The sequence below is a fragment of the Chelmon rostratus genome, chromosome 2, assembly GCF_017976325.1.
Source record: "Chelmon rostratus isolate fCheRos1 chromosome 2, fCheRos1.pri, whole genome shotgun sequence".
NCBI classification, from domain to species: Eukaryota; Metazoa; Chordata; class Actinopteri; order Chaetodontiformes; family Chaetodontidae; genus Chelmon; species Chelmon rostratus.
In genome coordinates, this window is record NC_055659.1 from 8,707,339 (window position 1) to 8,768,685 (window position 61,347).

General features: G+C 41.4%; 3 protein-coding genes across 7 annotated transcripts; all 3 read right to left on the reverse strand.

Annotated features, from left to right (window-relative positions):
• Positions 1-1,191: 1,191 nt before the first annotated feature.
• smpd2b (sphingomyelin phosphodiesterase 2b) lies at positions 1,192-9,053 on the reverse strand. Of its 2 annotated transcripts, none has more exons than XM_041956237.1 (11): positions 8,808-9,053; positions 7,189-7,308; positions 7,003-7,099; positions 6,718-6,794; positions 6,168-6,261; positions 5,638-5,727; positions 5,464-5,546; positions 5,205-5,337; positions 4,582-4,686; positions 4,285-4,462; positions 1,192-2,744 (listed from the first exon to the last, which is right to left on the reverse strand). In XM_041956237.1, exons 2-11 carry the CDS (start codon positions 7,236-7,238, stop codon positions 2,320-2,322), a joined length of 1,332 nt encoding a protein of 443 aa, XP_041812171.1. In that variant the 5' UTR covers positions 7,239-7,308; positions 8,808-9,053; the 3' UTR covers positions 1,192-2,319. The 2 variants fall into 2 exon arrangements, with proteins under 2 accessions (XP_041812171.1, XP_041812161.1); XM_041956227.1 differs by having other exon boundaries at positions 8,799-9,053.
• A 2,021-nt stretch (positions 9,054-11,074) lies between these two features.
• On the reverse strand, positions 11,075-42,549 carry tead3b (TEA domain family member 3 b). 3 transcript variants are annotated; one of them, XM_041948609.1, is made up of 15 exons: positions 42,383-42,548; positions 41,907-42,049; positions 28,231-28,485; positions 21,235-21,299; positions 20,336-20,398; positions 17,930-17,941; positions 16,814-16,939; positions 16,645-16,685; positions 16,419-16,475; positions 15,895-15,959; positions 15,671-15,807; positions 14,806-14,979; positions 14,120-14,263; positions 13,874-14,026; positions 11,075-13,329 (listed from the first exon to the last, which is right to left on the reverse strand). In XM_041948609.1, exons 3-15 carry the CDS (start codon positions 28,235-28,237, stop codon positions 13,216-13,218), a joined length of 1,158 nt encoding a protein of 385 aa, XP_041804543.1. In that variant the 5' UTR covers positions 28,238-28,485; positions 41,907-42,049; positions 42,383-42,548; the 3' UTR covers positions 11,075-13,215. The 3 variants fall into 3 exon arrangements, with proteins under 3 accessions (XP_041804543.1, XP_041804548.1, XP_041804555.1); XM_041948614.1 differs by lacking the exon at positions 17,930-17,941 and having other exon boundaries at positions 42,383-42,549; XM_041948621.1 differs by lacking the exon at positions 16,419-16,475.
• Positions 42,550-45,368: 2,819 nt separating this feature from the next.
• On the reverse strand, positions 45,369-53,359 carry LOC121624199 (tubby-related protein 1-like). Of its 2 annotated transcripts, none has more exons than XM_041961841.1 (11): positions 53,308-53,359; positions 53,104-53,229; positions 50,184-50,309; positions 49,903-50,037; positions 49,746-49,828; positions 49,451-49,615; positions 49,145-49,257; positions 48,944-49,052; positions 48,751-48,849; positions 47,877-48,048; positions 45,369-46,463 (listed from the first exon to the last, which is right to left on the reverse strand). In XM_041961841.1, exons 3-11 carry the CDS (start codon positions 50,227-50,229, stop codon positions 46,330-46,332), a joined length of 1,056 nt encoding a protein of 351 aa, XP_041817775.1. In that variant the 5' UTR covers positions 50,230-50,309; positions 53,104-53,229; positions 53,308-53,359; the 3' UTR covers positions 45,369-46,329. The 2 variants fall into 2 exon arrangements, with proteins under 2 accessions (XP_041817775.1, XP_041817783.1); XM_041961849.1 differs by having other exon boundaries at positions 53,296-53,316.
• Positions 53,360-61,347: the final 7,988 nt, after the last annotated feature.

Consider the following 61,347-nt stretch of genomic DNA (forward strand, 5'->3'; position numbering starts at 1 on the left):
ACTTAATTAAATCCATCTGAGGAGTTTAGAGGAGAAAATACTCTTAGATCACAAACCAAGAAGGTTTGGTAACTGATGCTATACTTTTTAACAATACAGAGCATTTTACACATTTATCATAAGTAAAATCTAAATCTGAAAAGTAACTAAAAATTATAGCTGTGAAATCAACATAGTGCAGTAAAAAGTACACATTTCAATTAACACATTTGCATAGCGAGTTATGCATAATGAGCAAGTTTATTTTGCTGATAATACTTTTATACTTTCACATTTACCAAAAAGCTGAATGCATGATTTTTACTTATATACAGCACCTGTTATTCCACCTTACCTCCAACTATAGTGCAAGAGCCAGGAAATAATGCCATCAGTGAAGAACACTGCAAGACAAAGACACATCGGGTAAATATTTTGGGTCATGACTCCTTTTCACAGATTGTAACTTGACTTAAATATCAAACATGTAAACTATATGACTTGTGTTGAAAAAGCACAGGTGAAAATCCAAAAGCGGCTTACTCAGCAGGAAAAAGCATTGAATATTTTAATGTTCAAGTATTTCATCTGGCCCTGCCACATAACAGCCATTTAGATCCTGTTCTGTTAAACTCCACTTCTTCATCATCCACACCCTTAGAGTAATAATACTTATCCAATCCTGTGTGAAAATTCAATCAATGATTTTGGTACAAACAACAGAGGAACTGCTTCAGACTTGGCTTCAAGCTAATTTGCAGTGGGTGGGGGCTAGACTAATATACATACAGAGCATGTATTTATTATATTTAGGGATTTAGGACTTATTAGTGTCTTACTTATAGGTGACAAAGACCCAACTTTGTTTTTGATGGGTAACTGAATGCGATGGTGTTGATTAAATGTGTTCATGATCTCCACTGGGAAATTAAGTATAAAAATTTAAAATGTACCACACCCATGGGTGCGCTTGCCCTGAGGGCATATGTGCCAGCTAGCATGTGGGATCTGGCAAATCTGGCTGTTTCCTTCATGTCACCTTCGCCTCACTGCTCCAGAGCCAGATTGGTGTTTCATTTGAAAGTTCACCCGTCTCGTGTACTTCTATCGCCCTCTAGTGGTGAATGTATAGCTCTGTCAGTGAGTATCATCTGCAGCTGAACTCGGCAATGACTTGTCACCTTCATCTAGAGCCACAACAGTCAAGAAGCGTGAGAATAAAGTCTTTATTATTGCTTATTCATGCCCATCACAACTTTCAGCTGGAATGAACATCAGGTATTATCTGAAGAACGAGCAAGTGCTTTTCCAACATCTAGGTGAAACTTAAGAATAAATACTAAAAGGGGTCGGCCATTGTTAGGCTCTTGCTGATTCATACGCTGTTTTACAGAGATGTGGAACATTAAGTTATTTCCTAGCATACGTAAAAGGAAGTGGTTTATCTGGTTAGTCGACTAAGTGCACTGCACACTAAAGACACGATAAGCATTTGTAATTTTCTACAGTACATGATGTTTTGAAAAACATGTCCAAAAATTAGGTCAAAGTTGAGAGTATGTAAGACACAAAATCTTCAGCGCATTCCCACTGCTATGCTTTGGGGAAAAGGAGTGTAGATTATCTCTTATATAAAGATACTTTCAAGAAGTGCAAGACAGTGAACATAACTGAGACATGCAGATAGAGCTTGTCCCTTTTCCTACAGTAGTACACTGAAATGTCTGAACTGGTGCGTGACGATCTTTAAATGCTTGTGGAAGCTCTCAGCAATCTGTCCCGCAGACAAAAAATTATTACTGACCAAAATGTAAACCTACAACCGGAGTGTCTGTGTCCTGCCTGCAGCCGAGACCACAGGGCTACTTTCTGTACATACATCAGCAAACAGTCTGGACTTTGTAGCAGACTTTCCAAATCACAAAAGGGAAGCGTGGAAATAAAAATAGAGGCAACTGGTCCCACTGAAACTACTGGTGGAAGGAATGCAGGTCGGACCTGAGGCTTAAAGAACGAAAATGGTCACGTTTCTGACCTTTAAGAACAGCAGTAGCACAGAAGTATCATACTAGGTAATAAGAAGCATGTTTGCTGAGGTGCATAGAGGGAAATCTAGGGGTAAGACTAAGACGATTACATAATAAGTATAAAAATGTCAAAGCATGTGTCCTGCACTACTTTCAGAAACGTCCTTCAAAAGCTCCTTCATTGTGCAGTACAAATCTAAATCTCAAAAGCATAAAACACATTCAGAGAATAAGTGGCTCCTTCAAACATCCATCTTAAAGCTGACTTCAAAGGCTTCAAAGTGATCCCACTTTGGCCCAGTTGGCTCCTGCATTATTCTTCTGGGTCAAAAGCACTTGGCTCAAGACCCTCTGGGGGCCTCCGCTGGGTGCTGTGCGGCTGAGCCAAAGGAAAGCCCCTGAGCTTCTCTTGCAGACTACCCACAGTCAGCCTCATCTGGTCTTCAGCCCCCTGAAGAGATTTCAGCTCCATGGTATAGAAGATGTACAGCAGAGAGGTTGTCAGCAGGATGGCGAAGCACAACGCAGCCAGCATGTAGAAGGAGGTACGGGGGAAGGGCTGTTCTGCTCCCAGGGCCAACCAGGGCACAGCGGCGATGGCCAGCTCCAGGATAAGCAGAGCCAGCCCCATCACTCCGGTGCGCGTCGCTGTGTAGCGCATCCTCTCGGCACAGTGCAAACCCACTTTGACTTCAGTGCGAGCCTCCGTCACAATGTCGACCAACTCGGCCACCTTCCCTGAAGACGTGAAGGAGAGTGGAGACAAAGAGAATTCAAAAATCTTGCAAGAGTTGATGGTTGATTACACAAGCAGCATGGGTGTGTTTAATACCATTCCTGGAAAATTAACCCAAAACGCCTAAAGTAAATTGAAAGCAGCTCTTGAACCATTTGGAGTACATGCATGGTTTTAGTAATAGAAGGCCGAACACACTGAAGTAGAACGCTTTTATTTCCAACTGGATATTTCTTTGGAAACAGATGCCTGTAGATGACTATATTCTGGCTTTTTTAGCTAGAAAATACAATGGGACACCAGCATGAAGCCTTACCCTAGTCCAAGTTCAATAAAAAAATGACAACAATAAATAAGAATATATAATAAGAAAATAACTTTTTACATGTTTTTCTAACAGTATGACTTTCTAGACATTTATATAGATAAAAATCTATATTTATATTCAGGCGGTCTATCTATCTATCTATCTATAGACAAGATATTATATATATACATATATACATACACACATCCATATATATTTAGGCTATGTATCTTTATATTAAAGCCAGTTACTAGATTTATCATTTCAAACCTTATGTACTATTTCCATTTCATGTTTGAATCCTAATTGGTCACGTGTATCAATTGAAAGGGCAGACTGCAGCCATTTTCACGATGCATGCATGGTAGCAGGAGTTACAACAGTGAAAACATGGAAGATTAGCAGCTACTTTGAAATTATCCAACAGCTTTCCGTGGATTATTTTAGTGCTGTGGACTAAATATTTTACTCAGTTGGATCACCTGGACCTTTGCCAATGTAATCAGACCCTTTTTTGTCAGAGTGTTATCAATTGGTGGATTACCACGAGACCTCATCAGTGAGTTGCCTCAATTTTATAACTGTTTGTTTGTTGTTGACATTGATTGTACCCACTGTTGTGACTGTATCTTGAAATGGTTTGCATCAATCGAATCACAAAAATCTTAGCTTTCCAACAACGTATGGCATGAGCCCAAACTTAAACGAAGCAGTTGTGTGCATTGACAGGCGGAGTACCAAACACTCTGATGGCCTGAAGATGGGTCGAGGGAGTGTTAAGAGGTTTAATATATGTCAGTTAAGAGTCTACAGCCATACTAGTGGCTCTGTGAGGCCCCATTCAGATTGGATTACCATGATAAAATTACACAAAGTATAAATAATATTCATACTTGTAGCTGTCATTACAGCAGCCCATTTTCATTTTCAAATAGGCCTATATGTTGTTGTAAATGTTTCAGTGTTTATCAGATTAGTAAAAACCTTTTTCGACTTTCCTACATTTCACATTGAGGTGATGAAAAAATGTAGAAGAATCCACTTCACAATACAAGGACCTCATTCTGGATGTGATTCAAATTACAGGAGGACCAGCATACACAGGATTGTTTTGGGGCTAAATGCTAACATCAGCATGCTAACATGCTCACAGTGACAATGCTAACATACTGATGTTCAGCTGGTGTAATGTTTACCATGTTCACCATCGTAGGTGTGTTGGCTAGCTAAAATACCTGCAGCAGAGTCCTGATTCTTTGAGGTCCCGTCACTTTCGGTCTCAGCTGGACTGTGTGTCTCCAGCCTCAGTTCAGCCGTCAGAGCTTCATGGTCGGAGTATGGGAATGGATGGTCGGGGACGGAGCCTTTAGTGGTGGACATGAAATCACAGTAAATGTCCGCTTTGGAAGAACCCTGGAAATTAAAAAAGGAAAATGCGCTTCAGAAGTCAAAACAGATAACAAATTCCCTCTTGCTGTGAACATGAAGGGATAAAACTTCAGTAGGTGGGATGACAAAAAGCTTTCAACCACCTTGAACAGGATGTAGTCAATTCGAATTCCCTTCTCAAAGGGAATGAGCGTCTTTTTACTGACAAAAGGGTTGTCAGCAATTAGAGATATACCATCTTCACATCCCTGCAACAGAAAAACAAACACTTATTATTTTTTTTAATAAAGAAGCCCAAAACAAGTTACACAATGTTATGATGTTGCAACGTATCTCAAGAATGTCTATCTTAATTCTTGAGATATGGAGCCACAATGACACTGCTGGATAGCTTTACGTTTATGCAGAACTGCCTCCTAACCAAGTGTGTTCACTGCAGTTGTGTGTGCAGAAAGTTTTCAAGTGCCATGGGTGATAGTACCACACTTCTAAGGAATGGTTATCCTGGTTTTCTATACACATAAATGAAAATGAACATGATTAAGTTGGCGACTTGTGTTAAATCTGTCTGACTGCTAGCCATCTCTGTTGTTGCAGAGCTATCTACCACTGTTACGGTGCACCATACCATATCATACCAACAATAAAAAGTAAAATGTTATAGCAAATGCAAATTAAATCTAAAACTGCAAAAATAAGCCCAAGGTCAAAAACTGAATTTTCCTTTGATTTCTGCATCGTGTGACGCATTCTTGTCACTACCTACATCAAATTTCCGAGTCTCTGAATAAGAATCTCTGAGTCCAGTGGAAGCCTTCAGTAGTCTGTTGCCAAGGTCCTGAGGGTGCATGTTCAGGTCACCACCTAAAATCACCACATCTGCTCCAGCAGAGGTGTGGCTAATAGGCATAGAAAAGCACATTATTACCACAGACGCAACTTAACATCAAGATGAAACTTTACTGTGTTTAAAAAGCATTTAATAGTTACTACATGTGCAGATTAAACAAGCAAAGACACAGTACCGAATGAACTGCTGCAGCTCCCACGCCTGAACCACTCTGTGAGGTAGGTAAGAATCCTTGTCTCTGCAGTACTCTGCATGCAGCTAAAATTAATAAACAGGGATGAAAGCACGTTGATCAATAACTGTAAATAATGTAAGGATAAAGCTGAGAGCTGCTGGTAGCAAACCTTACATGAGTAACATAGACGTTGGCAGTCAGGCTGCCAATGCTTAAGATGGCCATCCCGACAGCTTTACCTCCAAACCAGTCTCCATGGTGAGCCTACATGTTAGGAAAAATACAAAAAGTTAAGAGAGCGCAGGAGGCATGCTGTTCTGCAGAGAAAGGTTATTACTTTTAAGTGTCATATATTCACTCTGACAGCGAGGCGTGCATGGGACTGGCTCTTGATTATATTCCTGACTTGCTAACTTTGTAAGAGCCAAAGTGCAGCCTGAGACCTGCTGATAGGTCTCTATTTATAATTCCCAGGTCAAGAATAAAAACCAGAGGAGATCTGGCTTTTGCAGTCAGTGCCTCTCGACTGTGGAACGACCTGCTTGAAGAAACTGGGCTGGCTTTTTATCTTTGTTAAAAGCTCTATTGAAAACAGACTATTTTAGAACTGCACTTTCTTAAATTCATCTGTTAAATTGCTCATTTTTCATATCTGTTTAGAGTACAAAACACTACTGTTTGAGTCTCAGGCTCTCCCGACTTACCATGTATGGATAACCATTCAGTGAGTATCGGTAAAGAAATGTATCATGGATTCTGTATTTGGAGAAAATGGCCAGTCCACTGCCTATGACTCCACTGCAGAACGAGAAGAAAAGTAAGACATGAATAGAAATTGTATGCTACAAACTAAACAGCCGTGTCAGCATTACGTGATCATCGTTTAATGAAAGAACTCACATCCCTGGCTATGTGTTATCTATCGTAGATGTGAGAACTGATCTACTAAAGCTGACATTTTTGCGAGCAGCAAAGGGGATTAGAGAAGTAAAACCTTTAATTAATCTCAGTCTTATGCTTTGGTATGGAGGTCAAGAAAGTATTAAGCTGCAGAAGTTAATCCTTGTAGGTAAGGCCCAAGCTTCGGTTCAATTTTGCAGGTGGATCAATGCCATGAAAGCACATTTTTCTGACACTAGGGCACTTCGGGAGCCGTTTGAAGACAATTTACTCATAAATTTTAATCGTAGATTGGGTAGGTAACAGGTTCAGAAACGATTGCACAGCACCTTGTGATGAGAGTAGAAGCATTACCTTTTGAAGTAATGAGAGTGAGGATGGCAACAGGCAAGTTTCTGTTTCAAGGAGAGATAGTCTTTCTCACTCCAAACCTGAAAACAAAAAACTAAATGTCACTTGAAAAGTAGAACACCAGGCATCTTTGCAAAATAATTCTGTTCACTTAAGCTCACACATTTATGACTTAAGGTTGGTCTTCACTGCAGAATACATCCAAATTATCTAAATGCATGAGCTGAAAAAGTCAATAACATGAGTGATTTCGCAACTTCATAACATTGTAAAATGGCTTCGACCAACCTCTTGCAATAAGACAATGTCATGTTCTCCGTTGGACAACATTTCTCCAATCATGGCATAGCGCTGCAGACAGTGTTTGCTAAGGTAGCGGATCCCCCTGAAAAAACAAACGGACAATGTGTGTTTGCATATGTTTTCAAACATGTATCAAGACATAAAAAGTGCTTTAAGAAACAGTGCACTGACCAGCAGTTCAGAGAGAAGACCCGGACACTCAAAGACTCTGAGTTAGCCATCCTGGCAGATCAGTGGATCAGTAGACGCGATGATGGAGTGTCAGATCAGGTGAGATGTCTGGGATGGCTCCTGATGTGACACATGAAAGTGATTGTTTTTGATATCTAATCCCAAACAGACACGTTCAGTGGAATGTCTGCACAAATCCTTCCAGCATATTCTCATAAACAATGTCATAAAATGGGAGTAATTCAGCGAGGAAAAGCAATTTGAGAGTTGGACAACTGGAACTTATAGATGGCCAATGCACACATGTATTCAATTCATAAAATACAAACTTTAGAAACTGAAAAGGCGCACAATCACGAGTCTCAGAGAGAAGACCAAGTGGGAAAAGAATAAACAAAAAAAAACTGCACAGTAAGCGCCAAAAGTGCAAGCCAAGCAGCTTGCATCCTGACTATATTTCAAGTTGTGGGCTTTAAATTCTCTTAAGGGTTCAGCATATTTTCATCATTTGTAACTGAGAAACCAAAAACAGAGTTAATTGTTCCTGTGGAATACCCTATTAGATATTAATAGATTGTGAAAATACAATTCTGAATACTTAAATGATGAACTGCCATCTGTAAGGGTATACTCATGTCTGAAAATAAGAAACTATGATGGAGGAGCAACTTTTAATAATGTGTTACAGCTGAGCCGATCCTGGCAGGCCTCACTATGTCAGCAGTGGAGAAAATGTAATTGATTTTTTAAAATTAGGGACAAAATAAAGAGGTGATTGCATTCAGCCCTTTCTCCTGGGAGTGAAACAATACACCAGCCTCAAACAGAGTGCTGACATGGCTTTGCTCTGGCCGGAGAGAAAAAGAGGAAGCAGCAGTGCAGTGAAAAGAACCTCTTCTTTGAATAGGCAAAACTGGTTATTCATTATGTCTCGATTCAGAGGAAAAAAACAGCATAAATAAACAAGCTCGATGCAATTCTTGGACTAACATGATCTTAAAACTGTACAATGGATCTGTGCGTGTATCCAGAATACTGAGGGCTGCAGCATCCTTCACACAGGAGTGTACAGAGAGTAACTGTGAGGTGTCGCAGCCAGGTAACAGTTAATGGCATCGACTCTGGACCCCATACGAACAATAAGTCATTGTCTCTCTAAAGCAATGTGGTCTTGTCACGTCAGTACATCGAATTACTCCAGATTAAGCTACACATGACCCAAAATGCCGGTTTTTCGATGGTGTCCGGGCAAGAAAGCCAGATGAAGAGACGCGTTAGCTCGTTAACGAGATGGATAAAGTTTTAGCTAACGTAAATGCGTCGGCAGCTACACTTGTTAGCCTTCTGAATGCTTTGTTAATGGATATTTAAATAAAACTGTTGGAGCATCGTCTGCTCCGTTTTTTTTAGTGATTTAGCTAACATCATAATATAATGTAGCCGTTAATCACAGCAGGTAACCGTTCAGAAAACGTCAACAGCTGTCAAACAACTCTAGCTAGCCATTTTGTCTAGTCTCTGTATCTGTGAAGCTGCCTCTGTTGGCTTGTTAACTGATTAATTTATTCTTTAACAGCTCGTGTTACCTTAGTTACGTTAAATTAACTCACCTCACGAACCTGTTGACGTCAGATGTCGATAACGGCACCTTTCGATGAGCCGTTACAATGTTGTAATGTCCGTTTTGGCCGTGGAGTTAAAACACTTCCTGTTAGCGTGCTAGCTAATTACTGTTGTAAAAATAGTTAATTATTATCAAGAGTGTACATAGTGGGTTGGTCGGCACCTCAGACAGCGAACACTAATAACTTAGTGGCGTTCGGCCACTTCCATTGCTATGTGCTTTCCCTGCCGACGTACAGACAGCAGGGATAAAAATGTTTGTTTTGACCTCCGGTTGTAGTTTTCCGTCAAAATAAAACAGGAACTTGAGATACATCCGTATTTCAGTGACAGGAACACATATGTAGAACGGGTGTTCCACGGAATGATTAGCAACTTTGAGTTTATTGCAAAAACTCGATTTCAAATAAACAGTCACTTTTTTGTGCAAAATTTTAGTTTGGAGGCTTTCACCGAACATCCGTTGTCATTTACCTAACTTGACAGCCGTTTCCGGCTTGAGTCCGCCTCAGCCGCGAATAATTCTGGGAAGTGAAGTTATTTGAGCACAACGCTTGGCACAGGCAGCACACACAATTATTACTAGCTAAATGTAAAGTATCAAAACGACTGACCCCTGTTAATGATATATTACAAGATATATTAGATTGTCAGTGCTGTTGCATCAACATATTCTATACGGTGCATACAGAAAGGTTGCACACCCTTTCAAGTTTCCACATTTTGTCCATCCTAAAGGGATTAAATGTATGTTTTTCCTTCGTCAATCTTCAATACTCCAAACTGACAAAGCAAAAGGTTTTTGGAGAACACACTCCAAAAACCTTTTGCTTTGTCAGTTTGGAGTATTGAAGATTGACGAAGGAAAAACATACATTTAATCCCTTTAGGATGTTGTAAAACCATTAAAAATAAAAGATTGAAATAACTCATTTACATAAGTATTCAGACCCTTCACTTAGTACTTGGTTAAAGCACCTTTGGCAGCACTGATCCTGCAAGCTTGGCACACCTTTCTTTTGAATTGTCTCCCAACCTTCTTCAATGAATCGTTGAAGCTTAATTGGGTTGGAAGGGGAATGTCGGCACACAGCCATTTCCAGATCTCTCCAGAGATGCACTGTTGGGTTCAGGTCTGTTCTCTGGCTGGACCGCTCCAGGACTATCACAGTTTTCCCACAGCCACACCTGTGTTACACCATGCTACAGGTTGTTGTCTTATTGAAATGCAAAGCTTCACCAGGGCCTGACACAATGAGCACTCTGGAACAGGTTTTCACTCAGGATTGCTCTGCAATTCTCTTCATCCATCTTTCCATCTAATTTTGACTGGGCTCAATTGCAAATGTCATGACAAAGGGTCTGAGAAAGTTTATGTAAATGGAATTTTTCTGTCTTTTTTTTCCAATATAGATTATCAAAACACTCAAACAGCCTGTTTTGCTTTGTCATGTGGAGTGTTGTGTGTAGCCTGATGAGAACAAAAAATGAGCAGAATCAATTTTAAGGTCCTACTGTAACAACAAAATGTGGAAAACTTGAAATGTCCCGAAAAATCTGTGTATGTGAGTAACCCTTTTTTATGTAGTTAAGTCCATTTTTTCCAACCTTTGGTTGCCAACTTTCAAAGGGTCACAAGAAAAATCTGTGGGATCCTAAAATGATTTATCAGGTAGAGAAGAAGAAAAACATTTGCACAATGTGAATTTAGTTTTACACTATTTTAGCCAGAGCTTAGAGAAGGAAGTCGCTATTTGAAATATAATAATGAGGCCAAAAGGGTTGAGAACCACAGATTTAGTCTTTATCTATGATACTTTTTATGTAGAAACTGAATCTGAGAAGTAGGCCTAATCAGTAACTGCAGCAAATGTGTCAGATAAATTTAATGGAGTAACAAGTATCCCATTTCCCTCTAATGTACTGAAGTAGAAAAAGTAAAGGCTCAAGTAAAGAACAACACTGCACTGATGTGAGTACAGTTTATATAGTGCATCATACTTTATCAAATAGGCTACACTATGTTAATTTTAATGTGTCAAGACCTACATGACAGAGAGTAAGAAGTCAGGTGTGTCAGGTGAGGTGTTATGGATGTTAGGAGCACATGGGAACCATAAATGAATGCTAAGCTGCACCTTTTACTAAATAAAATGGCTCAAGCTCAAGATCATACAGCCAACTTGTGGAAAGCAACTATGCATATTTTTTGTTTCACAGGCCTCTGTAATATTCATATGAAAATAACCAACATGGACAAAACAACTTTACAAACATGTTTAATAAGTTTTCTGGGGGGGAAATGGCCCCAAAGGCACCATGCGTCTTTTATTGTTAGATACATTTGTTTGATTACATAGTCCAACCTCTACTTTGAAGTATAAAATTGCAATGCACAATGGTAACAAAGACAACGTAAACCACCTTAAACCAAAAAACAAACAAAAACAAAAAACAAAAATAAAAACAAAAAACTGCCCACACCATTCAGAATATGATACATTAGATATCTCATTATTAATTATCAATATCAGCACAATCACACATTATTTTCAGTGAAGCATATGGCAAACGCTGAAAGTCAAAAGACAACAGAATCAAAACATTAATCTTGATAATGGCAAAAATGTCTGTATAAAAGATAAACTGAGAAACCTGCTAGAGGAGGAGTGTTATTGTATCTAGCTTGTGAAATATGACATTCAAAGCCAGGTGCAATTATTCCACCGTACAATGTCTTAAATTTGAACTTTCATAGCACAATTGTCCAGTGAACCACACAGAGTAGACACTTGTCTAGCAGGATCCATAGGACGACAGTTCTGCTGTCTCGAATATGAGTCCTGCAATACTTTTAACATCTCCATCACAATGGAAAATGATCAATACATCTCCAGTACCCCCCCATGCCCTCCCGCTATTTCTTTTCCACCCCATAAATAACAATCAATGGTCATACTCCACAGCACAGAGACAATAGCTCTCATTCAAGACAATTATTTAGTTTGATTTCAAAATTATTTCATGTGTAATGTCAGTAAAAAAATTGTCTTTAATATAAAAACTGAACTCTTATCAATGGATGCGGCTTCTCCACACATTACACGGAGAAGCGTGAAGCAAATGAGCCGACTTCACAGCATACAATCTCTTTTTTAAACAAAAGAAACAGTGATTAACTTCTCTCTGCTTTAACCATGGTCTCTGTGCTGAGTTACTTGATCACAAATATGAACATAAAGTACCCCCCCAAAAATACTCCTATGTAACACATATTCCTTTAGCATCCGCTGACTCACAGTACAGAAACAATTCTTTTTTTTTTTTTCAATTAGGCTACATAACTCAAGGCAGAAAATAAGCACTGCTGTTTCTTCATCCCCCTTCTTGATCTTTTAAGTGCAACCAAGCACACGTCTTCAAACAGAGAGAAATAACAGGGGAGCTGATAGGGATGGCGGAGCCCTGGCTTTATTTCAGGCTAGCAATGGTACAAAGCATCCCTAGTGTCACAAGTCAGTTATAGATAGATGCTTGTAAGACCTGATTTTTAAATTGTGTAATAAAACATAAAAAAAGCAGAACCTAAATAGTACGGTAACACAATAAACCTTCTCCCTCCACACTTGGACTGTAAAACTTGGGACGATTTTGTTTGCAAAACAACAGGCTACATGAAAATTAGTTATCCCATCCCATTCCTCTGTGTGCCGGAATACAAAAAACTGCCTCACCAGATGTACTTCTGAGAGGCTTCTTTCCAATTTTTTTTTTTTAAATGACAAAATACACCTGTCTGACTATTTTCTGTTTGTTCAAAAACAAGAGGTAGTAAAAAAAGGTCATCCAAAGTGGCAGGCAATGATATAATCTTTGGAGAAAAGGCACTTGCTTTCCTAAAAAAACCTACTGCAACAACACCACTTGGCTCTGGTTTTCCCCTTCCGTGGTCCTGTTCTCTCTACTTTACCAATCTTATATACACTTCTCTTATTGCTCAGAGTGTGTTCCCTTGGATACTTTGAGAGTCTTTCCAACCCTATACACGTTCTCGTTCCCTCAATAAAACATGTCAAGCTCCATCAATCACCCCTTGGGAAAGTGACCCACTTCATCTAAAGCATGTTTAAACACATGGAAGATAGCTAGTTGTTCGAAAAATGTGTAATTCTTCAAAATTTCTTTGCGTGTCGGCACGTTGAGATTCACTCTTTTTTTTTTTTCCTTGCGAACGAGACTTTTTTTTTAAAGCATAAGTGTCCGTGTTAGTTCGGTCTAGGATTGTATGGATGTTTTTTTTTTTTTTTTTTTTTTTTGTAAAGTTTTTCCTGGATGGTTGAGCTGGTCGAAGAGAGATTGTGTCACGCTTGTGTCTGGCTTTTCCAAAACCTCCCTGAAGAGCTGTTAGTCTTTAACAAGTCTGTAGACATGATACTGAGCTCCATGTTCACTCGTGGAAACCTCAAAAACAAACGCTATACAGAGCAAGGTCTCCTGGGTGTCGCGGTTCGTCACCACCTGAGGGCCGAAGGGAAAACATCACATGTGAATTATCAGCAGTGGCATCAGTTGATCATTTTTTGGTTATTAAAGCAATAGTTTGATATTTGGGGAAATCTCTCTTATTGGCTTTCCTGCTGAGAGTTAGATGAGAAGATTGATACCACTCTTGTGTCTGTACGTTAAGTGTGAAGCTACTGGTTAGCTTAGCGTACAGAGTGAAAACAGGGGGAAACAGCTAGCCCAGCAACTCTAAAGCTCACTAATTAACATTAACATAAATTATCTGATTTGTTGTGTTAGTGCAAAAATGACACATTGCAGTTTTAAGGGTTTTATATGCTGGACTAGGGCCCTGTTTCCAGTCTTTGAGCTACACTAAACTAAGCTAAGCTAATCAGCTGCTGGCTGTAGCTTCATAATTTGCCTACAGATACAAGAGAGGTATCAATCATCTCATCTCATTCTCCAGAAAAAAGCAATATATTCTATATATTTCCCTAAATGTCAAACTATTATTTATATATATATGTATATTGCTTTAACATCAAGAGTATGTTACCTGTAGGATAGTGAAGTTTTCAAGAACACTGTTCATCATGTATTTTTCAGGCAAGTGTTTGAGTTTGTGGATAAAGTTGATCATGTACTCGCACATAGGAGAGCGATGGATCCTGTAAACGCACTTTCCTCCCTCCAGGCGGGCGTACTCTGTCTGCAACACACAGAGCGGAAAACACCGGGTATTAAGATGAAAATGTGTCTTGACTATTTGAGAAGAGAATAGAGAATCAGCGCACGCTCTTACCTCTACTTTCTCGACAACCTGCTTGCCAAACGAGCAGACTTTGGTTGAAACAGTGATCGTCATGTTCTCGAGGCTGCTGTACTGGCTGCTGACGCCGTAGAAAGAACCAGGGCCGTCCTGCATGCCGCTGCTGTTCAGGTCCGCCTGCAGAGTGCATACATTTAGTCACATTAGTAATGATCACCGCTTACTGGATGGAGGTTGCAAGATCAGTGTAAGGTGTGTCAATGGTGTTTTTTTTTTCTGTGCAATGAGAAACTTCTTGACTTGAAACTCGAAGACAACATAATGTGTGCAGATACAGTCTACTCACAGAGAAATGCAGTGTACATGCTGAAGCAGTCCATTGTGAAATGCCTTCTGTATAATCTTAAGATTTCTTAATAATTATGGGCATTGAGTGACAGCTAGCCACAAGGATTCAGCAACCAGACTTCATTTGGCCTCAGCTCCACCCACGCTCCACCTCTTTGAGTTTGGTGAAGTCAGACACTGCCAAGATGGCGACATGGGGACTGAGCTTCACAATGGCTCTTTAGAAACCAATGGGTGATTACGTCCATTTTTTATACAGTTTGTGGTTTAAAAATATCTGAAATGCTGATGTATTCCGTACCAGAACACAGTGAGGTGACTACTAGAAAAAGCATTAGTAATGCAAAGATAATATAATAATACCAACCCACCCAGAATTTAACTAGGAAGAAGGCGTTCTGAGGGCCTTTCTCATAAAGCTCTTTGAGGCCGCCCTTCTTCTCAGGGAACTTGTCGTAGATCTGCCGGATGTCCACGGCCTCGAGGAGCGGGTCGCTGTAGGAGGGGTTGGTCTGTCCAATGTGGACAAACAGGTGTTTGCTGTACTGTAGTGGACAGAGACAGAACAGACAAGAGAGGGTGGTCAGAGATGCTATCCATCTCCGAAAATGAGTGTTTTCTTGCTGTATGCATGGACAGGTGGTATTCCGCAGGTGAACCAGGATTCTCAGGTACTGCTGTTGGTTCAAAAACTGCACCTGAACTTCAGTATTTAGTTGATGCTTGAGATAAAGAGAGGCTTTCTGACTCCTGTACATCTGCCACGGCAGATCCACACTGACATTCCTCTGCACAGATATTATTCTACATGCTACAGTGCACTGTACAAAATATAATATGACAAAATCAAAGAAAGTCTGAGATGCTGGTCATGTTTAGCAGAACTGTTCTGCAGTTACATTTAAGGTACTTTTCTGATTTTACTGTATTTTTAATGAAATGCTACTTTCGCCTCAGTGTACTGTGCAGCTGTAATACAAAGCAAAAAAATAATTACAAATATTGGATTGGATTTCTTAGCACATACCCAACAATAGAAAGGCACAAAAAGTGAAAAACATGATCAGGACATCCCTGCTTTCAAATGAGCTCTGTGACTTTCCAACAGGAAATCTTCAAGCCCTCCAGCCCAGGGGCCCCCTCACTCCTACGGGCCCGGGACTACGCCTCCTAGGCCCGTTCAGTAAGAAGTAAAATGTCTGTATGTGGGAAGCCTTGTTGTGAATTTTCACTCACGTTGTCTGGGTCTCTCTGGACCTCCATGAAGGCTGAGTACTCCAGCATCCGCAGCTTAGAGGAGGCGATGGTCCGGTCCTGCCACACTGGCACTGCAGTCGCGGTTGGTGCAGGAGGAGGTGCCAAAGGCTCATAACCTGGATGAGCACAAGCATTTATAAAATTTTGTCCTTTCTGGCTCCATTTTGAAAAAAACTTCCCACAGATTTTTGACCCATACTTACTTGTTATGGACTGCGGTACAGGACCTGATAGGCTTGGGTAAGGGGGCTGTGCAAAAGGTTTGATACTGAAAGACAATGAGTGGTTCAGTGAGACAATGACTCTGCTGTACAGCATCAGTATCAGGTGACTGTGGCACATGGGTGCTATGATATTTGTATTTCTGGCAAGTGGTCTAAAGTTAGTGTCAAAGTGTAAGCATGTGTTGTTGCACCAGCTAGGCGTAAGTCCACCTGCTTCATTGCTTCTTAATGATGCAAAACAGCATCGGTCTCAGTTAATTATGCTTTTACTGACAAATCTGAGAAAGCTGATTAAAACATTGAAGATTTTAGCACTTTTTTCAGTGAGCGAAAGTCAATGACGATTTATCTCCTCTTTTCCTTTTGTCCTCAATCAAATTTGAAGCAGTTAATTTGCCTGGCGGTGGTTTATCAGTGCAGGAAACATACAGTACAATACAGTGTAGAAGAAGAGTTAGTGCTGCTTTGTGCTCAGAGTTGGACCTCGGCTAGGGGGAACTTACGCATGGCTGGTGCGGCCAAACCCAGGAGTCCTTCCCGGGTTGAGATCTAGAACCAGCCTGGTGTGCAAAAACGTGATCCGTTAAACAAGCCCTGCAATACCCACCTGACATTAGACCTAACCCCCTCAGTCACTCATGTATCTACTCATCTCTAGCACCAATCTCTCTCTTCAGTGTGATGCCACACCACACATATCTTGTGGGTTCAGTAGAGGGGTTTACTTACTCCTGAGAGGGTCCAGGCTGTCCTGGGATAGCAGGCCAGAACTGGAGAGTAAGAAAACATTGTTAATTGCTTTTGTAGTGTTACTACATTTTCTTCAGATAAAATCCAATGTAGTTTTAGTTGCTGCGTTAATGTGCTGTAATTAACAGAAAATGAGCGGCGGGCTCACTCTGGCTGGTTGGTAGGGGGCAGGAGGCAGTGGTGGAAGATGATTCTTGATCATACTCGGGGAGACGATCTGCGCAGACGACAGTGCTGCCATGTTCTGCAAGGCTTTGTCTTTAGACGCCTGATCCTGCAGATTGAGAAAGAGAACGACGGGAGTCAACCACAAGGTGGCACCATAACCTAAACATATCAACCACTGCAAGTGTGGTGCGGTATATAGGCTTCCACACAACACTCCATTTATTTGTAGCTGTTTGATAAACTATTAAAACAAATCCTGAATACTATAATCAATATATTTAAGAATCATGAGGAGAGCTTCTCAGAGTTGTGCTAAGCTTGAGATGAGTAAATAAAAACACTTATAATGGATATTATCTTCACTTAATTAAGAGAACAGTTTTTGAAAGAGCAGCTTGACAGACTCAAGCACAGAGAAGAACAGAGAAGGTGAGGCAGAGTTTCCTCCAGCGTTGCTATTTGAACTTGGCTCACAGGACAAACTGAATGTCAGTATGTTATCGGGATCACCACAGGAAAGGAGAATAGAGAAAGTGCGTTGGTTTGGAATGCAGATTTGCATTCATGTTGCAAATTCAAGTTCTGCTATGCAGATGAAAGTGGTCCGACGCAAAAGGAATAGGTAGAAAAAGATACGCAAAGCCAGCCAATTCATATCTGTGGCGCATGACACATATTTTCTGACTTTGAAACACGTCAAAGCTCTCATTTTAATATACCAAACAAATTTAAAATGCATCCCCATTCTGTTTTTCTTATTGTTTGCAAAAGAATGCACTTAAGCTAATCAAGCTATGACTTTGCAATTAAAGGAAAGATGCCTCAGAAGTGAGACCCCGAATCAAAGCGCAACACCTTATGCAAAGCAAGCAAGACTTTGGCTTTTGGCAGAGGCTGAGGGGATTACGCTACATCAGGCAGGATGCGGAGCACTATTGTGTTCAAAGCGTGACTACTTCCTAAGCATTGCTTCATGGCAGGACAGCAATGGGACGGGACGCCATGCCAGCAGAGGGCCATAGCAAGGGGACAGTGCACTGGTGAGGCCAAACAAAGGCGGGGTGGGAAGCATATTGCACAAGTCAGATTCACTTACCAAATTCATCGCCTGAATCAAGAAAGAGAGAAACCATTAGTACTGTGCAGTTCTAAATGATGTGTTGATTCAGAGTTTTGGTTGACATAGTATTTGACTGCATTCCAGTCCAGATTTGCCTCTTTTGTTTATATACTGTAGGCATGCGCAAAAACCTAAATTGCATAAACTCCAATAAATGTTATGTGTTTCTGAACACACCGTGACTGGAAGTTTGTACTGGTTTAGTGGAGACAAGGTTCAGTACAGACTGTGGTATGAGAGAAAAGCTTCAACACAAATCTACGACAATATTTAAAAAAAAAACTAATGGTTATATTACGTTGTAATGTACATCCTAGTTTTGTTCATGTTTGATTAGACAGCAGCAAAAGGTTGAAATAAGAGCCAATAATTAATTAAAATCATGTTTGAAGGGAACCATCGCTTTATAACACTGAATATTTCCTCCACCAGAAGAACAACAGAAGAGAAACACTAATAGTAAAAACTTTAATCCCTGGAGGATTATTGCAACACGAGCCTTCAGTGCATTATGTCCAATGTAGAGCTGGGACTACAGCGTGGAGCCATTTTAGCACCTACACTCTGATGTCATGTTTGTTCAGCTGATGCTACAATTTCACCGTATTCACCAGAGGAAGGAGCTCCTCTGTCAGCCATCTGATCTTAAAAGAGTGGCTTGGAGACTAGTTTGTTGAGAGTTTTTCTTTGGCAAATAAATGTCTTTGTCTTAACTAGATCATAAGTTGCTATTTGACATTTAAAAGCTACATGAAAAGAGTTAAACAATTATGCAACAAAGCTAAGTTTACAAATCATAAAAAACCCAAGTGACTGGATGTTAAGGGAACAGTTGAAAATAAAATGTGTAAGGTTTTTGTGAATGGGTTTAAGAAGCACACATGAGCATGATGTGATTTTGTCTTTCGTATCATTTTGTGACAAAAATGTGCCAACTCAAATATGCCTTATTGTACGAAGGAGACAAAATACACATTGCTGTACGTGGAAAAAAGTAATTATGGAAAGAACAGAAGAAAACGTGATTAATCTCTCCAAGCAGAGAGGATAAAAGTCACCACACAGTATATCACAAGCTTGATTTTATGCCATTATAGAGCTGCCTGTTGATCTTTAGAGCGTTACAGTTATGTTACAAATTATGGAAGACACAGAGTGCCAATCAAAGGTATTGTAAGGAGCAGATATGCTGACAGAAAGTGTCGGCAAACATTTTGGAAACGTTATTCAGTCATTTCTCAAGGAAAAAGTTTGCAAGATGTTAGGAACTAAGGAGGTTGTTGCATCCATTTCCATACAGGCTGTCACAGCAGCCACTGCTGGGCGAACTGAACTATATAAAACGTCACAGAAAAAACAACTAATTTATTTTTTTACAGTTTCATTGAAGACATAATGTGTCACTTGTAAATGCTGGTGTCCACCGGTGGATTCGTCTGCATAAAGGGGCTAATTTAATTGTTAGCGCGACAGAATGCTGCAATGTCTTCTGTACGAACAAGTGTCTGCATTATGTATATGTGAATATGCAAAAACAAATGAAAGCACCAGAGGGAGTGGAAGAACTACAAGACGAGTCAAAAGGATTCATATGACGCCAACAGTCAAAACGAATGTTTTTTGACTGTTCAGTTTTACAAAACACATCACAGACAGACACAGAGGAACTAAAGGTATCAAAGTAGAGAGAGTTTTAGGGAAAGAAGAAGTCTCAGAGAAGTACAGTGTGCTGCAGAAGCATGGCTGGTAGATACAGAACTGGAGCAACATGCGGCTACATGGCTGTAAACTGGGCTCATCATAACAGCTTGTGTATCATTCCTTTTAAGAAAAAGCCTTTTAATCACTAACCCTACTTTGACTGCTGAGTGGTGAGATTAGCCTTACAATTCATGCAGCTCTGACACACAGAAGTTAAAAAGCTTCGTCTGTTTGTGCACTGCATGCATGGTACAGAAGCAGGACTGTGGTCCCCCATGGGTGTATCAGAGAATTACCTCCTTATGAATATTTTTACTGATTCATCATTACAAAATGTATTTTACTTGCCAAGCTTGCATCCACTTATCTAGTGGCTTTGCATCAAAGCAAGGACCGATAATAAGGTGCACAAATTAGCAGGTTAGTGCAAAGCCAAGCCTTTACCAGCCCCGCCGAGCCCGCGGTGAAGCGCATACCTTTAGCTTTGACTGGATCTCGCGAGATTTTCTCCGGGCGAGAACCTGCAAGTGGCTAGAAACCTGCACAGAAGAATAGCCAAGAGGAGGGAAGAGGAAAAGGAGACAGGGAGAGAAAAGACAAGGGAAGAAAGAGAGAAGCCGTAACCAAAGAGGAAAGAGACGCCCAGTCAGTGTTGCCCAGAGGCAGGTTTGCAGCACCTACCTTTATACCCGCCTGGTATTCACGAACTTTCTTCCGTGCTAACACCTGTATGTGACTAGACACCTAAAGGGGTTCGAAACAGTTTTTGAGCAAAAACAGCAACATGCACTCAGATAAACACACACACATGCAAGTGCAGACATGTACACACACATACTTGCAGATATAACATACACAATGCAAGTTCTAAAAAATTAATGCAAACAATAAATGTGATTTAAAGGATAAGGCTGGTGATATTCTATATGTCTGTAATTAATGACAAGACCAAAACCATCAATGAAGTGAATCTGCTAACACGTACTGCCTGGGTAGCTGAAGTCTGATATTGTTTATTCCCCATAGACATCCATTGTTGTCCAAAAGTTGTTAAAAATACATCATCAATACATTTTTTTGTGTAAATGCTACAAACACCGACCTGCTGCTGTTCAAACTCACTAGACCATCAAAATGTGTGTTAATCCGCAGCTGAAAATAATCCCCAACAAATGCACCATTTACCCCAGTCTGAGTAAGGTTTCAGAAAAACTACAGTGCCCCGCCATTTAAGGAAAGTATTTTGCCTTTTTAAAACATGAAACTGTATATTTGTGACCCACTTTTAAAGATTTATCGTAATCGGCTTTGGCGCTGAGAGACTATTACATTGTTGGTTTTGACCTTTTCGTGGGATTTGTTGACAATAAGAAATATATACAGGGTAATAAAACCAGACTTGTCCTTTAAATAATTTGTAATAAAGTTAATCGTGATCAAACATGTCATCAAGATCTGTGAATCCTTTTTATAAACAGTGGCTGCTGTAATGAACAGTTTGTTATGTCTAGTGCTGTCAGTAACTAAAACCAAACTCATGAATGGTTATTCTCATCTAAAAAGACATTAAAGTTGTTTACCTGTTTTCTTGTGCGGGTTTTGCCTGTCCTCAGCTTGATGTACCTTGCTATCAATTCATTGCGACCTGTAATGATGGACAGAAAGCGAGGTCATAAACAAAAACAAGGATACCAGATTACATGACAGGAGTTGTAACAATTGTACATTATACCCTACTTTGGACAAAAGGTGGCACTCTTGTCAAAGCTTAAATACACATCTTATGTCAAAAGAACAACAGTGTGACCTTTCCCAGAGCTCCTCAGAGCCAGGGCAAACACACTTTTGTCACAGGTCACAGGTCACAATAACACCTCTGTTTCCTACAGGAAACCATATTGTAGAATTTAATTTCTGAAAATACGGCCGATGCAAAAAGGCTGATTTTCTTGTGTTTCCCAAAGTTTTCATTAGCTCATTTCACACCTCCTTATTGTCTGCTCACGTGGCCCTGCAGCCTAATTACAGATTGCTTAGAAAACAGAACCATGTTTTTCATGACATAACATCTACTCTCGACATTCTGCACAAACAGGTTGTGCAGAGACCGGGCTTCTATTCTGGGCTTTCATGGCCCTCTTTACATTCAGAGATTTACCAAGCGCTGCCTTTTCAGAAAGGCACAGCTGGGAACAAGCAAATATCATCTTTGGTGTATGAGAAGTGCAAAAAGCATTATTATGTTGTCTCGAGGGAAAATCGGTCCATCAGTCTTGTTCACTTCTTTGCTTCTGCCAAGTCACGTTTGCTGGGTTTCTGTGGCTGAAAATTGGGCCAAAGGGAGAGGTTGAACCGCTGTGTCATTATGAATAATGACCTATACTCTTCTAAGCTTGCTGACATAAATTTACACCAACAAAAACTGGTCAAGATGTGCCTTCTTAAACACACACAATAGACTGTGTGTCTAAGAAGCCTACGGTTTAACAGCCTTTAGAGTACTTAGACACATAATGACAGGAGAAACAAGTCCTGTTTTTTCACACACTCTTTAGCACTTGGCCTCCAGAAGGCCCTGGTTAGAGCAATTACCATAAAAGTACTGCAGGCCATCTCCAGCAGGCTTGCAGCACTCACCATACTCTCCAACCAGTCAGCCCGGCAGTCGGCCAGCAGAGCAGAGCTGAACTGTCTGCCGATACTGAGCTAGCCCGTCCCCCTTTGCCCTGGGCCAAGGATGGACACGCCCGCTCCAGCGCCTCCGCATTCCTAGCATTCCTCAAAGCCTGTCACATCTGTGCTAGCCAGTCTGATTGGCCTGGGCCTGCGAACACAGCCAGAGCTCGGGCGAACACACACATGCTCATATGCACTTCCAACTCTGGGAGAAGCAGGGGTTAGAGCCGGGGTGAGGGCCATTAGGTTGGGGCGGGGGGTCGTTGGTTAGCGGGGCAAAAGGGGCAGCTGATGCTGTAACTCTTGGAGGAAACACAAAGCCATAACTGTCTCTGCCAGCAACTGCCACCTGGCAGCAAAGCAGCCCCTTTTCCCAAAACAACACCACTATGTGACCCTGCACTCAACGGACAGCAGCACCTGCTGCCGACCATCCCGGCAGAGGATGGCAGAGAAAGAACAATGCCAGTTCAACCCCCGCGCAACTGTCACTCTCAATCTCTTCAGCTGAGGAGCAGAGGGGGAAAACATTACATCGTCCCAACCACAGACCCTCTGCTCGGGATTTCACAGATATCTCATTGCAAAGTACTGTATACGGAGATGCAGCATGAATTGAGCGCTATAGGTCTGACTAAGAAAGATAAGAGCATCTCTGAGAACCGTGAGGTAGACTCAGCATTGTACAGAGCTGCTCAGACAAAATTACCAGCTGGCTTTCAGGACTCTCCGAGAAGCTAATTCTAAAAACGTCAAACCTTGTACCTTTTTTTTTTAAAACTTGCTCTATAACAGCGTTGGGCATGTTAGTTGCTGGCATTGCGTGGTAAATCTAAAACGCGTCGAACAGCGCAGTTCTGCGGTGGCGCGCTGAGATATCTCCAGTTTTTCCACAACATCTGGTTGGTTTTGTGATATTTTAAATCGCTGCTTTTGTTCTACGTGATATACAGTTTGCAGCAGAGGCACCACTTTGAAGTGGGTCAGGCGAATAACTCCAGTTTCAAATAAATTTTTAAAGTTGAGTGTTAAAAACTTCTTGGAAATGGAACTTCAAGACACATCCTCAGGCACTTCTCTTTCTGCTCTGTGGAAAAAGGCAAACAACTGGATCGTGCTATAGCTGTAACATATTGAGCACAGCCTTGATTTTTATCGACCGCTATATCCCTAAATTATATATGGCGCTGCTTTATGACAAGAGAGAAGAGTTTGTTCACAGGGCGACAGCAAAGGATTTTAGAAGCGCTGAGGTAATCAGTCCCAAATCCCTCATCCTCCACTTCACACCCTAGCATCAAATTTTGAAACGCATAGCATGTTACACATTTTGAGGGGTAATATAATCGCTCAGGAGACCTGTGTTCAATCCAAGGCACAGAACTGCTGAATATTCAAGATTCAACAGACTCTGGATCACTAAAAACAGAAGAGTGAGCTGATGCCTACAGAAAGACAACTTGTTGCTGGATGTCAGTCACATGACAAAACACGCAGAATATTTAAAAAAGCCCCAGAACTTCCTGGTACACACAAGCAAATATTTAGCACGTTTGCCTGATTTTCTTCAAACAGTCATACTAGCTGATAATTTTTTAGACACACTGCTCTCAAACCCCTACAGAGAAAACACAGAGGGTGTGCTCTCAGCGGTAGCTGCAGCCGTGGCAGCCGAGATCTGCTCAGACTTGACGCGGTGGGGTCAGAGAGACGGCGAAAAGGCTGCTCCGCACAGCGGGGGAACATGACAGGTGCACGCAAACGCACACACGGCCGCACCATCGCATGCACGGCCTCGCTTGGATCTCCGCACGCTCGCTGTCTCTCCAGCTCTCTGCCATCTTTGCGAGCTGCTGCTGATTCCCTTGTTGATTGCTCAACACCCACTCAGATCGCTGCAGGCTGCCATTCTTAACCTGTTCCCTGACAGGACACGCCTATCTGTTTCTTTTACTACACGACTGCTGGAATTTTCCACTTCCACGCGAAGATAGTAAGCAAAAAGGTAATCTCTCTGCACCCGCCGTACCTCCCCCACCCCTCTCGTCTCTCCCTTGAACCCTTTCTCCACCCATATTCTCTCCCCTCCTCCCTTCTCATAACATTGAGGTAATCCTAAATTGCTAACATACTGCTCAGCCATGACTGAAAACATTCCTAACATCTCAGCGAGGGGGCTGACAGGGAAGGCCTGCTCAGTCATCATAACAGAGCGCTCAGCCCCCTCTCTTATACCTTACACACATCTTTTCTCGCAACTTTGCACATGCAGTGAACCAGCTGCTAATTCCTAATGCAGCCGTCAAAGGTCAAACCAGACATAAGCCTGCCTCTAGCGCTGAAATCCCTCTCTTTCTTTGTACCCAGAGTGCTTTGCAGTAGTGACAGCTGCAGGGCTGAGAGAGCGAGAGACAGAGGTGTGTGCTTGGGGTTTGACATACCTGTCTAGGCCAGAAAACGCAGGAGAGTAACATGTCAGTACAGCCCCAAAGCGAAACAAGACAGGCAACATTTTTCTGACACACACGCATGTTCTGAAGACACTTCCTCTGAACTAAGATTGTAAAATGTGCCAACTACTTAATTCGACCGAGAACAACTGTCTCCGAGCCACAAATATTCATTGAATGTTCTGCTGTTGGTTTGTTAAACTTCAAAAGAGCATCGCAGTTCAGGACCAAGCAGTGACTCTAAACTGGGACAGTGCCTGTTCTTTACTTTCTGAATGGCTGGAAAATCAAAGGAATCAAAGGTCACGCTTGGGGGAGTAGGCAAATTCATTTTCCAGTTGGGAGTTAGATGAGAAGATTGAAACTGCTCTCATATCTGCCTGTTAAATAGAAGACGCAGCTAGCAGCTGGTTAGCTTAGCTTAGCACAAAGACTGTAAATAGGGAAAACAGCTAGCCTGGCTCTAAAGCAACAAAATCTGCCAATCCGAGGCTCAAGAATGATTGTATCTTGTTGGTTTAATCCGCACATAAACTGAAGCGTAAAAACAAGATTTTGTGGTTTTACTGAGGTCATGTGTTGGACTACTTCGTGGGCGGGGCGGTGGCTTCCTGGTCCAGCACATACTGTACTGTAAACACCTTGTTTCCACACTTCAGAGAACAGATTAAAAAATAACAACATGTAACCTGTTTTATTAGTGTGTTTAAGAAGGGCCGGTAAGTGGGTTTTGTAACCTTCACATAGAGCCAGGCGAAAGGTTTAGCTTTTTATGCTAAGCTAAGATATCTGGCTGCTAGCTGTAGCCTTGTGTTTACCATACAGACATGAGAGCGGTGTCAAAAAAGATGGAAAAGCTGATCGTGCTGGTATCAAGGAAGGATTGCTGAGAGTTGTGGTAGATTTTATGACAGATTTACTACAGTGAGATATATTCTAACTGTTATAACTGTGACTACATCACGAACTAAAGTTAAGTTTAAGTGCTGTTCATGTTCTGAAAGAACTGGAGTGACTTTTAACATATGTGACTTATTAAAATCGAGTGCTGTGCTCCTTTGAACTCTTTGTCACCCTTGAGCTATGTAAATGACTGGCAATGCTACTGGGAAGTCTAGACAGGTTTGTAGAGCAGAGAATACGCATGTACAAAGCAGTCATTTTGCTAAGGCAATGGAAATTTGTAAAGGTTTCCCTCCAAATAAAAAAAACTGAACAAAAAAATCCTGGCAAAAAAAGTGGAACTCCCAACGGGAGGGATGACTTGCCTGCTTTTGGAGGCCACTGGAGTCTGAGACTGCAAGGTAGACAGTATTACATACAGTGCAATCGTTAACATTCCCCTAACGTCACGTCAGGGCAGTTTTTAGATGTCTGAGGTAATCACCTTGTGAGAAGGCTTCTTCTGGGGCATGCCTTGGCTCTGCCAGCAGAGCCTCAGATGACTTTTGTAAATGGAGAGGGTGTTTAGTGTTCTAGAAAAAAACAGGCCTCTAAAAGGGGTCCTGACAGTTTGTTGCTAAGGGGGCAGGTTTGTGCACGGCCTGCCTCTTTGTTGACGTTCTCATGAGTAATGTATGGAGCCTGGGACACAACACTGCCCTGCTAAAGAGTTATTTAGGCTAATTTAGAGATGCCTTCAGTGGTTTGAGCTTTAGGTCTACACACAAATTGTACAATACCTTTACTAACACTGTTTTTTAGGCATATGTTCTTCAAGTTTGCCTACAATGAAATTTTGATCACTAGCTTTAACTTTATTCTGTATCCTGCTTTGCTGTTCTGCGGCTGCAACCAATGATTACTTTCATTACTGAATAATCTGTCAATTCATTTCACAATTAGTCAGTTAATTAATTGTTTAGCTCCTTAACATTGTGAAAAATGCCTATCATGAGATCCTAGAGCCCAAGGTAGTGTCTTATTTATACTGTTTGGTCTAACTTTGAGAAAGTGGAATGACAACTTTTGGCTTTTCGGCTTGATAAACGACTTAATTCAGTAAAGGATCAGGAAAAAAAGGCTGCTGATTAAATTTCTGTTGACTTATCGATGAATCCACTACTTGTTTGCTCACTACTGTGCTCCTTAAGACAGGATCAGAGGTACAACAGAAGCTGCCACAGCGGCTGAGTTATCTCAGGTATGTGCTTCTCCCTGAATATCAAAATCTGCCTGTGAATCACGCCAGAAGAATCCCATCTGACGTCAAGCGCAGCAAAGCCACCCAAAAAAACAGAGCTTTGAAAACAAACACTAATGCTTCTAAAATACACGGTCTGCCTGAGACCTCGGTGGCAGTGATTGATGGTTTTTATGGTCGCTCCGAGGCAGGAATCAATTTCAAGTTTTTGAGACATGATGGACAATAATTAAAGGGCAGGGAAGTCTTACAAAGCATGGCTTGAGGGACTTGAATTACGATGGTGAAAATAACATAATTTCACAAAACCAAAAAGAGGTTTGTTGAGGACAGCGGCGAGCGAAACCGCAAAGAAGGCAGCACAGTCCCTGTCAATCAACATTTATTGCTGCTCAGCAAAATTTCCAGCTTCAAATGCTCAATCTAATAATTGGGAGAGCGTCTCAACAACAGGAATGGGAAAGTGGGATTAAAATAATGAAAGACAAATGCATTCAATTTCCTACACCTGGATGTCAGTGAGTCTATCGAAGACCTTGCCAACATATCCATCTGGAGTTTTTCAGGACATTAAGGGCTCAACACCTGCAAGTTAATGAACGCGCTGCAGGAAACAGCAGAACTATTCCGAAACCATATGGATGTTTAAAATCTTCGACATGCCGATGTGATGTTTTTGTTCCTGCGTCTTGATTCACGCTGTGCTAATTATCGCTAATTTAACCGAGCCATCCGGCATCAAACGAAACACTTCTCCAGAAACCAGCTCCAGCCAGTCACCTGCAGGCGAAGCTCCCCCCAGCGATACCGGTGCGGGGAGACGCATGACGTTCAGCGGTAAAAAACAAAGAGCAGGTTTTGTGACTGAAAGTGTGGTGAGGAAGAGGAGAGGCCATAAAACAGTGGGTATAAAAATAGACTGTGAAGACTCTGAAGAAAATGACAGGTGTAAATCAAGGGGAGAGGAGATGCTCTCAAGACAGCAATAACCAGATCTGAGAGTGCTGGTGCGACTGGAAGAACCTGCCCCTGGGTCACAGCACAACAGGCACAGACTTGTTAGAGAGAGCTCTGAGTGGAAAGAAAACATTCACCTCCATGTCAAAGCTGTGACATGAGCACCAGAGGAAGAAAAAAAAAGTATTTTTCTCAATTCATTTCAGGGCACGATGGTGGATGTTTGCTGTCTTTTAGCCACAAATCTCTCTGGAATGGATGGTTTTCTCATTTTTGCGCATTCATTCTGGAGCTGATTTCCATGTAATTGTTGTTCTTTTGTTGCTCTGGCTGTTATCCAGCGTACTCACCATACATCTTTCCCTCATCTGACAGTATGATTTTCCTCCTGCCACAGGGAGGGTAGATGGCGAGGGCCTCCTGGAAGCTCTGCTCGATATCCGGGCTCCACACGCCCTCGGCGTCCCCGTCCAGGGTCTTGTCCTCGTTGTCCCCGTCCAGCCCATCGTCTGGGCTACCGTTGGCGCTCCACTCGTTGGACGCAATGGTGGCGGCTCCCCCTGGGCCCGACCCCGAGCCCCGATATCAAGGGATCTGTAGGAGATCTGTGGAATAAAAATACAAGATTCTTAGTTTTTTATTGTACACTGATGTGAACTGAGCAAATGTGAATCATCAGAATTACACATGAAACACAAACAGTGTAAACGGAAACACACATGGGTCAGCCTTCTTTACTCAGGCTGCAAGGGTGCAAGGTGATAATTTCTTTATTATCAATATGACCAAATCAGCAAAGATTGGACAAGTAGTGTCTGTGCAGCCAAGTCCTGATATAGCTTATTCCTCTGTGCCACAGAGCTCCATTATCGTTTAAAATCATTGTAAACACATCAGTGAGCCACACTGTTTACCGTAATTATGGGCATGGGCACTGGAGTTATTAATACATTTTTTCGAGTCAGTCTAACACACACTATCCTGGTGATGTTAACACTCAAAAGCGCATCAAATCTGTATAAATCCGCAGCTGGAAATAGTCCCGAACAAATGTGCTGTTTACCCCTTACATTTGCCAAAAAGTGTTTGAGGAAATTACTTTGTCTTATTTAAAATGAAACTATAAGTTTGTGATCCTTTTTAAGGATTTATATCTTCAGCAAGAATTAATGGGTTTGGGTGCCAAAGATGGGGTAAGAAAGTAAGAAGGCACTGAGAGGCGTACTTCAGGATTGTTGGTTTGGGTCTAATCGTGTGCTTTGTTGACAATAACAACATTTGGGAAATCACCAGATTTATCCTTAAATTCACACATTTTTTAATCTGACGGGAAAACAATCACCACAAAGTAAGTGTGCTGTAATCAGCCATAATTCAACATGTCTTCTAATAGAGACACTTCTCTGCTAAAACCACAACATGTGCAGCTTTGTAGGACTAAATTTGGTGCAGTGACCACATTCGGAGCTGCAGGTCATGTGATGCCATCTGCCAGACAAATCCACGACAAGTGACTGCGGAGCTACAAAGAAAGTTTCCCATGTCAAACATTCAAAACGTACTCTTTCATTACATGTGTCGCACTGTATAGCTGCAAGCCGCCATTTGTCTCACCAACATATCACTTTTGTGACATTCATGACTGGAGGAAATCAGCCTGGTATGAGGAAGCCTGAAAAACCCTTTCGGCGTTTGCGCCGGATGAGCAAGTTTCATAAACCGCCGAACCGTGTTCTCAGAGGACGTCCACTGCTGCTCTGCCTGCATCTGAACAGGCTGAACTTTCTGACTTTGTTTCCTTATCTTAAATCCATGATGCAACACTGCTGATATGCACAAACAAATTTAAGCAGGATGCCCACTGGATCAATAAAATACAGGAGAAATTCAATGAAATTATGTCTACAACCTAACTACCGGCTTCCATACTGTGTGAACCTAATCTCTGCTGAAATTGTCTTAATTGATTGACTTCCTGTATAAAGTGTCGCTGCCAACCATACCCAGAATATGAAAGATAATTAATAAATAGTAATCCCTCATATTTAAAAGCATTTTTACCTCACAAAAAAGAAAACAGCATAAAGAGCTATTTATAGCATAATGTTTTTGAATCTTTTTTTTTTTGCAAGAAACATCCGATGGGCCAACTTTGGCCCGTGAACCCCGCTTTGGGCAGCCCTGATGTAAAGCATAATGAGAGACACTTCAGAATAAGGAATGCCATTCATCTATAGGTCACAGCTTTGGCTTTTAGTCATCCTTTTCTTTATTGCAGTCATTAAATTTGCATGAATAAACAATGTTAACGGTAATTATTACTATAATTTCCTATATTTTATTTCTCTGAAATGGCCAAATGAATTCAAGATATTCCATAAAACGAAGTTTAAAGACCTCACTAATCAGCACTGGCCTCAAAGAATTCTTGTGGTCTGGGAACTGTGTCCCAGTGTGGTTGGCTTATGGCTGACTGCAAGCAAAGATCTTAAGTATTTTTCAAGCTGCCTTTTCAGCATTGTATTGTCTCTGAAATGGAAGTCTATGAGGTAACCATGATCCTCCCAGGATGCTTGTGTTTCTGGTTTAGCGTTTCTGCAGATGCTAACAAAAATAAAGCATAATGGATAAATAGAGAGCGTGTCAAAATGTGGGTTCCTGAAAAGCCCAGTGACTCTAAATTAACACTTAGAGTTTGCATGATGGAGTTTTAAAAGAGCATGGCACATTATCTGTTTTCGGTTGCTTTCTATTATAAGCTTATATACATTTTTCTATGATATTCTTCTATGAGGTTTATATTAAACTCACATATTAACAGTACGATTCCTGAAACATAAAAGTCAACCCAGAAATTAAGCTTCAGTCTTGCAATGCGATTTGCTCTTGTAACATTATTTGGAAAAACAATATTGAGAATATGAAAATGTCAATGCAAAACAGTAAAGCTCTTGTCCTCAAGGCCACAGCAAATCTGGGTGATTCTTCATGGTATTAATTACACCACAGCTGTGAAGCCAGCCAACAAGTTGTTTCATTTAATCTGGATGCATTCAAAATAAGAGATAAAGTAACAAAAGTCTCATTTATAATGTGAAAAAACAGCTAAATCCCTTTACATTATATATATATATAATTTTTTTCTATTGATGCTGCCTGTAACATCAAATTTCCCGAGCTGGGAATTAATAAAGTTGATCTTATCTAATCTTATCTTATCTCTAAATGCTCCCTCAGCCTCTCCTTCTCTGTTGTCCTCTCAGTCTTGGGAAAGATTCACACTTTATACTGTAATCGCTGCAGTTACACCAAATCATTCAAGAACCACAAACTGGTGGAAAAGCAGAGGTGGAGGATTAGTGATGCTTCCTTTCTCTTCCCATCATCATTTAATGGGAATTAGAAAAGATCAAAGGCGAGCAGACCAGCTACACAGTTCTGCAGTGATGTTTCACCACGCGCAACTTACAACATGAAATTCACAGACGTCACTGAACCCAAACGAGAGTTTGACAAATATCCACAAGTCAAGCTGCTAATTTTAGCTGAGAGGGGATCGGTTGTGGCGGACCCTTTGCAACAGGGTCACGGTGTTAAAACTCAACACTGAAACGGAGCACTCATCAGCAGCTCAAGTGATCCATCCCAGTCCTCACAGATCACACGGCTGGATCGCTCCCAATGGCTGCTTACTTTATACGACTTGAGTTAGACGTAGTTTAATCATGTTCTGACCTGCCAATTCGTAAATAAATGACACAAAGACCGTAACAAAAAGCACAAGGAAATGTGGATATGTAAGTAAATGGACTTGGAGCTGCAACAGCTAGCTGATTTGCTGATTAGTCCGGTTTATTGTCATTTCTGCAAGAAAAACGTTTCAATGATCTAAATATCTTTGTGTTTTGGACTGTTGGACTAAAAAATAGTTTAAATTAGGGCTGTAACTAACGATTACTTTCATTATCGACTAGTCTGCCAACAATTCTCTTGATTCACCTTGTTGTTCAAGAAATGTTCCAAACAACCCAAGATGAGTCTCCAAACGCCTTCTTTTATACAACCAACAGTCCAAAACCCAAAGATATCCAGTTTACAATCATGCACAACAAAGAAAAGCATCATACCAGCAAATAATTACCATCTCTGCTTGAAAAAGACTAAAATTATTAAATTACCAAAATAGCTGCTAATTGCCAATTCATTTTATGTGTATGAAGAATCAATGTATTGACTAATCAATGCGGCTTAAGTTTAAATATGTCACATTCAACTCAGGAGAACTGTGATTGGCATTTTTTACGAACCAGTGAAAATCAGTAGTTGCAGCCCTGAATGGGATTCAACCAAATAAAAAAAGCAGATTAAAACAAAGCAGAAGGCTCACATGTACATTGTTTAAGTTTAAGTAGCTGCCTGTCATGACATTAATCATAATGATTTGCCTTCTTTCATTGTCTTGCTGTCAGCGGCCTGAGTGTTGGTACAATTTAAAAATGGAAACATCAACAGGCACAAGGAGCCATTAACATTAACACAAGTGTGACTCCTAAATACACATTTCTGTCTCAGCCTCAAGTACAGCAGATACTGTTTGTGTGGTCTGGTGTGAAAAAGCCTTTCAGGGAGCCCAGAGTATTTCATTAGCGAACGCACAGGTGCTGTGGGGCAACAGCTTCAGTGTAGCCAGGGCAATAATCAAAGCCTGGTGGCACAGTGAGGGAGGGAGGGAGGCAGCGAGGGAGGGACGGCCGCTCTATTGTTTATCTCCAATTATAGCTGAGAAAACAATGCAAACCTCCTCCGCACGGCGAGCTGTGAAGAACAGCAAAGGCGTTCGGTGCAACATGGGGATCTGACGACCTCGATGGAGCTCCGAGCGCTCACGAGAGCGTGTTCAAGTGAGGTGCCGCGAAAAGAGAGGCTCTTCACCAAGAGAGGGGCCTGAATTCCAGACATGTCCTTATTAAGAAAGGGCTGCGAGTGCTCACTGTTTCTCCTCCTGCCTCCCTTGTGTCAACCCAACGCCCTCCCTCCCTCCTCTGCCCCCCCTCCACCCAGCGCTCAGAACGTCTCTACCCAAATAAGGACAGGAGACCAGGGGATGCGTGTATGGGAGGAGTGGGTGGAGGGTGGGTTGGTTGGTTGGAGAGCAGAGGGGGAGAGGGGGTGTGTTTGTGGGGGGGAGGAGTGGGGGCACTGGTGTGTGTGTGTGTGTGTGTGTGTGTGTGTGTGTTGGTGGGGGGGGGGGGGGGGTGTTGTCCAATTTAGGCGTCCACTTTGGGGTCTGGAAAACAGTGGGATTGTTCCAGCTGGAATGCAACATCAGCAGTGAACACGGTCCCGCTTTGTGACGCTCAGAGCTCAGACTAGAGGCAGGGCATTGTCAGTGGAGCCATTTTTCAATACATCCTCTATTGGAGTCACAGGATTTAAAGTCAGGACAATAGTCATGACTTCACGATAAAAGTGAGCGGTAAATAAAGTTAGAAGGACAGTTTTATGGACTCAAACGCAACAGCTAGTCTGACAATCGTACAGAGTTCCAATAAAAGTTCAAGATGAAGACCTTTGGGATTCGCTCCTCCGGCGTGATTTACTGCCGCCGGGTCATTTGAGAAGAGAAGCTGTCGCAATTAACATATTGATTATATTAGAACAGCTGTTGCAAACACGCTGTAATGTCCCTTTGAGCCAATTCTGGATGAGAAACTCCACAACATAGTAATGAGTCACACAACAAAATAAACCGCAGATAGACGGAGCTACACCTATAAACACATACAACACATAAATACAGAGACCGATAGCTGGGAATACAAACGTTAGATTAATCAAACAACAGAAAATCTACAACTATTCAACTATTATATTTTCATCGTTTCAGTAAATTTTCAAGCAAAAAGGGTCTCCAGTTCCAGCTTCTCTGTTGTGAGGATTTGCTGCTTCTTTCTGTCTTATGTGATAATAAACTTCATATCTGTAAGTTTCGGGCTGGCGATCAAACGACAAAGGAGATCAGATGCCACAACCTTTAAAAAATTCTGATTGGACCTTTTCACTATTTTCTGATGTTTTACAGATCCAAAGTAGCGAGAAAATAATTTTCAGATTAAAGGATAATGATTATTAGCTGCAGCCCTCGTCGCGAGCACAAACCTGCGTGTGACACTCCTTCAGGCGGCTGGCAGGTGGGAGGTTTTATTGTAGGATCTTGATTGAATGACACGCTGCTCTCATACTTAACACAGAAATCAGGGACACACCACCCCTCCCACTCTCTGGGAGTCAGGCCACGGGACTCTGAGAACAGCACTGCAGAAATCCAACATGCAGCAGGAAAAACGCTGCAAAGCTATGCGCCTCTCATTCAAACTGCGCCATTCATGCACCAGAATCCCTCTTCCCACTTTCCCAGCCCTCAGCACAGAGATCACATTGCAGTTTGTTTTCAGCGATCGGCTTATCTCTGCTCCGACTCCATCTATGAACCAACTAGAGTTTATTGGCACGGCACTGAGTTTCCTCTTTTCTTTCTAGACAGGATTGTGTGCGGTGAAATGTCCGATGAATTCCAGTAATTCTACTGAGTCACTCTCAGGCTGCTGGGTCACATGGAGGAAAGCTGTCTGTACGGCCTAAATCTGGAAAAGGATTCCATCGCAGGCATTTGTTTAGGTGTGCCACAGAGTGAAGGAAATCCCTTACAAACACCTACAGGACGGAAAACAAACAGAGCCTGTGTGCTTCGGTAATAACATGTGGACGGCATGATGTTTGGGTTTTGACGCTCAGAGAAAGCAGAGCTAACATTTTTTTTTTTACATTGCCAGTTTTTATTGCTCAATTTTATCTTCCACTGAACATGAGATCATCAGATGGACCAACCAGATGGGTTTCTACTTACTCAGTGGAATTCAAAGACGAGACCTTGACTCAAAATTTGTCTGTCATGTCTCTGATTTTTATGGCCTGATGGCAACATCTCTTCTCCAGTCCACCGGTGGGAAAGGAACATTCGTCGAACCTACGATGTTTCAGACCAAACTGGATGGATCGTATGTATTCTGATACGAAACATCCCACCGTGAGAGCCATGCGAGCCCGTTGAGCGAGGACAGTAGTTCTAGTACAAAACAACACAGTCAGGCAGGGCATGTGTACAGTAAGTGACTTGTAAGTTCAAAGTTTTATGCTTCTGCTGTTAATTTCACAGTCACATTATTCATTTCATTGTGCAGCTCCAGTGTTTCCTAACTCCAACTGTGGTTTCTCAAAGCAACTGAGTTTCAACAGAAACTGGCTCCTCCTCGTACACACAACAACAGTCGGAGGAAATTTCATTTTAATGATGTCAAGACAGCCTGAGCTCCATGCAGAAAAACATGAACTTTTTGATGTTACTCGTTAAAAATGCTGTAAATACCAAAAGCCGACACCACAGACAAATATGTGCATTTTCTCGGGTCAGTTCAGACAGAGAAGTCTGTGCAGAAAACCTCTGGTGCTTTTTGCATTGTGGGACAGTGCAGGAGCATCACATGACAACAACTAAAGAAGCCTGCATCTTCGTGCACCTTCTCCATGGCCAGTCACATTTAGACGTTAGCGTTCATTTGAAATCATGTTCCTGATGAATGTAAGTCCAGCGCTCCCTCTCCTGTAAGCTCTATTTTGGTCTCCACCAACTGCTAAGTGAGCCACTGTGTTCACCAGCTTGTGCTAACTTTGTCTTTCTGGTGTTTGGTGTCAGGCAGGGAGGGTACAGTGGGTTTATCAAAGGTTTTTGCTAAAAACTACGCCGATGAGATCGTTCAGACTGAACCAAAACGATTAAGCTGCAAGTCAAGAACCAAAACAAGGAGCTGAGAGACACCAAAAAGCTGAAAAGTCGAGGCAAACTGCTTCATGTGAGTCCTCTTACTTTACACAGTCATTCAAATATAACACTTCTGATTACAGCAGCTTTAAGATAAGCAAGTAGGATACAAATTATACAACCCATTTTCCAAAAATGATGCTGTGTAGAACATAATTTGAACATTGGATCATTCCACAGGCAAACAGGTTGATTGGTCACAGGTGATAGCATCATGATTGGGTGTGAAAGGAGCATCCTGGAAAGGCTCAGTCGTTCACAAGCGAGGATGGAGCGAGGTTCACCACTTTGTGAACACACGATTGGATAAAGGATGTTACTGCATGGGCTCAGGAACACTTTGTAAATGATCACGTTCTGTTTTTAATTTACGTTAGCGTCACGCTCTTTTGGAATCGGGGCCGTAAAAAGACATTTCTATGACTGGCCTCTTCTATTATTTCTTGTTATGATGGTAAACATTGATTTTCGGTCATCTCACACACAAACACTTCGTGACAATCAGCCTCCCTGTCATGTCCGTGAGTCTGTACACCCTTACCCTTACCATGACTCAATTCTACTGACTCATGTCCCAGAGCAGATTGTTAACAGATTTCCTTCAAATCTGTGTCTTCCACTGTAGCGCTATCGAGCCTGTTGTGTTTGCATGTCTCTCCGTCATCGTCCACTGGCATACTGTACTGCGTATACCTCCATCTGTTTGTTAACTGATACACTACAGGATTTGTTCCTGCCTTTAAAAATGCAGCCTTTGTTAAGTTGCTGCAAAAGTTGGGACACTCGTTGGCAAAGAACAGACCCCTGCTGGCGGCCGAAAGCCCCCCTGCTTAGCTGAGAGTTAAACGCACCTCCACCGAACTTAACTTTTATACACAGCAACAAATCCGCAGCCTGAAACTCCCCCACATGAAAACCACACGTCTAGTTAAGGTTGAGGGGTGCTCACAGATGTCCCGGTGAGACCCCCGCCTCACACACGCACCGACAGCCACACAAACACACACTTGACAGGGGAAACAACAGGACTTGGTGGCAGAAGGAGCAGCTGCTCTCTGAGGTCAGATTACAGATAAAGAAAACATTTTAGGTTCCAGGCCAGGAGAGCTGCTCTCTGACCAGAGCTGGAAACGCTGCCTTATTCCCCCTGACACACAGAAACAAATGTATTTACAGCAAATGCCATATTACTGCCGCTTAATTCAGGAAATAAATTGAAGGCGATGAGCTGGCCCATCTGCTCAAAGTTTGCCGCCGACATCGCTGCCTTCCTCAGACTCATGAAAGCACGAGCCCCATCTCTAAAAAATCAGAGTCACCGCCCGCCCCTCTCCCTCCTGCGTCTGTGTTTGGCCCTAATAAATTCTCTCCAGCTCCTCCAATAACTTCCTCCTACTTCCTATCTGGCACGGCGCTCAGGAAACAATCAGAGCCGAGAGTGAGAGGAGGGCTGGACGGCCAACAGCTCACACGGCAAGAGGCAGAGGGAAAAGTTGAGACAAACACACACACACACACACGCACACACACACACACACACACACCTCACGAAGCCCTTGTCAAGTCAAACATTTGCAGTTTGACACCAGCTGCGCGCCCAAGAAAGACAGTAATGTTCGTGGTAACGTCGTGCAAGCTTGGATGAAAATGTGTGAAAAAGATCCGAGTCAGAAGGCTCCGACATACATTTTTCAGACATTTGCACCATAAAACTCACCACAACCGATTCTTATTTGTCGTGTTCTCGTAAACAAATCACATGGAGAGGAGGAACTCCGAGGTAAGAAGAGGTTACTGGTTTCCTAAATGAGTCACTGAGAGACTCGGGGAGATAAATGAGTATCACACGCCGAGCCAGAGCATGAACATAAGGGCCTATTCATTCATTGTTGTATTTTAACACTGCTGGCCATGTGGTCTACCTTGAATTGTAACACTTTCAGAGAATTAAGCCTAAATCCAGTCGAAGAGGGAAAGACTGACACAAAACGGGGCGAGTGCGCCAGAGAGCTTTTTTTTCCTTTTTTTTTAACAGCCTGAATCAGCATTTTAATCGGAAATTTTCCAGGGAACGCAGCGGAGAAGCCATTCTAGCCTGAATTGGTCATTTTGTGGTGAGGGGAGCGGTTTGAAGCCATAATCTGTGAAACCTTTAAGACATGCATAACTTTGCAGCAGAATGCACCAGCCAATAACTCATTTAACCATATAAATTGTGGAACAAGCATTAAAATCAGCCATTGCTTTGATCGGGGGCATATAGAGGGGATTTTCACAAGGAACAACTATGATTAGACAGAAAAAAAAAAATGAACCAGGGACAAAACTTGCTGCACATTTAATGTACTGTGCGTACATATACTCCTAAAAAGCTGACCCCCCCCAAAAAAAAAATCAGTTGGACACCTGTGTTGTTTTATATTAGGAGCAACCAAAGCGAATAACTCTGGGCTGTAGAAGGAGATTCATCCCCCAACCCAAAACACTCTGAGCACGGGGATTAAAGGGGTTTCACATGAGTGCCCCTGGGTCACTGGAGCTCCACAGTGCGACACACAGGCCTCACACACACGTCTCTGAAACACCAGACGGGCCCAGTGCGAGAGTGAGCCCCATGGTATCTATAACGGAGGCTGCAGAAGCCACAAACACTGGCACACATACCCCCACGGACATTTTTTATGAGCTCTTCCTCTTTAGAGTGCATATTATGTGGAACATCACTCCTAACTGCTGGTCGCCAGAGAAAGAACAACTAAAACGTTTAGCAACTTGGGGACAACTGACACAAAGGCTATACTGTTCTAGGCCACTCCCCGGCTCCTCCCCTGAGCGGTCCGAATAGGAGGCCAGGAAGCTTATCTGTTAAAACCTCATGGTTTGGAGGATATGTAAACATGTGCAGTGCATTAACGTGAATACAATGTTGATGAATTGTCTTACTGGAGATTTTGAGGGTGAAGCAACAGGTATATGTTTACAGACATATTTGATGCTTTTTGGTTGGTGGTAGAGCAGCAACGATTTTATTTTTGCATTTATTTCTTTTGTTGTATCACTGTAATAAGTAGCTCAAAGCACAATATGCTCTTCATCAACACAACTGCACTCTTTAACCCAAATCCTGCCAGTTAGAGTGCACATTGTACTCCAGATTGTCATTAATGTCCTTCTGCTGAGAGCTGCAGGCTTTTCTCTGAGGCCCTCTGTGTGCTCACCACGCAGACATAAGTGGTATTTGTTCAGATCTGGGTTGACAGAGGGGCAAGTGTCCACCATTTGGACACAAGCGCTTCTGGGGATGGTGCTAAAAAGCAACCAACGTCTGCACAAATGGGCAAAAGCTCATTAGCCGTTCTTCTGTGGCTTTAACACAAATGGGCGAAGCTGCTGCTGACAAACGGTCAGCAGACCTGCACCCGAGTAAATACTCGGCAGAGCAAAGACAGGATGCACGGCAGCCCTGGAATCAGCCGTAAGTGGTTTGAAATACCGACAACCCCAATTCCAAAAAAGTTGGGACGCTGTGTAAAACGCAAATATAAACAGAATGCAAGCATTTACAAATGAGCTGTGTTTACAGACAATGCTTTTACAAAGTGTTCCTGAGCCCCTGTATTAATCTCGTTTATACAATCATGTGCTCACAAAGTGGTGAACCTCGCTCCGTCCTCACTTGTGAGCGACTGAGCCTTTCCAGGATGCTCCTCTCATACCCAATCATGATGCTATCACCTGTTACCAATCAACCTGTTTACCTGTGGAATGATCCAAACAGGTGTTTTTGGAAAGTTCCACAACTTTCCCAGTCTTTTGTTGCTCCTGTCACAACTTGTCTGAAATGTGTTGCTGCATCAAAATCAGAATAAGCAGATATTTAGAAAAGTGAAGCTGATGAGGTCAAAACATTAAATATATTGTCTTTGTGCTGTTTTCAGTTGAGTATATGTCAAAAAATGATTCGCAAGTTAACACATTCTGTTTGTTCTACACAGCGTCCCTACTTTTTTTGGAATCGGGCTGTACAGTGTCTCTGCAGTGTCTGATTAAAAATGCGTTTTAAAAATCAAAAACATCAGAGAATTATAGCGTTTTTAACCCCTAATAAAGACAACACATGCTCATTAACTCTTCCCTCCGATAAACGGCCCGAAGGAACACAGATGGGGAGAAAAACGAGAGAAAACGGCCACTTGAGGATATCACCCCAAGCGATGTAATTGACCTCCACGACATGGGTTAAGTTGTAAAACTTTCCCCTCGTATTTCACTCACACAAGCACACAGCGTACATGCTAAATGCACAACGGCTGAGAAACATAAAGTGTGTCGAAGGGGGGAAAAAAAAGACCACATTGTACATTGGGAGGCCTGATGCATTCGTGCTGCATAAAACAATGAAGGGGAATCTGTCAGAGCAGCAGAATGCTTAATCCTTTCCAGATTTACCCATCAGCATCAAACTCTATTATTAGGCATCTTGGCGTGTCTCATTTACCAAGGACACACAGTTGGGTTGTACTGGCTGGTCGTTTCATTTCAGAACATCATTTCCACATGTTACTAGAAAGAAGCTCTTAAGAAGGGCTCAAACCGTCGACTTAGACGCTCAACCGTGACCCAACACGACCGACAGGGAGAGAAAACTTGCCGAGCGTTATCTGATCATCCTCTGTATCGGCGTTGCATCAAAAGATCGTGGCTCGAGCAGACACTGGCTGACTTCAAAGAGCCCGTCGTATTTAAATTCACAGCCATGTGGATTAAAGGCTGAGCCATAAAAAAAAAACCTGGTGCCCAGTTGTGGAGTTTTGTTCCCCCACAAAGTTGATGAAAATATTAAAAAATCTATAAAATGCAAACTGAAATATTACATTCTAAGAGTTTGGGGAGTGTTGCTGCAGTGAAAACAGATAGTGAGAGACAGACAACAGTCAGACAGAAACGTTAACAGGTTATTCTGCTCACTGCGACCAACCTGACACACTGCATTCTGCTGTTTAGTCAAACCTGTTGTTGACTGACAGTGATTTAACTCTGCAGCTCATATGACTGTACAAATTTAGCATGAAGGAGGCGCTAACATGACATCTTTACGTTTCTAATCAGTTAAAAAGTTCGGCTCTGTCAAAGCATAGAAAGAAAAATGAAAAAGTTTGCCCGAGCCTGAATTAACCACACAGACGGGCGAGCAGGTGTCGCCTGAGGTGGCCTGCATGTAATTATACAATTAGCCCGCATACATATCCATGCATCTCAAATCCTCACCTGTGAATTATGTACTTAGCAGGACTTTGCACAGTATCATCACATGCCCTGCGTGTTGGCACGAAAGAAAGAGGGAAAAGAAAGACGGTTTGTAACTGTTTTAAATCAGATCAGTGGATGGTGATAATTTAAATATCCATCTGTTGACTTTTTAAAGAATTGCAGGAAAATGTGACAAAATTACACACAAAACAAAACTTCTTAGAAATTCAGAAAAAAAGATTCTGCTGAACAGTACAAACAACATCACGTTTTGTGCCATAATTCTTGAAGAGCACTCACGAAAGCCCAGTCCTTACATGAACTCTGTTTATGTGGCGGCCTGAATTTCTACTAAATTGACAAACGTTTTGATTTTTTCACTCAGGGGTTTTAGGTATTTCTGAATAAAACCTACTGGCATAACAGCAGCGATGCAACAGAAATCATTTCTGGTATGCAGAGCTGTAGCTCCAGACTGGTAGATTTACCATCTGTTTGTATATATATCAACTTACACTAAATATTGTTGTCCACCTCTGTGTGCATGTTGTGTGTTCATAAACAAGGTTTCTTGAGAAAGAAAACCCCAAAACAACCAAAATTAGGATATTCTTAAATTAAATCAAAATGTAGTGAGAATAGACATTTCTGTCCCATGTTTTAAAGTGAAATCTTAAAACGAGACTAAAGAGAAAACACTTGTTGCTCAATCTTCGCTCGAGCAGATTATTTTATTCTCTCTTATTATTTCTGTGTAAATAAGCAAAGAGGGTTTTTGTTGTTGTTGTTGTTGTTGTTTGTTTTTGAGTGTTTTTCTTTAAAATCACGTCCAGCGGTGAAGGAGCAGCAGTGCTCCTCTTCCTCTGACCGTGCTGACAAACGGAGCAGTGCTCTTACCTTTGTGATGCAGAGGTCCAAACCAGACTGAACTTGTGTATTCCTCCAAAGCGTTTTTGTTTGTCTCTCTCTCTGAGCCTGTTGGTATAAGTGCAGGATCGCTCCTGGGGAACGAGGCTGGAAGTGTCGGATCCAGGTACGAACTGTGCGGGACAGAGAACAAACATATTGGCCCACTTCTCCGCTCTCTTCTTTCTTTTCTTTTCTTTTTCTTTGCAATAGTGTGTGTCAATGAGCGGTCTACCGGTGGAAATATGATTGTACAGAGCCTGTCAAAGATATCCCTGCACACTGGCAAAGTCAAACACAATAGACTATCAATCTGCAAATGTTTTCTTCCCTCCCAACGCGAGGAGCTCCACGGAAAAATGTAAAAAATGACAATGATCTGAAAACTTCACCGAGACAAGCGGCATGAAAAACCTCCCCAGAAAAAGGCTCTAAACAGAAAGAGGGAACATCAGTGCACAACTTACCTTTTTTTTATTCTGGCGGTCACTTTCTTCTCCTCAATGAGCGCGGAGGGTCGGATTAGTTAGTTTGTTGTAATTTGGCGCCTTGTTTTTTTTCCGTAATATTTCTCAGAGGTTTGACAGTATAAGTGGAATGTTAAGTATGACTTTGGTATGAAATCAACGCACTACACTGGAAAACGAAGGGGGAGGGAAGGAAAAGACTTCCAAGGAGGAGCCACTGGTGCGCGTCAATCAACAAGCTTGGGGGGCAGTGACTGCGCTGCAGGCTCCGCCCCCTGCGCAGCCCCGCAGACTGCAGGCTGCAGCTTCCTGCCCTGGAACCGGGCTCCGGACGGGCCGTCACACCGCGACCTCCCCGGGACATTTGTCGTGAGCGTGCATCGCGCTGCGCAGCCAAACGTTAGAAGATCATAGTTTCCAAACGTCCACAATATGTCAGGCTGCGTTGGGACAACGTGCATGAACGCAATGATGGAGGAAGCACTCAGATCCTTCATTTAAAATTAGTAGTTATACTGTAGTGTACTATTATTACAAGTAAAAGTCCTGCATTCAGATTGCACTGAAGTGAAAGTACAGAGATGACTCTTCATTACAAACAAGTTTTATTTTATTAAAGGCCTGCATATAAAATGTTTGTGATTATATAAAACAAAAAAATATATAAAATGTATATCATACCTGTATTTTAATTATGTAGTTGCTCAAGGTGAAGCTAGTTTAAGCTGCTTTACAACTTGTGCAACTTATCTCATGCAATATTCTGTATTTTTTTTCTCTGCGTGTATATATTTTTACTTTGCAACAGCCCAAAGACACTTTGTTATTCATGTTCATTCAAAATCCCATTTCATTCAAAAGCTGAGCCATTCTTCCCAAAGCAATATGTTTTATACTCTTTCGTGTATAATGTTTATAGCATTTGTAGATGACTTTATTTACTTTATCTCTTTTATGGTCTGTTTGTTCTTTTTTTTCTACATCTCTTTTTATTCTTGCTGTTGTAACAAGTAAATTTCCCCTGCGCAGGATCAATAAAATCTGACCTTATCTCGCCTTTACTTTTTGCTGGTTTGTTTAATGCATAACAGCACTTTTAATATTTTATAAGCTGTTCATATGTTTTGTATGTACGTGGTGTAAAAAGTACAATATTTACTTCTGAAATGTGAAGTACAAAGTGGCATAAAATGGGAGTACGACTACCTTAAAAGTGTACCTAAGTACAGCACTTGAGTAAACGTACTTGGTTAAAGTATATTCGATCCCTGATGAAATGATGCTCAAGACATCGAGCCTTGTTCAAAGCCTCTAAATTGCCACCCACATCTCAGATCTGCTCAGTGATTCAAAAACTACAATTAAATGGTAATTAAAGTCTGAGTCTCGGGATCGGAGCCATCTAGAATATTTGCATTTGACAGAATAGTGCAGCACTGAAAAGAGTCAAACCAAAGACACAAACAGTCGTGGGTTTCACTGTAATTATCACATACAGTAGCTTCAATAAAGAGCTGGAACAGGCTGATAAAGAATATCAGTGTGATACTGCAGTGTGGAATAAGAGGATTTCTCAAGCCTTAGAGCTACTTAAATGTACCTTAAAGGGTCAAGACCAGTCACTTAAGGGGTTATTTGGGGTGTAGATGCTCATTAGATGTTAGATTCAGACTTTACTGACAACATAGAGGATTTTTTATAAAAGTGGCTGCAGGTCAAAATCAACAGCAATGGAGAGGTCACACCCAGGAGCATCATTAAGGCCGCGTAAATGCTTTAATAATCGAGCAGGCTGAAAGGGACTACCAGGCACAAAGGTGACGCCTTAAGTGCTCAAGAAAAGATTTCACTGCCTTTCACTTGTAATGGGATATTTCTCTTTTAGAGCACTGTCAATTGGCCTTCAGTAAAGCCTTTGAACAAGTTTCCCAGCACTGAAATATTTCATAACTGTGAGACCTGTAAGACCGCTTACAGGGTTTACTGCTGACTGTAAGGCCGTAAAACTAAGTATGACATATGCAGTCTGATTTGCTGTGGTATCTGTATAGCCTCCATGTTCTAATTACAGCAGTTAGGTATTTATCAGCCCAGATTAAAAAAACAAATGTGATAAATTAGAAAGATCAGCCAATCAGACTGCTTTGATCAGAATGCTGTTATCACTCTGGATGTGAATAAACTATTTTTTTTTTCACTGAACAATTCAAAAGGTATAACAGTGGCTATAATGCTTCCTTTTTCCTCCTTCTCTCAGAGCAAAGTGATTTATTTAACAATGTAAATTTAGACCTTGAGCACCTTTCCCTCCAGCAACAGCTCCTTCTGTTGGTCAACAGCGTGGTTGCAACACTTTAACAGTATATATTTATCTACCACTGAGACACAAAAGCTGCATGTGCAGTTGGTGTGACAATGACTCACTTGTAGATGCTTTCATTGTATTAGGGTTTAAGAACGACAACAGTGAACTTGGCCAGTTGTTTAGGCGGAACTCACGTAACAGAAACAGACAATGGGAGAAGAGGAACTCACCTTGCAGCATCTGTCCAGAGGAGCCGCCGGCTTCAGGCTTCATTTAACCTGCGAGTTTGGACAACTGCCTGAGCAGGTTCAGGCAGAATACACACCTCTCACTGACTCTCAAGGCCCTCGGCTCAAACAGGTTTTTCATCCTGAATGAAGCTCCTCTCGACATGTCGGGCAGCTACTGCAGAACAGTGTGGGTGTCTCTCAAAGCTTGTAACAAGAAGGAATCTGTCTGATTATCTGCCAGCTCATAGAAGAGGATACTTAAAACACATGACAACATAATACGGCTTTAAAGACTTACTTTAAGGAGTTTTTTTTACATTCTTTAAGCTTATTTTTTTGTCTTTATTGGCCTGGCTGGGGAAGTCGTTATATAACACGCGCCTTAACCGCTTGGCTACATGATGCCCAAAATCCATTAATTTCTATTATACGATTGTAATTAAGCATTTAGGGTCACAGATTAAATGAGTTGTATTTGCACAATAACTGTTGACTGCAAGCGAATGAATTCACATGCTTTATGAAATAACATTAATACAATAAGCCTAGAAATGCAACAAAGGCAGTGTTCAGAAAAATAAATGAATTTCACAAAATGTGAGAACCAAACAGCACATGATAGAAAAACCTACAGGAGCTCAAATCAGACCCAGTCATCTAAGACGGGCAGGGAAATCAAACTTAATCTGAATATTCTGTCAAAACATGACATGTTTGAACACTGAAGACACTGCTAGTCCAAAATATTACACTTTCTATTACTCTAACAACGCCTGACACCTGGAATTTAGGTGCCACTAAACTATGGACAGTCAGCTGTTATGAGACTGAATTGCTATTTTTTAGCCGTATTCTGTAAAAGCTATCAGTGATTTGGTGTGTGTTTATTTAGACTGGTAATATCTGACAGTGTAACTCTGCTTGTTCACTTAATTTTGGTGTGTTTGCATTTCACAGTCATATCTGACACAAGACATTAATGACATATTTGAGCGATACAGCACGAACGGATCCAAAACATAACACAGGTTAACAACTTTAAACAGTGTAGGTGATCTTAAAACACCTTCATCATCGAGGTGCACCATCACCCCCCTCAAAAAATCCACAACCCTCCAGTCAATGGAGTCCTTTGACAGACATTCAGACGTTTTCACTTAAATACTCTCCTGTGCCATGCCGTGCAAGATCAGATGATAACATGAGGCCAGTTGTTTTACTCCCGGAGTGAATCACATGCCCATAAAGGCGGCAGCGCAGCAGCGGGTATTGTCACATTCAGGGAACCATCGTTTGTTATCGGCGTCCATCACAGGAAGTGTTGAGGGCGAGTCCAAAGACGTGATTTGCTCTGATGTGTGTGTAGGTGTGTTACTGGTTTCAGCGTGGGTGGACAAACGAGCATGCTTCTGTTATTCACACGCGATTTTGCCATCAAAGCTGGAGAGCGCGATGGCAAACGCCTGCACGGCGCACATCGGGTAGTTGAAGTCCAGCGTGAAGATGTCATCAGCTATTCGGCCAAACTGCATCACGATGTAGTCCACTGAAAAAGGCAAGGAATTGTTAAAATAGGTAGATATATAAATAATGAACTTTTTTTATGATATAACAAGATAATATAAAGAAATGAAATGCCAAGTGAAAGTTAACAGAAATGAAAGTTTGAGAGCTAAATGCGAATGTTTGCTGGCTCAAACTGACAATGCTAACATTCTGGTGTTTAGCAGGTCTAATGTTTAGCACACGGTTAATAAGCATGCTAGCATGCTAACATAATTAGCACGAAACATAAAGTACAGCGGAGGCTGATGGGAATATTGTTAGTTTTGCAGATGTTTAGTTGTAACCCAAAATACTGTACAAACTGAAATGTCCACCTGATGATGGCGCTGCGTGAAAAGCCACAGGATCAGAGTGATTGCAGTTCATCCCGATGCGAACATGATAATCCGTTAAACAGATGTCAGGATATTTCACTGACAGCCAAAAATGCCAACCTCATGGTGGCGCTAGAGGAGAAGTCAGGTGATCGCCACAGTCGGAAGCAGGATTCTGCACAAAATCTCATGATAATCCTTCCAAAGACCAAACTTCTGCTATTATTTACCAGCACACAGACGTGATGTTACTGTCACTTGTGCTTTAATATTGAGGCTCTTTTAACATAAATGTTGTTAAATAACCATAACCCAAACAAAAACTTCTATTTCTGATTTGTTTGTTTGTTTTTCAAATCTTGTCATACAGTGTTTTCTGTCATCTGCTATTAAACTCAGGCGGGTCTGCATTTAAATAAAAACCTATTGGCATGATACCTATAATGTAATAGAAATCAATTTGTTTAAACTCTAAGCTTGATGCAGACATTGATAAAACTAGGACATGTTTTTATGAATGAGTGCCTTGAGAAATGGTCTTTAGATATTTGACGCATTTCAGACATAACTAAAGAGATGGTGCATCTGTCCGTCAGGGAGGATGTTTTTCAGTCCAGTTTATTGGTTTGTTCGTAAAATCACTGGCCTGATTTCCATGAGACTTGGTGGTGGAAGGGTGTAGCGTGGGTAAAAGAAGAACCCATTACACTTTGGAGCAGATCCACAAATTATTTTTCACTTTCGCTAACTTTGAGAGATAAGGCATTTGGCCTCGGCGGAATAAATGCCGTACATCTTAAAATCCAGTCGACGAGAGTAAAGCTCAGCTGTGACAAAACAGACATGTAGCTGCTCAAACTTCATACAGAAGGCAGTTGTTCTGGAGCTCTCGAGGACAGCAGTTTCACACGGGAACATTGCTTTTTTTTCTTAAACTAAGGTAAGGGTAAATTTGCATATCATAGAAGACTGTTTTACAAGATTTTTGTGCATTTCTGTGTCCTGTTAGTAAAATGCTGTGAACAAACAGAAGTGCTCGTCTTCATTCATACACAGAAGCCGCAGGTGACAGCACTCACAGTCTTTGCTGTGGACGATCTGGAAGTTCTTGATGGAGGCCTGGGTGACCCTGCCGTTGAAGTTGAGCACATGAGATGCCGTTTCTTCGTTCCACACGGGCGTCTTGTTGTGGAGCTCGATAATATTTTCCATCCTTCTGTTCTGGTGTCTTATCAACAAGCCGTCGCATTCCTGCGAAGGATTGGCCAGGAAAGAGTCATACGGTTTTGCAAGTTGGCCTTGTGTTGCTCTCATAACAAAGAGGCAGCATGCCATGAATCAAGCTGCGAGCAGTATGGATGTAATTTGTTGACACTGTGCGTAGTCGGGGATTCTGGGATGACTGATTGAGCTGATTAGCCATCTGACGGTTTCACACACATGAATCTACAAGTCACAAAAAAGTCGCACGGCTGGAGATGCCGGCTTAAAAATCACAGTCATTAAATTACACTTTCTCAGCTGAAAAGGGATGTTTGAAAATCATCTAAAAAGATGGATGAATGCAAACACGTTTTTTTTGTGCTTTGGATGACCTGATTATTTAATAACACAGGACATGGCCGACAATAACAGTGCTGTACTGCTAAGCATCTTACTAAACACAGGAACTGTGTGCATAATGGACAGATGAAGATCAGATGTTTCTTCTCTTTTTAAAATCCTGTTGGAGACTATGACAGACATAACATATTATATTCTACTTTTCTTTCTTTCTCATTTTACGGCATTTTATTTTTCTCTTGGGCTGCTATACAGCGAGACTTGGAATTTCATTTTCTGATTAACTGTGCGTGTCGTACGGACAAAAAAACCAAACCTTTGTGCTCTACTCAAAGCCTTGAAAATAAAGTATATACAGTATATATATCCAAATAAATCCATTCATCTTACGCTTCGTGGTCGGAGAGCAACTCGCTCGTTGTCCTTGCTCATCCCTGGAATGACAACCGTCATCCTTCTGGGCCCTTTCATCCCTAAGACATTTGTTTCCTGGTGCCAGAAAGTGGTAAGATCAGGCCTGTATATGAACAGTATTCATGAAATGCGGTGTAGATCACTTCTGATGAGCTGTCTAATGACTTACATAGATGATGCCTGCTAGCTCCTGCCGTGCATTAGACATGTCTGGAAGAGCTCGGTCTGGATTCAGAGCATTGTCAAATACGGTGAACTTGGTCCCCATTAAATTGGACCTAGACAACATATTTAAAAATGAAAGACTCAGAATAAGAGAATACATTTTGTATACTGCTTTTGAGTAAATGAATGAATGAATGACTTTCACCTCAGCTTTCCAACAAAATTCTCTCCACCTCTCGATAAATCGGTGGCGTCAATGGAGATGAGGTAATTTGAAGTCGCGCTTTTCTTCCGCTTCCTGCCGGCCAACAGGAACGTCTACAAAAAAAAGAAGACAAGCTGTTGAATTTTAAACAAGAGAGAGAGAGCTAATGTACACACATAGAACTAAATGAACTCATTTAATTAATGGAGCGACTGACAGAGTTTCTATTTCTTGTTTTAACACTGTGCTTGTTTTAGGCTGCCTGCTGACACATGAGGACTCCTCATTTACACAATGACATGTGACCTTTTTCTCGTTGTCGAGGTGCAGGTAATACAGAGGATAGAGGCTCTTATCCATCCCCCTCTGGTCTCGAGTCACTCTGCATTTGATGGTCACGCCCTGGGGAGCCGGCTCCATCACGAACTTCTCCAAGTCGTCAAACTCAATCTCAGGTGATGGCGATCTCTCCTTTAATCAAAAGGTCATTTTGATTAAACCCAAGAACGTGTAATCTCTCACACTGAAATTAAATGTTGCCTGTGTAACGTTTCATTTAAGGTCTTTGCTATTTATGTGTGAATTGTGAGATTTGAGATACCTTTTTCTTCTTCCCTTTGCCTTTCTTCTTCTTTGATTTTTCTTCTTTCTCTGACTCAGAATCATCACTCTCTTCTGCCTTTCCTGAAACACGCAACGAAAACGGTCAGACACTTCTCGGTGAGTCAGAATGAGGACAACGTTGCTGGTAAACCTGCCTTTCTTCTTTGTCTTCTTGTCTTTGTCCTTGTCTCCTGATGTTTGGAACATGGATGCTGAGCTGGCGGTGGATTTCTTCTTTGATTTGCTTGACTTTGTCTCCTCTTCACTGTCATCGCTGTCTGATTTGGCAGCTGCTCGGGGGAACAGGTGTAAAACTTTTAGATTTAATTTTTTAATCTCTATTAATATCAGTGTTTATTGTCTTGCATCAACCTGCATGCTGTGCTGTAAAGTCAGCTAAGGTGTCAGGTCTCATTTCCTATCAAGATGTCGTCACCTTTCTTCTTGCTTTTTGAGTCCTTTTCTCCGCTTATCTGGAACATTGAAGCTGGTTCTTTCTTCTTGTCCTTGTCCTTCTCCTTTGACTTGGACTTTTTTTCTTTCCCATCAGAATCTTTGTCCTCTGAGAAATGGGGAACAAGCAAAATGTAAAAAATGTTATCTATCCTTGGGTGTGATAGCAAACTGGAGAATCCTGTGAGCGCACACTAAGGAATTTAACCTTTATTTCAAAGGCAAATAATGCACATTTCATTCTCATGTCTTAGACGGTGGACAGAAGTGCAAAACAAATCCAAACTGTCATCAATCAGAGACCGGGGCAGATTTGGAAGAGCAGAATAAATCTTGAGCATGCAATCCGGATTTTATGTGTCTTCAGTTTGAAATTTACTCTTGCTGTTTCTTGCAGCTGTTTCATCAGTTTCCAAACACTTGAGAACCTGCGAGAGAGTCAGGTTTCACCAGGACCCACCAATATCTGGCTGCTCGGTTTGTGTTCGGGTCATATCTTGTACGTCTTTTAGAGCAAAGCAGATGAAGCACACTGGGCAGTAGACTGACATTGCTTGCAGATATTTGCTCTGCACTCAGTCACAGTTGACATGCAAGGGAAGCAAACCGCCGTAACCAAGAGTGCATAGCTTGGAAAATATCTAGGAAAAGGATGCCAAATTCCTCGCTCAAATCTGGTGGCACAAGTCTTGTGTCCTCAAAACCTCGATTACATTCACAATTCTGTCGCTCGCTCTTGAAACCTCTTCCACAATGAGGAATCAGTCCCAACATGCTGTCCCATCTCGACTTGTTGAGTGATTAGTGCTCAAAGTTATTTGCGTTCCCTGTACAGTTTTGGCTTTAATGAATTCTTGAAGAATTGAAAGCATGTGGTTAAAAATCTGCGTAGACAAGCACTTTAGCATTGACATTCCCCACATGTTCCTCAAAATGTGTCAAGTCACAGGTGAAAATGGCTTCGACTGGTTGTCTAAATGTTAATGAGTGTGACTAAAGATTTAACATACTTTGATATATATGACAGTGAAAGGCCAAAATAAATATATATAAATACATATGAGGACTGCAAAGGATAAATACCTGCAGAGAAATAAAAAGTTTCTGCAATAACTGGTTTCTAAATTTGTCTGTCTGCTGTTGGGCGCTAAAAACATCTGTCTGCCGCAGCCCAAAACGTTGCTATGACAGTGGTGAGAGCTGTAATCTGTAAAACCAAAACAATGAGCTGAAAGATGCTAAAAAAGCTCCGCAGAGCTGAGGGGAACTGTAGGGTCGGGGGTGACTCCTCTGCTGGTTCATCACAATTTTTTACAAATTTTTGTAGATGTGGAGAAAATGAAAATCCTTTTTGAACATCTTACTGTATAATTTACTATTCCACACATAAAATACACAATGAAATCAAAATAATTATGAATTCACAAACATGAAGCAGAAGTTGTCATAAATACATATTGCCATAGCGACCATAAAGTAGACTGCTGATATATCATAAAATCCACTTCCACGGTTACCATGAACAGAGCGTCTGGATTTTCTGTTCTTTACAGGAGGAGCAGCGAGCCACAAACACAAGTTCGAGCAGGCATCCCTGAAATGACTGACGGCTGATCTGAGGTGGAGGAAGGTGAAGTTAAGCTCAGAGGCAAAAGCTCTGGAGATGATCCAACCAAATCAATAGGAAAACACAGCCACCCTCTGGGCTATATCATACAGTAATTCAGCATTCAAGTGTTAAATAGCTCAATTTCAAATTCAATCTCTGCACTAACACTCAATTTTAGCTCAAGTCAAAGAAAAATGAGCTGCAGAAAGAGCTAGATCTGAAGTTGTCCCTCCCCATGCTGTAAAAGACAGGTTTGCCTTTTGTTCCAAAGGAGTAACTAGTGACCTAGAACTAATTTCATAATTGACATGTCATAATTGACATTAGAGCGAGCATATTTTTGTTCACTAGATGAATATTTCAGGATGAGGGTTACTCCAGCCGTGCTAGCACTTCTGTGAGGTTATACTTAGACACAGAGGTGCTTTGAGTGAAATGCTAACCACCTTAGTTAAGCACGTTAGCATGCTGAATACTTGCATTTACCAGAAAGTGCAACTGAGGCTGATGAGAATGTCATTAGTTTTGCAGGTATTTGGTCATATATTATTGGACAAATAAACATTTTGACCTGATGCTGCTGCTCGATGAAAAGTCAGGGCATCACCAAAGTCATCATAATTCACCCTGAGGGGAACACGAACCTCATTTCATGACAATCCACCCAATAAATGACATATCACTCAAAACCACAAGCATAAACTCAGGGTGGCGCTACAGAAAAGGTCAAAAGATCACTGAAATCTTTAAAATTCATCCTCTGAGGGCCATGAATGTCGGTACTAAATTTTAAATCAATCTAAGCAAGAGATATTTCAGTCTGGACCAGCCGACATTGCTCAAGGTTCGTGAGCCTTCAGCTATTCTCACTGGGGTTATAACTTAGCCAGCTAGTTGGCTAATCAGTGTTTTCTAATGACGGTTACAAACTGAGAATGCGTTCGACAGTTTGGAAAAGCGTCTGACATCATTTTCTCCAGATCTCCTGCAAAGCAAAAGCACTACAAAATGCTACAGACCGATCTGGCCAAACGCTTCTTTTAACGGTAAATTTTAAGTAGAATTAAGAAGAAAATTGTCGGGATTTGAACGCTGCACTCATTTTAATTACACTTTTTCCACGAGCTGATTACTTAAAGGCAAGCCACTCACTTGATTTGTTGTGTTTTGTTGCCTCTGCTACCAAGTCAGTGTTTCCACTCCCTCACCATTACACAATAAAATCATCTAATCCTCTTAACAACATTAGTCTGCTCTTATAACTGTGGTTTAGATCGCACTGTTCATGCCATACCTTTAGATTTAGATTTCTTCTCTTTGGCAGAACTTGCGGATGGAGAGCTGTCCTTTGTTGTCTTTTTCTTTGTCTTCTTTTTGGGGGTGTCTTCATCATCGTCATCATCATCATCTGTGCCTGAATCTGCAGAGATGGAATAATTATGACAGTGTTGTTTGCTTTGAGTTTATTTGTATGGAATTTAATTACCTAATTAAGTACCTTTCTTCTTTTTTGGAGCACTTTTGGTTTTCTTCTTTGGCTCTTTTTCTTTTTCCTTTTCTGGCTCTTCTTTATCTTTTTCTGGTTTCTTTTTCTTCACCTTCTTTCCATCTATAATGTGATAAGGAAATAGAGGCATAACCAGCGTGATTCGATCACAGTAAAAGCGTCACACTATCACATTTGTCCTGTGCTTTCTCCGCAGGAAAAGCTTAAAACATCACGGTCTCTTGAGAGTTCCTCACTTTGGATGGCAGGACTCTCGTCTTCCGATACATCTTCAGTTTTCTTGGTCTTTGTTTTTTTGGGTTTGGCCTCTTTTCCATTCAGCTTGGCTTCCGTTGTGCCATTTGCCTCCTCTTTCTTCTTTTTTGGCTTCTACAGATTTTCTTTAAATAGTGAAAACAGATCAGAGGTCAGATCAGATCAACACTGGACAAACTAAACTAGACTTTTTAAATTAAAGAAATACTCTTGCAATACTTACTAAAAAGGGCAGGATTTAAAGATCTACATCAGTAACAATAACTCACCATTACAAAGTCAGATGTGAAGCAAGGGGCAGAAAGGGAAAAATGGTTGAGAAGAACTGTATTGTTAGTCCCTTCACAGCTATTCACGTTGTTGTTCTAGTTCAAGATAGAAGATGTTAAGTGCGTCACAATAAATTACATAAAGAATATGCTCACATCAGTGAAGTCAGATAATCATAACAGTGTAACAGTGAATACAGCAATAAATGTGTTCAGCGTCTGGCAAAGCTGTGTGTTAAGTTGCTGACATCAGCCTGTATTCACAGTTTAGGTGCAGGAAGTGAATGAGGCAGCAGGGCCTGATGTAACAACGATGGTACTATAAATCTGCATTTTCTCGAACTGAAGAATCTATTAGTAGTTTGATAAGACAGTTTTGTAACACACACAAAAAGCACGTCTTGTAACTGTTTTATGTAACTTGCTCAGGCCTCCTCCTGAGCACCGAGTAAGAAACTTAAAATAAATACGCCACAATCGCAGAAAATCCCACTTTACATCACACATATCAGAGGACGCAAAGCAGCGAGTCAATCCTTTTTACGATAGAGAGAAATGAGCGAGCCACTGAGGACGACGTCAGCAGAGTCAGGAAATGCAAAGGAAAGTGTGTGAAAGTCAGTTGAGCATGAATGTAGTGACTCTTTCTTATCTGTTGTTCTGTATTTGAAATAAATAGTATTTTCTGTATATTATATCTGAATGTAAATCTTCATAAATCTCTCAGATTTGCTGTTCTTTCTTCATCACCTGCAACGTGAGCTTTCATCTTCATCGTCTAAACACAAGCTTCAGGTGAACGCCAATGGGGGCTCCCACCCCTGACCCTTAGCCCATAAAACATAACCATGTGGTAATGAATGAAAAGTGACCCCAGCTCTGTTTTACCGAGCGTTTCTTAAGTACAAGGAGTCTGATGACTAAACCTGTGAACAAAGTGACAGGAAGAACGCGTCACTGTCCAAGTCACAGAGAAGGAGGTCAGTGTGATCGCGGCCAGCGGGGACAGTAAAGGTAATCCTATTAGATGTTAGATCCTGCATGATGGACGTCTATTTGTGTCTACAATTCACTATAATGACTGCAGAGTTGACATTTGTCATATTATAACGAAGGTAAACTTAACACTCTGGCTGAATGAACATATTTATGCATCTATTCTACTTTTCTATTGAACTGTTAAAAAAAGACTTGCTGAAACAGTTTGTCGCTACAGCTCTTTTCTTTCTTAATTTCTGGAAAAAATCAAAAAATCATAAGCAAACTATTTTGCCTTGCTGCTGCCACAGAGCTTTTTCAAATGCTTGGTTACGACCCTCACCAAGCATTTGTTTGGAAAATGACCCATGCCGCCAAATTATGGAAATTCTATGAGAATGTTTGAATGTAATGAACAGATTCATGAAACTATGAGTACTATGTCATAGCATTAATCACCTTCACCTATTCTGTAAAAGCAACCAGGCCTCAACCTGCCGTTTCTGCAATTGGTGACCAAAGGTTTGTTATCTTAAAAAGCTGATTCATTGTTGATACATATGGTAATACAAAAAAAAAAAAAAACCCTTCAAAGTAAATAGAGCAGGAATTAAAGATGAAATGGTGTAAGGAAGGAAATGCTGTTGCAGCTGCAGTTGGTTGGGACAGCACTGTAAGTGGTTTGGGTGACTGGATTACTGACTGCCCCCCATCCCTCATGCGTGCTTCTGCAGATGCATTTCTCAGCAGACGAGCTCCATAAACATGGACGTCGTCAGCTGAGATGCAACTTAATGACCCATACAAAGGCAGTCAATATTATCTCTGCTAACAACCTGTCTGACCTTGATGACACACTTCCCCTGCTGAGGTTTGTATACAGAGCAGTTACCTCACATGTGGGTCAGAGATTATTTTAATTGTCTTTGACTCAGATATAAATAACTGAAGTGTTCTACATCACAAACGAAACACAAAGCAAGCAAAGATTGAAAAAATATCTCGTGAATGTATTACACCCTAACTCTAAACTCTGCATGGACAGTGCAACTGTCAACGTTATTGTACGACAACAGCATAAGTGTTATCTCTTAGGTCTCACTCTCCAAATATCACCATGTCATCACTAGTCAGCTGAATGAAGACTGAGAAATAATCTTATTGGAAAGTCAATTTTTTTAAAAATGCACAAAACAACAACCCCACCCTTTACCTTCTCTGCAGACATGGCGGGAATCCGACTTCAGCTCTAGCACAGCTTCTCTTTTAGAGGTTAGAAAATAAAAAAGCAGGCTTCTCAGCAGAGATAATGAAAGAGTGGGAAAGCCCTGTACTCACTGCGTCTCCATCAGCAGAAAGTTCTTAATAGGATTTATGTGTAAAGCCATCTGCTCTGTAGAAACACGTCAACGGGAGAAACCAACAAAGGCTCGGGAGGAGGGAGAAGATTTGTTTATCTGGTGTGTCCACTATCCAGACAACCAAAACTCATTTTTGTGTCCGGGATACTCGTGCCAGCTTCAACACAGCTGTCAAACTGCCAGCAGGATCTGTAGGTTCAGTGTTTCCAGCTTCAATAGATGGAAAGGGATTTTATATTTTTTCAAACTTAAATAAAAGGTTTACCTGAACTTGCAGCTGCGGGGCTGAGGAATCCTCATCCTCTTGAGTCCTGGTGGGGCAAAAACAATGATAAACACAAGATTTAAATGACATGTAATGATATTAGCAACTTAGCTGTTCATTAGCATAGACATTCCATCATTTATGACAATTGTGTCAGTTTGGCATCAAAATACCGTTCTTAAGGAAGGCTTTTATTTCGCTCTGCTGCACGATACAATACTTTCTTTAACATGTATGATGATGATAAGAATTTACCTGCCCAATATTTTTTTGATTAATCAATTTATCATTTGGTGCATAAAATGTAATAATAAAAAAGGTCCTTCACCCTTTTTCAAGTTCAAGTTATTTATATTGCAAATTTCAAATCCCAAAGATATTTAGTTTAACACCATAAAAGACAAAGAAACAAGCAAATATTTACATTTGAGATGTTGGAACCAGTGAAAATTGGGCATTTTTACTTTCAAAAAAAGGATAAAATTGTCTCTATCTATCTACGACATATGTAAATAGTTTGGCATGCTGTTAATTTTTTGAAAGCAAGCAGCCAAGAAGGTGTAAAAAGCTTCTCATCTTACGCTTCCCACAGCTGAGTGAGCTCTGTGGTTAGGTGTCAACAGGTCACACCGGGTTTGGGAATTGGGCCTCAGTTGGTTTGCCTGACAGCAACGATTAAAGCCTTCCCTTGATACTTATTGGTTTAGCACCACTTGGCTAGTACCAGAGGAAAGTGGGTGTGTTAAAGCAGTGAACATTCAGAAAACCACAAGGCCTCAGGTGGAGCTAATGACACGCACGAGGAGGATATCGAACACTTAGATGGCCTCATGTGATAAACGCTGGGATAAAAACATACGTTTGTAAAGGTTTGTATTGTTGTGGGGTCCTGCTGACATACCTGTCCTGTGTCCAGGCCTCTTTCACGATGTGATTGTGGAGGGGCATGGCTGACGTGTGAAGAGGTTACATCCAGATGTTGGTCTGAATGAACAAACCTGTCCTGACAGAAGGATATCCAATGCCAACCACTCTATTTATAGCTGTATGTAAAGGTATACAAGTCTCAATATAAAAACATGCATTAATACAATCTCTCACCAAGTATGTAGTGGTTTTTCTGGGCAGCAGTGTGATTGTCTCCATCCAGCCTGTGAATGCCCACAAGGCTCCATACACATCCTGTAGCCCACAGAGCGGTCACATGACCCAACTTTAAGAGGATTTTTGACAAAGCAACAGGTCCCCCCATTGACTACCACACAACCATGATGCCCGACCCTTCAACTGGGATTACTCTAATCAGCTACTCGCCATCTGTGCGCATTTCTAGGATTTTCATAGAAAAGCTGTGGAGGATTCCGAGTGAAAGAAATATGTCTTGTGTGTAAACTCACTGAACCTGGCGAAAGTAAAACAGATTTTCGTATTTAACGAAACGAGTAGGATTTTAATTCAGGGGTGTGTAACTAAACCAGGGTTAAAGTGCACAATCATCAAGAGCCTTGGAGGGTGGTTTATGGCCAGAGGGTCATTTGTTTGGACAAAGTTAAAAAAGACCTTGCTTTGACAACATGAAGATGCCTTAAATAATATAATCTCCATTTGCTCCAATGATTCAGCTGAGTGGCCTGTATTTGACTAAGTGTGCAACAGTGTGAGGGTGAAGCAGAGCGATGACAAAAAATATGGCATGTGACCTTACTATTGCATCAGTACAGTAAATTACAAACAACGTGTGATTTCATCAGTCTACCACCAGATGCTGCTGTTCCCCAAGAGACAGAAAACAATGCAAGAAGCAGCTGTGAGGCACCAGGGGGCACATGGAGGTACTGTGACTGAGTTCACGCTCACATATTTTAAAAATGACTGACTAAACCCCAACAGTAATATTGAAAAAAGTTAAAAAATGCAATTAGCAACCGTAGCGGTTGTTTTCTACAATCCGAAATCCCAGCACAGTCCCGTCTGGTTGTAGTCAGAGCTCACCAGAGGAGATGGGAGGAGAGTAATAGCAGATGAAGTGAACAATAACACATGTGATAGGAAATAAAGAAAGAAAAGTAATGTGTTTTTTGTAGTTTTTTTAGGCCAGACTCTTTGTTTCCCCGCATCACAGTGCTGCTCACGCTGTCCAGTCTGCTGACTGGTGAAAAGGGTCTAGACTAATGGCTTTGCTGGCATTTCTGCAAATGCTTGACAGTAACATGGCAGTTGGCAGGCGGCCTAAGGAAGGCCAGTGACCTCAAGGGAGCAGCGGAGAAGCCATCAAGATCTTAAAGGGACAGAAACTACAGCGAGTTTCTCACCATACACTGTTTCCAATCCATTTTCATGTCATTGTGTTTTATTACCGCGAGCGAGATGGTAAACATTGTTGAAGCAATGAGAGGCAGCAGGAGTGTACCAGAGAGGCTGTAAAACCAGCTCTTACTATACCAACAACTGTAACAACAAGCCTGAATGAAATGAAAACACATTAGTCAAAGTTATGGTGAAACGGGGACCATTCAGAGCAGTTGTGCAAACACTAAGCCAGGAAGAATTATGTTAAATACATAAAGGTAGAGCTTCCAGTGGCAGTGACCTGTGTTTGAGGAGCTGGTATGATGATGATATTTTAGTTCAGGCGTGGGTTCAGTGCTGAAACAGCACGTTGTTGAGGACGTGACCCCGGTTGCACTGTAAAGCCGGGTGAATCATCAACTCGGAGAGGGCCCATATCTCAGGAAGGACAAACAATGAAGACGAAACAGGAAAATCTGGGGTAAATGAATCTATCCCCAAAGGAAGAATTGTTCAAGGAAGGTGGAGGGGTAGAAAAGAAGACAATGGCAGGAGGTCTCGTCCATTCATTATTAATGGAAAGATGCTATTCAGGAGCAAAAATAGTCCCTTGGGCTGTAGATAAAATGAAACTCACAATCTCACACTGTTGATTCAACAAGGTCACATCCTGAAAAATGGAAAGACAAGTTTACTATTCTTAGGTTCGTATTACCGACGCGGAAAAAAACATTAAATCTGTCCAAAGGGCGGCGCAAGAGGAAAGTGTGGTTATCGAATCCAAAGGCTCAGTCTCAGCCGGTTTTAATTAGCTATAGTTTGCTCAACATGTTAATAATGCGAACACACCACTGCTAAGTTAAAGTTTGAGTAAAAGCAAAGAGTTTCATATGAAATAAATCCTGTGAAGCCAGTGACACTATTTCAAAGTTTTACAATGAAAAAAATCAAGTTGAAAAATCTTGGCCCCCCTTGTAGCTCACCTGGTACAGCACATACCATTAGCATATTAAGACTGAGTCCTTACCACAGCAGTCCAGGTTCCAGATGTTTACTGCTACCATAGCATGCTATGTTAGCATCAATGGCAGCCTACTGAGGATGATGAGAAGTTGGTCGTTTGTTTTTGATGTACCCCGTCATAAAGTTATTAGATGAGTGGAACTTTTAACCTGTTGATGACGATGAATGAAAAGTCTGATGAATAAAAGATTAATGAAGCTGATGAGGTTAAACAATAAATATATTGTCTTTGTACTGGTTTCAATTGACCATATGTAAAAACGGATAAGCAAATTATCACATTCTGTTTAATGTTTGACACAGCGTCCCAACTTTGGAATTGGGGTTGTATTTTTTCAGTTAGGTATAGCTGGTCAAGTGAAATGTCAAATAAAAATTTCACATGAATAATGTAATGCTTAAATTGAACAACTCCAGCTATGCTTATGAGTATGTCTAGTCCCGATGGACGGTGCCCGGGTTTCCCACTTTGTAAACCTGTATTAAAGTTGCTGAAACAAAAGTTCCCTGTGAAAGCTCAAGCAGCAATGTGCCAAATCTAATAAAGGGCAAATTGAGAACACTCCTTCACTCTCTCTTCCTTGTTAATAAAATCTTCCCAGCAAGGTACTCAGGGATCACATTATGACTATACAACACAAAGTGCATTAGGTGCCCTTATTGACCCATAAGAGAGAAAAATTGGAGGAGAGGCCACTGGAATACACAATGACATGCACAATGCACAGTCAGAGGTAATGGCATCACCGCTGTATTGTAAACAGACTCTCATGGTCCCAGTGGAGAGACATAGTCCTCAGACACCGGCGCCACAGAGCCTGTTAAGGTCAACTCGGTCTTCATACAGATGTCAGGTGAATGCACTGCACATACGTATGCACGCACACAGCATATTATATGTTAGTGTGACTGATGAGCTGAACTGATGAGGACTTTAGTGATATCTGGAGAATTTTCACACAGTTTATTGTACCGCACAGCTGGATGAGCATGTTTTCACATAATATTCTGTGTTTTTGGCAGCTTCCTTCATGTACAGTATGCCGCTTACTGCAAATTCCAAGGACAACTGTGTTTTTACAACCTCTGAGAAGAAGCATTTGTTTCTCGTAATCTTTTACAGGTTATGTGATCTTTACACCCTTCCCATTGCGTAGATGACTGTGTGAAGGTTCAGTGTGTTTCTGGAGGACAGCAACAGTAGTTTACAGCTTTAAGTCCAACAGGGAACAGAGAAGATGGACGGTCTCACTCTCATTTCAGAATGTTTACATCATTTTTGGCATTTCTTTACGTGATTTCAGTGTCCTGTATGTGGCGAACTGTCTCAGACAACTGTGTCCTCCATAGAACACCTGCACAGAGAGGCTTTACAATAAAGCAAGCACACTACAAGAGGGAGCGACCTACTATTGTGCACCTTCTAGCATTGAGTGCATTGATTTAAAAGCAATTCAGTGTTGCAGGGAAAAGAAACATGGCAAAAGAAAAATAGCACATTTGGAGTGCTATAAAGTGTCGAGGAGGAAGCAATGTGGAAGGTTAGATGAAAATCCCTTAGCCACTCAGAGCAGAAATAAAGGCAGAGCAG

Excerpts from the sequence above, each read along its gene's own strand:
- smpd2b (XM_041956237.1), bottom strand. The coding sequence starts at position 7,238 with ATGGCTAACTCAGAGTCTTTGAGTGTCCGGGTCTTCTCTCTGAACTGC. Across the intron at positions 7,100-7,188 it reads GTCTTCTCTCTGAACTGCTG|GGGGATCCGCTACCTTAGCA; the intron begins GTCAGTGCACTG and ends TTGTTTTTTCAG. Across the intron at positions 5,338-5,463 it reads GAGCTGCAGCAGTTCATTCG|CCACACCTCTGCTGGAGCAG; the intron begins GTACTGTGTCTT and ends TATGCCTATTAG.
- tead3b (XM_041948609.1), bottom strand. Across the intron at positions 20,399-21,234 it reads AAACCCGCACAAGAAAACAG|GTGTCTAGTCACATACAGGT; the intron begins GTAAACAACTTT and ends GAACCCCTTTAG. Across the intron at positions 13,330-13,873 it reads AAAACTTCACTATCCTACAG|GTGGTGACGAACCGCGACAC; the intron begins GTAACATACTCT and ends TTCGGCCCTCAG.
- LOC121624199 (XM_041961841.1), bottom strand. The coding sequence starts at position 50,229 with ATGTTCCAGATAAGCGGAGAAAAGGACTCAAAAAGCAAGAAGAAAG. Across the intron at positions 49,053-49,144 it reads AATTTTGTTGGAAAGCTGAG|GTCCAATTTAATGGGGACCA; the intron begins GTGAAAGTCATT and ends TATGTTGTCTAG. Across the intron at positions 46,464-47,876 it reads GATCGTCCACAGCAAAGACT|TGGACTACATCGTGATGCAG; the intron begins GTGAGTGCTGTC and ends TGCCTTTTTCAG.